The following is a 72,089-nucleotide window of genomic DNA, read 5'->3' as shown; positions in this document are numbered from 1 at the left end:
AGCATGCATTAACCAGCCTAAACAAGCATGATCAACCTTGTCTTTGGCTCGGCTCCTATGGGACACGATGCAGGGCTGGATAATATCACAAGGAATAGGAGAACCAAGCCAGAGAGTGAATATGCTGAGCATGATTGTGTGTTTAAATTAAGAAAACTAAATACACACAAACACACACATCATCAATCCGAAATAACTGGAAAACACAACTAGACTGAGGCAGTATATCGTTCCATTTTCTCTGTGCAAGTAGAAGAGAGATGTAACAAAGAGAAGCAAAAAGAAAACTGGAAAATTAGGCAGAAAATTTGAGACAAAAACTTCTTGGTGGTTCTTTTTAGCCAGCCACCGCTATTATGTTAAAGTCACAGTTATCATTAAGTCAGTCTGTCTGTCAATATAGTCGTAAGAGGCATGGTTTTTTGAGTGAGAGTGTGGGGTTGTTATCGTATTATTCCATTATTACAGTGGAGCTGCCTGCAGTGATTTAGATATTATTTGTCAAAACTTTCCTCCCATATAAATTGATGGAGCATAATTCCTCTGCTCAAATTTTACATTTGGAAGTGGAGATTTAAACAGGCTCTGCTCTGTGAGTTATAGCTGTATTTGTGGTCAAATGTTTTCGAGGTAAGATATAATATAAAAAATGATTTGATTGGTGGCCATAAATTTAACTATAGAAAAATAAATAAATCTTAAAACTGGTGAAGCATGCTCGTGGGCATTACTGATTTCACTGCCCAATCTGTCATGGCTGTCCACTACTTACCACTCAGGTGTCTGTGACTGTTTATTTTACTGTCCAGCAGCTCCATAAAGACTCAAGGTGGCCCTGTTGATGCAGTTAGGCAGTATATCCAATTGTCAGTCTGGGCCCGTGTTAGCATGCTACAAGCTGTTTGAGCTAATAGCACAAACGGCTAATTTCAAAGTACTTTTCTAAAATGAAAATAATCTTTGGAGTCCACTGGGAAGGAAATATGTATTACTGGTGGAACAGACAACGTGATGTGACTAGAGTTGTTCCGATTAAAAAGGTATCGGAAATGCCTCCGATACTGCCAAAAATGCTGGTATCGGTATCAGCGAGTACTGGAGTCCAGGCACCGATCCGATACCACGTAATTTATTAGAAATAGGATTCTATTTACTGGCTAGCTGAGTTAGCTCTGACACACTTCTTCTTCGCTGCTCTTAAAACAGTTGCGCTATGCTGCCATCGGCAGCTGCTGTTATAGAGGGGCGAAGAAGAATTGATCACCTGATACCTGTAACAAGGAGCTAACGTTAGCGCATCATGTCGGCGGTTTGGCAGTACTTCACAGTGGATGTTCCCACCAGTAAGACAGCAATATGCAACATATGCAAAGAAGCAATTTCAAGGGGTGGCACGAGCAAATTTCAACACCAGCAACTTAATCAAACAAAGACGCGTGACGCTAAAGAGCACAACGAATTTACCAAAGCTAAGGGGAAAAAGAAGGACAGACTGCAGCAGCAAACTCTGGAAACTGCCTTTTTTATTTTTTAATATTGTGGCTGCACTTAAATTCTTTTTAAAAATAATTATTCTTAGATTTTTTTAGTTAAGTTGCTGTTGCACTACTGTTTTATACTGTTCTATTTAAAAAATAAATGGCTTCCATTTGCTGTATTCATTCATGTTTTACAAAGGCTTTAACCTGAGCCAGGCTTTACCACAATGATAATCATATCACATGCAGGCGTAGTATGATTTATTTATTTATTCATTTTTAACACACTGGTATCGGTACTCTGTATTGACCCACAGGACAAGTACTCGGGCTTCAAAGTTGTGTAAAAAGCAGTCTCTGTCTCTGCTCCCAAACGCTGTGGGAGTGCCCGCCGAGTTTGCTGAAACCCCACCCCCTACCAAGTGTCACCTGTCAATCAAAGTCACCACCTCTACCAGAAACATGGATGCAACGTCTGAGAGCTTTCTGCTGCTAGCTCGGCGGTTAACTCAGCGGTTAGCTCGGCTGTATCTCGGCGGTTAGCTCGACTGTATCTTGGCGGCTAGCTCGCTGGCTAAATCAGCTAAGTGGCTAACTGTAGACTGTAGTAGTAGTAGTGTGCGCTGAATGTATTTATACCTCTACAGCAGCAGGGGCGGGTTCATGCTAATCACTGCCTCGTTACGTAACGCAGCAGTGATTTTCAGACCCGCCCACTAAATCCTGAACGCAGAAATCTTGAAACACAGTTTGTGAAGCCTAGCTCCACAATTCAAATCTAAATGGTTAAAATGTTTTTTACACCTTTTTTAGAAATACATTTATGACCTATTTAATGTGTTTAGAAGAAAATGTCTGAATTCACTTTACACGGTCTTTAAGAACTCTCATCAGCCAGTCAGATATCAGATGGGCTGATCCTTATGCCGTGTAAATGGTGAATGATATCAGCACTAAAGACATGATTAAAACATCTCTTTTAGAAATAGACTGGATTTGGTAAAAAACAAAAAACAAAAAAAGCTACAGCGTTGGTGATGAAAATGATGGAAAAGTGGAGTGAAGATGATTGTTGTTACCAGACAGTACATGATGGGGCCAGATCAGGGACAGATGAAATGGCAAAGAGGGAAAAAAATGAGTGATGCAAGAGAAGACAGCAGATGATAAAGGAAGCAAGGACAGAGGATTATTGAAGAAGAGAAGACAGACAGTGATGGAAAAGGATAGTTGATGTGGATGATGCGAAAAGAGGTCTGTGTTTCACATCACAAAGCTACACGAGAAAAATGACTCTTAAGCTATTTGTCACGGTGGTTAAAAATTCAGGAGAGAGGCGACGAGTGATGCAGAGAGAGGGAGAAAGGGGAGAGATGGCAGCAAGGCAGAGGAAGCTAACACTTTGTTTTGTAGTGTAATTAGAAGAGCTCTTACCCCGGGTTGCCATTGGGGATGTTTCTGTTCTCCACTTGAGCGCCTTGTTGTTTATCTGCACAGCTGGTTGAGAGAAGGAAAGGAGCAGGGGGTAAACAAGACTGAGTGTACAAGTTATAGACAAAGGAGTAAAGACTTTGGGGTGCCATGTTTTTGAAAGAAATGCGCACACACCTGCAGAGGTTGCTTTTGTATTGTGTTTCTGCCATCGCTTCTTGTCAGTCGTGCATTCTCAAATCTGCTTTTTGCTACATGTTTACTGTATGGCTGTCAAACTAAGTTGTACTTCTGCTTCCTGTATGTTGAGCCCTTTATGCTTTACTGCAGGCAGGACTTTTTTGTGTTTTCTTTTAACTAAGTGTTAAGGGCCAGTTGAGCAGCTTTGTGTTTCTGCTGCTCTTCATTTCATTTTAGCTGACCAAGTTAGTTATATTCACATCCACATTATGCAATAGCTGAAGCTCCAGTTGCACAAGGAGGCTTATATAAGCATTATACCGTATTTTTACTGCTACTGTTTCCCACAGTGTACAACACCACCTTTATTACCACCAGTGATGAAACAAAACTCCACACAGATATTTTAGTGTGGATCCAAACCATTTTAATGCAACATGTGTATGTGGTGCCAGGCTATAAATGACAGCCAATCACTTAGACAGAAGTATTGTATCATATAATATTCTAATGATAATATTAATCATGTTATTGCTTGTGCGTTTACAGAAGCGTTGGGTCTTTTGGGTATATGGCGGTTTGCTAATGGTTTCTTGTGTACTTACCCATGCATGGAATTGCTTGTCGAGGCCATTTAAGTAATGTTAGACCTGCAGCACAGCACAGCACAGCACAGCACTGTGTCATCTCAGCAATATTACTTCTGAACCTGTAATGGACACGTGATCCTACTTTACAGATTTTTAAAAAATTTAGTGTAAACCATTTCTGTGATTTCTCTCTAGGTGTTTAAATTTGAATACGCATAACAAAAGTTGGTCCTAGTTAACTGCAGCATTGGCTGATTATCCATTAGAAATGACTTAACTTGATTGAATTTGCTGACCATTACACAAAAAATTGTCAGGCAGTGTCAGTTTCAGTCCATTTCATGGTCACATCTGCAGTAGTATCACTCATAGTGGACAAAAATGATTTTTAAATGTGGTGAGCTAGAACGACCAGAAAAAGTGATAAAGTAAGTGTCAAGTTGAGTATACTGCACAGAGAAATTGAAGCTTTTTTAAAAAACTTTTCTATTTCTTTCTCTTCGCTTCTGCCTTTATTTTTTGTAGCAACTGGACATGAATTCAAGAGAAACTGAAGAACATTTAACAGGTCTACCGTAGACCAAAGTCATACGTCTATGATATTAGTTTAATATTTAAATATAGATTTTTTTGGACTTCTGGCAGTGGTTTAAGTTCTAGTCCTGTTATACGTTTGTTAATACTGTGCTACCCTCACCTATGGTCATGAGCTTTGGGTAGTGACCGAAAGAACAACATCGTGGGTACAAGCGGCCGAAATGAGCTTCCTCTGTAAGGGTGGCTGGGCTCTCCCTTTAGAGAGAGGGTGAGAAGCTCGGACACCCCTAGACTGTTGTGTGTAAATGACCACAAACCAAAATACTCATTCTCATAAATGTGCTGCTGTTGTCATATGTACATCCACTGCACTGTCTACAATAAATTCCTGGACATGAGGATCCTCTCTCCTGTCCTGATTGTTTGATGTAAATAATCTCCTTATCTGCTGACCCAAGTCAATTAAATTTGCAAAGGCCCAGTCCTTATTATATACAGTAACAAGTATAATTGTCATAAACTTGAATAAAATTAATCCTTCACTTCACACAGCTTTATAGTTTTATTCTGTCCACCACAGCCTCTCTGCTCTGCTGCCCACTGTGTGTGTGTGTGTGTGTGTGTGTGTGTGTGTGTGTGTGTGTGTGTGTGTGTGTGTGTGTGTGTGTGTGTGTGTGTGTGTGTGTGTGTGTGTGTGTGTGTGTGTGTGTGTGTGTGTGTGTGTGTGTGTGTGTGTGTGTGTGTGTGTGTCTCAAAGGACAGAAAGGCCGGGAAGGGTGGGCGGCAGGGTGATCATAAATTACACCAAAACCATATTTTCCGATCCGCTGAACTCACTGCTTGGTGTCTTCAAGTACTGATAAAAAAAACAACCTTAAAAATACTCTGGCTTCTTACTAATTTAAAACCTGTTACAATCCTAACCCTAGTATTGAAGGGCATCCCAAACTCCAAAAGACCAAAAAATAAAAAGGGGAGCTGTTAAAGACACAACACAGTACATATGGACAGCAGATACCATTCATCAAAATACACTTACAGCCCGGTCAAAAGGTTTATACGGAGGATATGAAAGAGGATTAGGGCCACTGTGGGGGAAAAAAGTGAGTTCTGACTTCTTATCAGTCGTCCTCAGTGGAAGTTCCTTTGCAGAAATTCAACCATGAAGACCTGATTCACCCAGTCTCCTCCAAACAGATGATGTTGAGATCTGTCACCTACTTGAACTGTAGAAAGCATTGATGTGCGCTTTAATCTGAGAGGCTATTGATTGGCAGTTGTTGAGGCTGGTAACTTCTTACCATAATATTATTACAGTAGTGGAATTTGCTGTATTCAAACACTACTTCTGTGCAATACAACTGGTGGTCTCAAAACCATTAAAAAGGCACGAAATTTCACCAATTAACTTTTGACTAGGGAAAGAGATTGATAATATTTTAATGGTAACAATGCCATTATTGATTCTGCTCATCGTTCCGATTAATTATAGATTGCTTTATTGATTCCCGATTAATTTTATGTGTGGGGAAAAAGTAGGTCTACATGGGTTTTCAGTGTCAATGTAGCTGTTTTATCATCACTGAGTCTGAACACAGTGTAGAAACAGAGGAGAAAAAAGCATACATGCCACAGCAGGCTGCAGCAAGTGATTCTTCTCAGAGGAGGGACTCTTTGGAGATCAGGCCCAAGTTCCCTTCAGTGTTACTGAACTGCAGCAGCGTGAACCAGTGGCCTGTCAGCTAGCCTGTTTAGTCCCAGTGGGTAACAGCTGACAGTGTGCTGTCAGTGAGTTAGCTCCAGCAGTAGACCGACAGAACAGAGCAGCGGCTTTTGGTGTAGCACCGAGTCTTCTCGATTATCCTGGATGTGTTTTGTTTGCTGTCTTGGTCTGAAGAAGAGCATTCAGCTTGAAACGTTACTTGTGGTATCGTATTAGATCTGCCTGCATTGGGAGCTGCAGTGTGTGGACTTTTTTTCTTGTACAGATTTTGTCATTTGGTCCAGCACCTGCTTTCCTACTCCAGATGTGTGCCTTTACCACAAACTTTCTGTCTCGGGCCTACTACCATGACTCCTTCTGGTTGTAAGTCTCCAGCAATATAGACACATGAGTTTGACGTCATTGTTTTGCAGGCCAGGATCGATAAACATAACTGATAAGCTTGGAGGCACATGATTCTGATGACACGGACAATTTAAAACCAGTTCTTGAATGAAAAAAACATTCCATGTGATCGCAGTTGTCATCAACGCAAAAGGCTACTTTGAGGAATATAACATCCCAAACACATTTTGGTTTGTTTATCACTCTTTTGTTTAATACATTATTCCATATGTGTTATTTCACACAATGTAGAAAATGGTAAAAATTGAAAAAAAACCTGGAAAAAGTAGACTGGCACTGTAGCTACGTTTAGATTTAATGACTTTAATCCTGCCCTAACACAGTTTACTACACTGATATAATCCTTATTATGCAGCAGTATATAAGTACAATAAATCCTTGAAATGATCAAATCTCCACACTGACTTCTACGCTTCCCAGTCAGTGTTTATAATGATGCCCAAAATCACCTTTTAATCACGAAAGCACAATTTATTTTCCAGGAATTAAAACTGAATAACATAATATCATCATTTCAAATGCATCACTAATAGAAAAGTACATAACCTCCGCATAACTTGATGTTTGACCTGAGGAATTCTAATTAAATGCTGCTGTGGGTAAGGTTAATACATGTTGAATTTCTACAAAAATCAACACAAGTAATGAGAAGCCTTGAACTCCCTCTTGCTCTAATTTCCGTGAAACTGGTAAGCAACTGATTTCTAATGAGTTGTCCTCTGCTTTAGACTTCTCATTGGCCAGATGGATTTCTACATGCAAGCACAAAAATCCCCATCAACAGACTCATAATTCAGCTAAAAACTGAACAGATGCAGCTTGTTCAGTTTGCTTTACAGTCTTAGAATATGAGGAGACATTATTTATGTGTTGGACCACTGTCTCCACCACCAAGCCCCATAGCACACAATACCACAGCTCTCTGCAGTGTATTACTAAAAGAGCCTGTTCCCACATTCAGTATTATGACCTCTATAAAATCCCCAGAAATAAAGACTATCGATTCCCTGTTTGTACAAAGACCTTCTGAACAGTTGCTTTCACCTTGCATCAGTGGTGTATCTACCTGACGTGATCGCAAATATGGTCAGACCTAGAAGCCTGTCAGGTTGTATTGGAGTAAGAAAAATCAACTTTTAGACTCAGTCCACCGAGAAACAGGAATGAACTTTGAGCAGTGCCGAAACTGACCATCCAAAAGTTGTGAGGAGAATAAGACTGAACACAATTTCAACATGTAGTAGAAAATGTTGAATTAATCACAATTACAACCACACACACACACACACACACATTAGCAAGAAAGGTCTTTTGAGGTTGAATGCAGAATTAATTATGTTAATTAGCAGAATTTGTCAGCAATTAAAGATATCTGGCAGTAAGTAATTTGGTGTGTTTTCAAAGCAACAAGAGATGTCTAAGAAAGCTCAGAAGAGGCCAAATTACCTGTGCACAAATAGCAGTTACATCTGTCAAGCAGTCCTCTAAAAAATAAATATCAACCAGAGGGACATATGTAGTGTGTATATATAGGGGGCAAATAAATTCTGCTAATTGATTTAAAGCCTTTTATGACACAGCTTTGCATTGATGGTGTTACCGACTTTAGTCTCTTTTCATTCAGTCATAACAGTATTTTACTGCCTCGTGTGGTCGTGCCTGTTAGTATTAAATGTGTATCTAGATTACGTGTTTCTATATTGAAACATGTCATCTGTTTTAGTATTGATCATGCACAGCCTATCACTTCTTCTTAATGTGTTTTCTGGGTGGATTTTATTGTTTTTGTTAGATGAATAAAGGCTTACATAATTAACAGACTGGACTGTTGTGCTGAGGTGCAACTTTCATCCAGTCAAACACTGTGATTTCTGAGCTGCTGTGTATTGGATGTGAGGAAAACCAATTCTTAGAGTTCCTCAGGTTTCATCATTGGGGGCAGTAGTCTGTGCTATTACAGAGCACATTCAGATGACTTCAATTTGTTTCTCGTTAAAAAAGAAAAAAAAGAAGTGCTCATCTTTGAAACTGAGATGGGTGAACTTGAAATGCAAGCGCTCATAGTACTGTAAAGCACTTCAAATGAAAGTACCTTTTTGGGTTTTTTTTAGAAAACCACAAGGATGAAATGGGAAATTGAACATCTTTCATCTTGTGGTTAATTTGTATTCATTCTGGACTATTGGTTACAGGTAACCCTGGTGGAAAATGTACATTATATTGCTAAAAGTATTCACTCACCCATCCAATAATTGAAATCAAGTGTTCCAATCGCTTCCATGGCCACAGGTGTATAAAATCAAGCACCAAGGCATGCAGACTGTTTCTACAAACATTTGTGAAAGAGTGGGTCACTCTCAGGAGCTCAGTGAATTCCAGCGTGGTACTGTGATAGGATGCCACCTGTGCAACAAGTCCAGTCATGAAATTTCCTTGCTCCTAAATATTCCACAGTCAACTGTCAGTGGTATTATAACAAAGTGGAAGCGATTGGGAACGACAGCAACTCAGCCACGAAGTGGTAGGCCATGTAAAATGACGGAGGGGGGTCAGTGGATGCTGAGGCGCATAGTGCGCAGAGGTCGCCAACTTTCTGCAGAGTCAATCTCTACAGACCTCCAAACTTCATGTGGCCTTCAGATTAGTTTAAGAACAGTGCATAGAGAGCTTCATGGAATGGGTTTCCATGGCTGAGCAGCTGCATCCAAGCCATACATCACCAAGTGCAATGCAAAGCGTTGGATTCAGTGGTGTAAAGCACGCCACCACTGGACTCTAGAGCAGTGGAGACGCGTTCTCTGGAGTGACGAATCACGCTTCACCATCTGGCGATCTGATGGACGAGTCTGAATTTGGCGGTTGCCAGGAGAACGGTACTTGTCTGACTGCATTGTGCCAAGTGTAAAGTTTGGTGGAGGTGGGATTATGGTGTGGGGTTGTTTTTCACTAGCTGGGCTTAGCCCCTTAGTTCCAGTGAAATGAACTCTTAATGCTTCAGCATATCAAGAGATTTTGGACAATTCCATGCTCCCAACTTTGTGGGATCAGTTTTGGGATGGCCCCTTCCTATTCCAACATAAAGACATGGATGAACTTGACTGGCCTGCACAGAGTCCTGACCTCAATCTGTTCGAAACACCTTTGAGATGAATTAGAGCAGAGACTGAGAGCCAGGCCTTCTCGTCCAACATCAGTGTGTGACCTCACAAATGCGCTTCTGGAAGAATGGTCAAAAATTCCCATAAACTTCTAAACCTTGTAGAAAGCCTTCCCAGAAGAGTTGAAGCTGTTGTAGCTGCAAAGGGTGGACCGACATCATATTAAACCCTATGGATTAAGAATGGGATGTTACTTAAACTCATATGCGAGTCAAGGCAGGTGAGCCAATACTTTTGGCAATATAGTGTATGTTTTGAGTATCACAGACGTTCTGCATCGATCTGTGTGACACACATTTTGTCAGATGCCCCTGTCCAGGAGCATCTGCTAAAGTCTATTATTACTGTGTGAACTGTATCCACAAACAATATGTAATATGTGAAAGACTGTTGCATCTCCACTGCTGTCCATTTTGGAGTATCTCTGGGGCCTTAGTCATCATTTCCACAATATCCAAGTTTGCCTGCTGTACAGACCTGTTTCATTATTGATTTTGTTCTTTTATCTTAGATCTTAATACATCTCTTTTCAGTATTTCTGTGATTCAGAAGAGAATTTAACTACTACTGCAAGTAATACATGATTTTAGTATTAATTGAATCTTAGTATTGCGACATATACTGTAGGTGTAATATACTCATTTATGGTTTTCATAGTCTTCCCATCATTTTTTAAAAACATGTTTGTGCATTTATACCTTTGACTTATGAGCTCTGCATTAAATCCTGGTCAGAACCAGGGCAAAGTCCAGCGTTTCTTTTAGCCAGTCCTTGTAAAATGTTGTTGACTCTGCATTGTTTATCTCAGTTCCAGGGTCAGAGTTACCCTTCTGAATGTGGTATTTCCAATAAAGCTATATGGGCGGCTGGGCGTACATCCTTGTAAATAAAACAGCAGACGGCTTGGGGCCAGCTGGAGGTGGCATTAGCTGCTAATGCGAGAGCAACTTTCCTTGTGTCGACTGCTTCTCTCTTTAGTGAGCACAGATAGTTTTTTTATTGTGTTGTTGTGTGTTTTCAAAGATTTATGGCAATGTTGTACATGGTTAAGCCAACATTTTTGTGTATCGCCAGAATTAGGTTTGCGGTTTTGATTTGCAGCCAGCTAGCAGGAGAGGTGCGGGCCTGTGACTGACAAATACGCTTAATACACTTAAATGCAGAGAGAATTGGAAAGGTTGGTTTCTGATAGCTGTGTCAAACTTTGTTACCTGAATTTCATGCTGAATTCTGGTTGGATCTGTGTTTGTGTATTCAATCTCTGACTCTCCATTTTTCAAAAAGTACAGATTTATCTCTACCCCTGTATTGTACTGACAATGCAGTGATGAGCTGCTCTGATTAATTATTACATATTAGCTGAATCAGACACATTTCATCTTATTATCAATGGATGTCACTTAGACGCCGCACTCATAAAATACATAGTTTATTATTCAACATTTCATTCATACATTTAATATGTTTCATTCATTCTATATGACGCTCTATATCTCAGGTGAGGCAGGGCACCTCTACTGTAAAACACATTTGGCTGTAATAACCTTTTCACAGCAACAGCAAATTCAGATTCTTTCCTACATCCATGCTTCACTCTGACATTGGTTTAAGTATGTTTCTTTCTTTTTTGTTTGTATTATAATATTCAAAACTAATTATGGTTTCAAACGATGATGGTTCTTTCTGTTCTCTCTGATTATTAACAGGAACACAGTCCTTTGTAAAACTCTTAAGCCTATTAAGATTTTCAAGCATTTTTAGAGGCTCTTTGAAAATTAATTTTGAATCTGTGTTAACTGGATGGGAAATATTTTGTTGGCTTGTGTGCTGTCGTGTTTTTAATGAAACTCAAATAAATTGTACATTGTATTGAGAATTCGCCTCAGAGGAAGTTTTGGTATTTTTCACATTGCAGAGTAATGACGGAGCTTGACAAAAAGGTAAACAGTGACACCACTGTATTAATTTAACCACACACCAAAAAAGAGAGAGAGAGAGAGAAAGGGAGAGAGTCATATAGAATATTCACCCTTGTTAGCCCACGGGCTCCTTATTGAGTCCACCTAATGACCCTCACATGTCTCCCTCTCTCACTCCAACATATAACCACAGAGCCTTCAGCCTTGATTGTATTAGATCTATCTGCTGTTAAAGTTGTGATCATGAGACCTCAATAAATTGCCTTCTTTCTTTTTCTCTTCTCAGAAGTCTTTTAAGCCACGTGGCAGAATTGCATACACACTCATATTTCCCTGCTGGCCATACACACATGAAAGGAACCAGCTTTAATGATTCACACAGACATTATAGGTGTCAGTAACATTAGGTATCACTATTGTATTACACACAGTAACAACTTCGCTCTGATGGGACTTCACTTAACTGTTAGGATAGAAGCAAAATCAGGCTCGACATGGTATCACAGTGTAGACGAAAAGCTACTTTAGGTCACAAAAACAACAAAGAGTGGAACAATAAAGACATGTCCATCAGATTAGGCTTCATAACAGGTGGTGGAGAGTTTAAGAATATACTAATAATACAATATAATTTCTTATGGAATCAATCATATCCTCACACATTTTGTCTATCTTATTAATTTACTCCAGTCCTGAGTGCTACCCGCAACATATTGACTGAGTTTTCAAGTTGGAAAAATATCATATATTTTATATTATATATTGCTATGTGATGGACAAACTATGAAACTGATTCACTGTTTCTAAATATTTTTTCTGGTTATTTACTGGCCAGCTTATATAACATTATCAATAATATTTTTCCTTATTAACTGATTAGTCGTTTGGTCTGTAAATTGTCCAAAAAATGTGAAAAAAGGGTGTTTCCAAGCCCAAGGTGATGTAAATGGACTGCACTTATGCATATAGCGCCTATATAGTCTTCAGGCTACTCAAAGCGCGTTTACACTACAACCCACATTCATGCATTCATACACACATTCATATGCTGATGGCAGCGGCTGTCATGCATGGTGCCAACGTGCACATCAGCAGGAGTTTCTACTGCACATTCACACACACACCCACACCCCAATGGCACATCCTTCAGGAGCAATTTGGGGTTCTGTATCTTACTCAGGGACACATTGACATGTGGACACCAGAGGAACTAGGAATTGAACTGCTGATCTTTCGATTATTGGACAACACGCTCTACCTCCTGAGTCAGTCGATGGCCTCTCCTGTCACAACTGTTATTTCCCAGCTCTGAGACCAGAGCAAATAAAGGAACCACATGTGAAGGATTAACTCAAAGAAAGCAATTTTTATTTAACAGAGATGAATTTAGTTTAGTAAATGTAGCAAAAAAATGCTGTTTCAAACAAATGAAGCTGGCTGGGAAAATATGCTACCAGGTTAACTAAGAAAACGCCAAATAAACTCTATTAAAAAAATCCAAAGAACTCCAACATCACATGAGGTGATGACAGGGAAGACGACCAAGACCTCCAGCTCCAACCAATCAGGAACCAGCAACACTGAACGACAACACATGCAAGTCTTTATAGAGGCCCTGGTAAGTGACTGTCTAAAACCCAAAGACATTTAGTTCACTATCATAGAAGACTAAAGAAATCAGAAAATAATATGTCTATAGTAATCAACTATAGGCATAGAACAACAATCAAAATAGTTGCCTATTTACATTCTGGGGATCAACTAGTCGTTGCAGCTTTAGTCAGATATTTGAAAGCTGAATACCTCTACATCCATAAAACATCATCTTTACATAATAAACAATTATATAATGAGTTTATGTGATTGAATGACTGACATGTGTGACCTGGTCTTGGTCCTGTAACATGAAGCTTTATGGATGTTTTGAGAGGCACTCTTCACTGTTACTCCTTTCTTCGGAGGTTCAGCAGAGGGTCAACCACAGAGTAAATATGCTGCTCAAGGACACTAAAGCACTGAGATGCCTCCCAGCATTTCAACCTAGAATTTCAAGTTCAAGGCCAGACTCCCCACTTACTACACCACCCCTGTGCTCATATAGCTCTTGACTTACGTGGTCTGTGTGCTTTGGCTTCTAATTTGCTGCTTGTTTTTACCGTGGTCTCACAGTCTTCAGTCCTTCGTCATTTCACTCACAAGTTTAACCACTTTGCCTCGCTCTTTTAGAAGTTGATCCCTTTTCGCTAATATAAATCCAGCTAGTGCTCAATGTATCTGAGCATCATGCAGCTCTGGGCTTTTGTCTAATGTCTGTCTATTTCTGGTCTGATTTAAAGTTGCTGTCAACTCCTCTTGTGCACAGTCACTATAACTCCTCTGACCATGAATACAAATACATATAATTATATACCACCGTGTCTCCCATTATTCATCTGTAGGTCAGACATCACTGAGGAAGGCACGCACACACACACACGGCCCTGCTCCCCAGTTGAACTCCGATCCTCATAACGTCCATTCAGTTGTACATCATTGTGAAATCATTCTGCCACATCTAGCACACCTTGTGTGTGTGTGTGTGTGTGTGTGTGTGTTTGAACTATATAGAGATTAAAACTGTTGTAGTGATGTGACAACACTTTTTACAACACACAAATTTACTCTTTATGGTTCCACTGAAGCGTTATATTGTCCGTATGCCTGTTATTGAATTATAGACATTATTAACATACCAGGTGTCCACCTGAAGTGAGACAATATGGTTACCAAACAAAAGCGTCAGACTCTCCTGTCTGCTTTTTATTAGCTATCCATTCATAACAATACTATCTACTTTAGCTTAAATCATTTAAGAATTCTTTTAAGCAAAAACACCTACTTCCAGCTACTCAAATGTGTAAATGTTTGCTGGTCTTATAAAATAGTAACTAAGTAGTTTCTTAGCTAAAGCCGGGCTCAGACTGCAGGAGTTTTAAAATCCTAACTGATTTTGAAATTGGGTTGCATCACAAACACATCACGCTCTAATGTCAAGCATGCTCACTACAAGACTAATAATCACACACTGCAGGATGTTATTAAAGTTAGGATGAAGCAGCATTTTCAGAGTATCTAACTTCCATATACTGAGGTATTTCTGAGTGAAACAGGATAGACAAGCAGGATATAACATTGGGATGAACTTGTGTTGAACTTTGAAAAGTGGGCATGTCATAATGAATCTCTGTGCTGTTGTTGGAGATTGATGGATGGGAGGATATCATGATGTTATTGGTTGAAATGTTTAGTTTTACAGGAAGAAAATGTGATTCCATTTTGATATAAGAATACAAAGAATTGTGGGGGGGGTTTGTATGTTTTGGCATATATTGTTAAATCGGTTCACATTAGACCAGCGGGAGCAATGCATAACCTCACGTGACCTCATGGAGAAGCAGATATAAACAACTATGTAGGCTGACACTTAATGCTTAGCACTGAGAAAAAACAAAAGCAGAATGCCAAACGTGTCTGGGTGAAAAAAATGGTTGGTGTGACACGGTGAACAGTGAACAGTTGTCTTCAGCAAAAAAATGGAGGCAAGATTTTAATTGCTAGTTTTAATATATGTCAACAGTTGTATGCTAGCTAACAATGTTTACTACAACACCGTCACATGCTCCAACTTGTCTCTCAGTGGTTTTTGGGGTCCTGCTCAGAAAATAGGTAAGTAATCATCCAGATTTGAAATCCTAAATATCAAACATGCTTGAAATTATGTGGGTGGCTCTGATGAGTCTTTGAGCAGTTCTGGAGCTTAAACATTGGATCTGTAATCCTCTCACATTAGCAGATAATCTGGGTCATCAGCACCGAGTAAGGTCTCACACCAGATTTGAATCAGGGATAAATCAGTGCAAAACTCCTGTAGTCTGAGCCTGGCTAAACCCTAAACTCAACACTCAAGTTATGTTTAGGGTGAATTAGAACTGTGTTGAGCATTGAAGCAGCTCAAAGGAATGTGGTGCTTGTCACTATTTTAATCCCTCCATGCTGCTTACCACTCTGTAATACAAGAGACTAGCCTTCCAGGGAGTCTCAGCAAGAAAATGAATCCATTCTCTAGAAGTAAAAGATGTTATTGTAGGGCGTCCTCTACATGACAAATCTCTTTCCACAGAACCTCTTCAATCTCAGTCTGTTCAGTCTGTGATTTCAAGAAGAGACACAGTTCATCCAATGTGCCAGAGTTGATATAATTCAGTGAATTCTTTCTGTAACTGAGTTATTTTCCTTTTACTTACTGTACATTATATGAGCATACATATGAAAGTCAGGCCTGCCACTGAGTCATGCTTTCAATTGGATCAGTATATTCTCGGCCTCTAGCACACATGGTGTACAGCTTGTCTTTGTTGCTGCGGCATAAAAGCTGCCAAACCTTCTTGCATATTTTTCATCATGAATCAATATCATGTTGCATTATTGTGTTTGTAGATTCCATTTTGAGGGGTCTGTCCTGATATTGCTTTTTAAGGCTTGTTTTCACACATTTGTACTTATTTGTATGCATCTAGGTTTCATGTGGGAGTGTGTGTTTGTGGCCCACAGCTTGAATACAATATGCATTTGTGTTTTGGAGTTAGTAAAAGCATAGCTGCACCCCTCATCCTTACCTGTATCCCACCGTAGTTACTTAATGGCTGTCAGAGAGCAATGAAAACCTGGAGAAATATGGAGGTGTGAAGGGGGTAGATGATGGGTATCAGACGTGTAATTAGCACTGTGCTCTTTTATGAATCCAATGAGAGGAAGAAACCTTTTTATCTGACGGTATCTGATAGAAACAGCTCAGTGATCAGTGTAATTATCATCAGATCCTGTTAGTCAAAAACACGATGATCAGTGTAATTATCATCAGATCCTGTTAGTTGAAAACAATCTGATCTCTCTTTTTCCAAGCAGCACCCGTGTCTCTAATCCCCCTCCTGTTTTCCCTCAATCATAACATTTTTTCTGCACCCTTTAATGTTGTTTGCATCAAAGAACATCAAAAGTCACGGAAATCCATGCTTTTTCCCCCACATTTGATTCTCTCTATCTCTCACACAAGCATATTTTAATCTTATTCTGTCTTGGCCTCGCATTTATGACTAGATGAATGGGAGTCACCCAAAGGGCAGAAAAAAATATCTTATCCAACTACATCTCAATTTTCAACAGTATAAAACTACAGTATGTCAGAAACCGAGTAGTACATTAAAAAATGTGAATGGGACAATTATCAACTCAGGTGATCAGCCGTGATCCTCAGAGGATTTTGCACAACTATAATCATGTGACCTTGAGTAGCAATTTAATCACTTGTGGGACAATTAAGCTGCTAGGGGATATTGCTTCATACATTATTCATGAGATGAGTCTTTGTGACCAGCACTGATGACTTATTTTGCTATATAGGCCACATGTGCTCTCACTAGAACTTCCCATTTAACTTCTTTCTCTGTTATTATGTGAGAGTACAACTTGTCCCAAAGCTGGGTTGGAGTGCTGCCATTAAACAGGAAACTATTAAATGCCCTACTCACCCACACATGTTCAGTTAATCTGGTTTAGTCCTCAGGTTGACGCAGGACAGAGTTATGCTGGGAATTCAAACTTGATTTACTAAGAACGTTGCAAAACTGTTTTTCACCTTTCCATATTGCTGTTTCAATTTTTTTTTTTGAAAGTTATATCCTTAATACAAGTTAACATGGAAGCACAGGACTCTCCCAGATAATGTCCTATAGGTTTATATTGTGACCACCAGTTTCAATTATTTCAACTTTGTTTCTGAGAAATCACGTTTTATCTCTGATTTTGATGTTGCGGACAGCTAAGAATACTAAGATACCCATGAGTCTTGGCCGCTGTTGCTATGAAGAAGAAGTCATAGGCGTGACTCAGAGCGGTAAAGAATTCAAAAGTTGCAAACAATAGCTTTAGTTGCTGAATTAACTGAAAGTGACCCAGAAATTGAAAGTGAACTGATTCACTGTGCAGATTGCATTTGCTTATTTTTTATACTGTTGATTTACCACAGAGAGAGTTTCATGCCGATCCAAGCTCTAGCAGTACTCAAACTGTGAGTCACGTAATATCTATGGGAAAAATAAATGGGATTTTTACCTCTGGAAAAAGGGTCGCCCAAAATAGCTCCTCTTACTTCAAAACTCAAAAGTAGGTATGCTTCTAAACCCTAAAAGCACAGGCCCAGTTTGCAGTGCCTGGACATGGTTTTCACTCCATTTCTAATCAAGAGGACCTATTATGTTCATTTCCATCTCTAAATATTTTATTCTTGGACTTCGCTAGAGTAGCTTTGCATGATTCAAAGTCTAAAAAATCTCTCTTGACAGTCCATCTGAGCTTCTGTCTCTTCAAGGCCCCCCTCCCAATGAGCCCACTCTGTTCTGATTGGCCAGCTTTATGTATTACAGTTGTGTAAAGTTACCGCCAACACAAACCCAACATTTCCTGCTTTAAACTAAAAGCTTTTAAAAGGCTAAATAACAGGTGGCTTTTATTGTTACGAATTTACAGGAAGTGAAATGTGTTCCGGACTGAATTAGCGCAGTGTTAGTGACGCTAAAAAAATGGCCAAAACAACATGTGAAGATATTTGCATTTATTTGTTTTGTGAATCGGTTAGAAATAATGCAGAGAGGAAAAGAACTAGCAGAAATGTTTGAGGAAGAGCTGCAGATGACCAGCACACTTCCAACAGGTAGACAACTTATTTTACTTTACTGTGCTGTCTAATGGAGTCATGACTAGGCATGACTACCCCCAAAACAACAGAAAACACCATAATATGAGTGGAGCAGAGCAGTGAACTTGTGAGCTGTGTGTGTAGTAGATGACCATATAAAGTAATCCGTCAGTAATTATTGTGCACAGTACAATGTATATGAAATGTGCAGGTTATTGGTTAATGTACAGTATGCATACAGCATTGCGACATTGCCACATTTTCTGTCTTGCTTTTTGTTTTGGCTGTATTTGTTTTGTTCATTTTTTCCGCATTTTGCCAGAAAATCAATAAAAACATGTTGAAATAAATAAATAAATAAATTCGTCATAAGCCAACGTCAGCTCAGTGGTAAAAAACATGGGAAATGTTGGACTGTGATATCTCCTACATACCTTAATGTTATTTTACACATCAACCGTTTACATTATGTCAAATAAGGAAAAGCAAAAGGTCTCTGCCGACACATGAAAGCAGTGAAAAGATTTGATTAGTTTACTACAGTGTCTCCATTACCTGCTGCTGTTTGATATCAGCTCAAAGAGCTTTAACATTGCACCTGGTGCCTCGTGTGCCACCTGCATCCCATTTTGGCAGGTTTCCCCTCCATTGCAGTTACATAACAAGTGGTACATTGGCACGTTGGCACGACCAAATGTAGCGCAGTCAGTGGTAAAGGTGTAAATTGTCATGCCCTGAACAAAAAAGTCAGGAAGAAGTCAATCAGGTACAGTCTGTGTACAACCATTCAGCCCCAAGAGGAGGTAGAAGAGGCTCTATTAACTAAAAACACGTGTGAGGGGACTTAAATGACACACTGCATAACAAGTTATTACTGAATTGTTCGACCCATCACTGAAAGAAATTCAGATTTTCACTCCACTAGTTTTTTTTTTTTCTAAGCTTCTAAGCTTTCTAATCTCAAATAAACAAATACCATCTGTATTATGGTCGGGTAGTTACATTTTGAGGTGGTTAACTTGTTTTGAAATGCAGACATTTTCCACATTAATTACACCAATTTTTTCTGAGGCAATGCATTTATACACAGTTTAGCAAATGCAGCAGTGCGTGGTATATTTCAAATATTTCTTACAGGTGAGAATGTCAAGAAATACAAACCAAAAGTTGTTTAAAAAAGTTAGTTTTAAAAAACTGACTGAAAGAGGATTGGGAGGTTTTCCTGAAGGATTCTTGTATTAAGTGTTCTCGGTCTTCAGTGGTCTAATAACGCTCTGTCATAAGCCATGTCATGCGTTGACAAATTTAAATGAAATTAAATAACATCAGCATCCTTCTCATAAACAAGGAAAAGGTCGTCAGTAATCAGATAGCAGTACAATTGGCCGTAGTGCTGTCACAGTGTGAAGCTAAAAGGAGGAAGAGAGGAGAGAGTAAGGGTAAATAATTCCTTTTGTTCAAGGAAATCAATGACACTCTGCAGCTCCATGACGCACTGCTACTGATTAACAGATTGATTTTCTCTATGTGCGAGCAGTGAAACAACTGACACATTTACATGCATAGTTGTGTGTGTTTACCATATTATCATTCTTTCCAATAGCCTGGTTTACTTCTAGACTGTAAATGAAAAAAGCCCATCACATCACGTTGATGTCCCTGTGGCATTATCTATCTGCCTGCTCAGCACAATCCTGGCTCCCCATTTGTTTGTTGAAGAGGGCTCATAAGCACGTCAAAGGCAGGCTATTAATGCTATCACCGAGTACACTATGTACAACTGGATTTGCTCATTTATCCCATCTTTCCTTAAATGATGATCAGATAAAAGATATATATATATGTTCAGTGAGAGGAGACGTTCTCTGCCAGCAGCAAGCATTTGTCACGGTCGTAGTCGGATTGTAGTCAGAGATTGGCTATAAATGGTTTTGCTCCACATTGTGTAACTAAATGAATGGTCATTGTCAAAAAGGTCTGTTGCTAGAATAGTTGACCTGTGGTTATACTGGGATTACGATTAAGGCACACGGTACTGCGTAACAGTGAAGCTGCTTTTGATCCTTTCTGGGGATGTGTTTACTGATTATCTGATAACTGTTCATTTCCATGGTCATTTGCCTCATATTGATATTATTCATTTTATTGCATTACCACTGTGTGTCTGTGTGTCTGTTAGTCTGTACTATAATGGGTTTTTTTTTAAACTGCAGAAACAGACATCTTAATGACACTGTTTTATTAATCCTAGCCTGATTTACGCTCCACTCTTCATAAATTTGTAAATACTCTGAGAGATGGAGATGAGTATAATTTACTTTTCATCATGTGACCCCATTACAGTTAGAGACTGTCTTAAAATTGTGAATGTATTAAATGTTAATGGTATAGCTGGGTTTGCCACGGGGTCATAAAGATGCCATCGAGTACTGTTTTAAAAAAAATAAACCAAAATATTTTAATCTTTTCTCTTTTATGCTGATGCTGGTTTGAAAAAGTTGCAAAGAAGAAATGTCCAAACATGGAATACTATGGAAATGGAAGCTTTTTGGCTTCTCTGTTGAGTTAAACAGTGCAAGGACTATTAACTTCTCACAATAAAACTGTCAAAATAACTAAATCCTTGTGAGGAGGAAAGTGAATATTTGCACACAGTGTGAAATTCAGTCGGACCTGGGTACAACACCAACTGGTTTAGCAAACAAGATTTATTGCGGTTGGCGGGTGCAGCATTACCTTGCGAGGCAGATTGCCAGATAACACAAGATCAAACGAGAATCCATCTCATCAGGCTTCAAGTTATGTGCTTGTGTCCGAACTAGCCGTTTGGACCAATTAACATCCTCTGAGGAGCGACTGGTAGCTATGAGTGTGCTTAGGCGTGACGACAGCTCATGATAGATGGTGATAGACAGATAGTTCATCCAATCACCCGCCAAGTACTTTTGTGTCTGCTCTTTTTCAAACTGTTTACAACTTCTCAGATGGTTCTGTGTAACAAACCATCTGGTGTGTCAGTTTATGGTGCACCAGCTCCAGTGTGGGAATTTTGTCAAGGTAATCAGCAGGTGAGATTTACTAAATGAATGTGAATTGGCAGTGATGCTATACTAATTCATAAGATATATTTTACTCTAAAGCTTGACTAACATGTCTAAGAATGAAATACACACACAGTAAAACACACAGTGCGGATCTTGTCATTCATTCATTCATTCAGACTTTACATTCGATTTCTTGTCAGGTCAACAATGGCAATGCTGCTCTTCAGTATCTTCACTTCAGGTTGTTTACAGCTCATGTGGCTCAAACATACAGTTTATAGCTGTGAGATTCTTCCGTTACATTTTCACTGTGTGCCATGTTTGTATTGCTATAGTAACCTCAGCTATGTGGCTTTTGTGGTCATGTGTGGCCTTGAGGTTGCTCTTTCATCCACTATTTTCCATTTACCTTGTATTTAATAGTACTGGCTGTACTGTGCCACCTTGGTGTTTGTGTTTGAGAAAAGTCAGAATTAAATAGGGTGATTTTTGACTGTGAATTTAGGGAAAAAACCCAATTCTGAATGAATTTTCCTGCACCTGTTAATTCTGCATTTGTGTGGATGGACTGACATGCTTCTGTCTTCTTTTCAAATAAACCCCAGGTGTATTGAAAGCCCTCACTAATCAGTGGGCGTTTTTGGGAATAGACTTAGCACACCAACTAACATCGCTTCAACTGCTGCTCTAAAATTATCTTCAATCTAATCTGACCTGGCAGCTCATAATAGCTTCTGATTTTTAATCCTTTCTTGTCTGTGCTATCAAATTAGCGGACTACAGTATATTAATTAAACACTATAATTGATCGATTCACTTCTGAGGAGAGGAAGAACTAAGGGAGCATAAATGTCTGAGGAGGAAGCTGCAGCCCAGATCTGAATACCTGTCATGTTTTCAGGTATCAGTGTGTACATTTTTATGTTGTGTGTTGACAGGTAAGCTTCTCTTTCTTTGAAGTGTTACACAGGTCTGGCCTTGGCATAGTGCTTTCTCTAGCTGTTTCTATGTGGTCTTGTATTCCCTCTGGAGAGGCTTATATAACCCTATTAGAGCCTTTGCTGATTCCCCAGCTGTTTTCACTGTTTTACACCCTTTACTCGCCATTTTGTTGCCTTGTCTCCTCCATCACTCTATGTACCTGAAAAGCATCTCCGAGCCCTGGGAACTTCTTATCAATGCTCCACCAACACACCGGAGCTGGTAATGAATGTGGGAACTTGAGCCAGTTGAAATGGAGCACCTCCCCATGGGGAAGGCTTAGCTTTTAATTAGCAAAGTTAATGGGGCTGACTGAGATCAGCAGAGTGGGAGACACACGCAAAGGAAAAGTCACCCACTGAACCTAATGAGAGTCTTGAATCTGATTGGTGTAACCACAGGAAGATTTATTAAGAGATGGTTTGTGCCACAGGATGACAGTAGGTCATGACATCGACATCTTCCTTTTGTAGTTGAAGTAAATCCTTACACAATCTAAAGGGGAACTCTGTCAGGATTGTGACTTTTATATTAGCTTAGCCCTCTCTTTGGAGAGTGTGCCCCAGCTCTTGATCTGCATTAAATCTACCTTAATCTGAGATGATTACTCATTTAAGCACCAACACAGCCAACAGTATCAATTAGGTAACCTATTTAAGCTAGATCGTATTACAATGTGACCTTTGTTGCCAACTTTCATTACTCTGGTTTCTGAGTGGGCAAGGGACCGGCATCTGTTACATAACAGCTGTTGTTCAGCTGATGGCTATGTACACTGCTTTTAATGATTTATAAGCCCACTAGTGAAGGTCTGCCCTGTTATACCTATACATTACTGAGCACAGACAGCCTTGAGATTTTCTCAATCTCAAACCTCTGAATGGTAGTTCTGTCTTTGTTTTATTCCTGCCTGCATACAGAAGTAAGCACCAAACCTTTAAACTCAATTCGCCACGGGTCCAATAAAAGGAAAGTGTGAAAAACCGTCAGCAAGAAGCTACTTTCCCTTAACTTGAAAACAATGTAAGGAAGGTAAAGAATTTGAGAGAATTTGTGATGGTGGAGGGATAGAAGTGCTGGTTGGTGGGTGAAATTGTAGCTATGGGCACAGAGTGATAGATCGGTGTGTGCTGCCAACACTCTCCTGCCAAGGGCCAGAGCACAGAATGAAATTTTTTGTCACACTGAGATTATCTGTGTGTGTATTTCAGTAGATGTGGGTTTGCATTTTTGTTTTTGTTTGTTTTTGGTGGGAGGGGGAGTGATTAGAGAAATAAAACCTTTTCAGAAAGTGCTTTCTCTCTGAAAATTCACAAAATTGTTTTTGTATCGTTCTTAACAAACAATCTTTATTACCCAACACAATGCGAGAATGATTTTAACATAATTCGTTTTAATAAACTATTTTTCCCCCTGATATTTACTTTGGTAGGTCTTTGGGTAGAAGTCTGCAGGGGGCCCCACCATGGTGCTGGAGAAGAATGACGGGATAAACAAAGACATGGTTCTTCCAGCAATTCAACAGAACAGACCTGCTGTAAGAACGCTGCATGCGTGACTCTCTCCACTGTCATCTCCCTCTTTATCCTTGTGCACTAATCTCAAACTCTTTGTTCTTCACAATCACAAGAGAACATACGCGGCCCCATGTGTTTAATTCTGTTTGATGTTTCTCAGCACACAGGATTTGTATCAGAGAGAATTGCACTGATTCATCAGGAAATGGACAAAATTGTCAAAGGAATAGGTCGAAATTTGGGAAAATATGATTATTTGTTTACTGGCAGAGAGTTTGATAACAACAGGGGGAAACAGCTAGAATCACTCTATCGAAATCTACCAGGAGCTTTAAAGCTAGCTGATTGAAACAGTATCTTATTTGTTTAATCTGTACATAAAAAGCCAATTGGTAGTATTTACAGGGAGTTAAACGCTGTAGTTTATTGTCAACAAACAACAGTCAGGCGATATAGGTTCTTGTCATCGCTGTGAGTTTGTCAGACAACCAGTGGAGATGCTGCATAGATGTGCTCAGGGGGGTGAATAAAGTATGGGTTGTCAAGAAATATTTACAGCATGGAAGTCCCTGTGAAGCCACAAAAATTGTAAACATTTCTGTTTGTGTTTGGGTTAAACCTTATGTTAAGAGTTCATGCTAAGCTAAGCTAATCCTCCAAACCTCGGCTTCATACTTAACACACAGATATGAGAGTGCAAGTGATTTTCATATCTTACTCTCACCAAGGAGCCAAACAATCATATTTTCAAAAATGTTGAACTATTCCTTTAACATGTGGGCTTCAGTCTGGTATAGTATGTATAGTATTATATAGTATAATCTTGTGCAGTCATCCCTGTTTTCTTGCTATTTTTCCCTCAAACCAGTATGGTCATTTAAATTATTGATAGTTTGATCAGGTTCTGTCATTAAACCAATGTTGTGTCTTTAAAACAAGCTTTCTTGGAAAGACACTAATTCAGTCAGCTGGTCTGTTTGCTGGAATCCATCATCATCACTCAGTCAGGTGAAAGTGTCATTGATTTTAGGAGATTCATTAGCCCCTTATGTCTAAACGGACAAATCAGTCTGCATACTAAAGAACACTTTATTTCAGTCACAGTAACAGCTCACACACACTTACCGCATGATAATTAATGGTGTCGTCGTTGCTGCTAATAATAATAACACAGATATTTGTAGGACTGACCAACAGTCGATTTGCCTGCAGGAGAAGTCTGGTTGATTAGTATACAGTCCACAGTGTGGCCGGTGCTTCAGTGTGCGAGTTGTTTGTGCCTGATGTACACTGATTGCCTGATACTGAGTCTAATATGGCCATGTATTAATATTTACTCCACTGCAAGTTACTGCTTGCTACTGTGAATTGGCCAAGTTACCGCAACACAGAAATGGTAACTTAAAATAAAAATACTAACAAGCTCAAAGATGCAAAGATTTAAAAACTGGCAAGTTCTTGTTCATTTAATTTAGTAAAGCTATTATATTTTCAAAGTAAATAAAAAACAATAGTTTGGTGTCAATAAAATGTTATTAATTTACTTCCACAAATGAATTGATTCTCTCTGTGTTAAAACATCTTTCCATGTATATTCTAGGTACATATGTTAAAATGTCACACAGCACCAGTTTCCTGCATTATTTTATAACAGAGGTGGTTCAACATGACTGACCCATCCAATAATTGTAGCGATATTTCACTCAAAACCACACCATGTCAATTAGGTAAAGGAGCCATGAATGTCTGTGAAACATCTTATCTGTTAGATGTCGTCAGTGATGGACCAACACATACACAGATATTTCTATTTGTTGAACTATTCCTTTAACATGGCTGAAAATTAATACTTTTGATGAATTAAAACATTAACTAGCAGAGGCTCTATAATACATGTTTAATTTTTAATATATGTAGTGAAAAGTACATGTTCAATTGACAATGCTTCAACTTGAGGTGTAGTGTATTGATTTTGACATTGATTTATTGCCAGTATTTATTGTCCGTTATGCTATTTGCGTGGGACACTTACTTACAGTCTGCTCCAGTGGAGCTTAGAGAGTACATTGTGCATGTGTGTAGGTCAAAATGCGCTTGTATTCATGTCAGCTGTTGTGTGTTTCTGTCTTCTGTTGGGTATTTTATGTGTTTTTTATGCTTGCTACAGCACAGATTGAAAAATCTTGGGGCAAATAATATATTGAATACACATTTGAACTTGTGTTTCACGCAAGTGTGTCAAGATTTTAACAGCTTACCTTGGCTCAACATTTTCTGGGGGCAAATCTTGAGTAAGTTTGTCACACATCCAATTAGGCGCCTCAGATGTATGCTCTTCCTGCCAATAGTCCAGTCCTAATGAATCCCTACATCATTTATTAAAGTGGGCATGGCTGCAATTCATTACAACTGGATCCCATCCAACAATGTATGTTTCTTCTTGTTTGTATATTTGTGTTTTCTTCCCCCTGCAGCTGTCATGGGAATTAAAGATCAAGAAAAAGCTAAAGATTGCGCCTCCCTGTCTGGGAAAGTTCAGACCACTAGTGGGCCAGTGCTGCCACCAGTGCACTCCAGACAGCCTGGTGAGTGTATTGAGTGGAGGTCAAAGAAGGGTAGAGACGGAAAAGTGAAGGTAGAAAATGAGACTAATGAAATGAGAGAGCGAGGCTGTATCTTGATACCATCCAACACAATTAAGTTCTATAATCTAGTGCTGTCGATTTGCTGCCAAGCCCACATTACAATGAAACTGAGTATTTTAGTGACTTAGAAGACGATGACCTTACGTAACACACAGTTCTTGTTTAGTGAAGTTGAGAATGCTTTTATAGATGTTCTCTTTCAGCTGTGCCTTTTTACAATGATGAATGGTTTTCTGTCCGACAGCGTAAGAATCTCGGACAAAGCTCTTCCCTTGGCTTCCACAATCTCCTGAGTGTCAACGAGACTCACACGAGGTATCAGTGGTATCTACAGCATTCAGCCAAATATGTACAGAAATGCTCTTTACCGCCACTCACCATGTACATTTTCTGCCTCTGCATTGTGTGTTTTCATAGGTATCGAGGCTGGCTTGTGCGAAGGGTGTGCTTTGTGCTGTTTGTGAGTGGGTGCAAGGTTTACCCGAGTCCTGTTAGCGGCAGACTGGAGAGAGTCTGTCAGAGCAACAGGTACCTGAGGGGAAAAAGAAGGAGGTGGAGAGGAGTAGAGATGCTAGAGGAGAGTAAATAAATGGATAGGTAGAGATACAGAAAATGAAATGGGCTCCTGCAGTTTTGGATAGAGGTGAAGAGAAAGGATGAAAAGAGATAAGAGACACAAACAGAGATACAGAAAATGAAGGCTATCATTGGGTCTAGGCAGAGTGAATGAAGAGAAATGGGATAACTTGGGACTGTCGTCACACTTTCTCTATCTCTGTTACAGACTCTTCAGTTTGTATCTGTTGTTTTCCCTCCTCCGCTGTAATTGAGTTTAACCTTTATGTAACCTCTTTACTCAAGGACGACGTTGTTGTTGTCTTACTAGAAGGCAAGTGTTTGTCTGTGTGCAGCATAAAAGAGGCTTTGTGGTGTGTTAACCCTGCTGTCCTGTGACCATGTGTTTCAGAGTGAGGGAGGCTCTCACAGCAGAGCATAAAGCACCTGAGGGGGGAGACAGCCGAGGGCAGCTCAACCGCCTCTCAACATTCCTTCCCCTTATTAACACCTGCATCTCCCCTGGCCTATTACGGTGTGTGTGTGTGTGCGTGTGTGCGTGTTTCTGTGTGTGAGCCAATGGGGAAAGGGCGAGGTCCATATCTGATTTTTGTTGTATAATTTTATCAAACTGCATATTTTAGTGATAGTATTGATTTAAAGCTGCAAGATTCAACCTTTTTACTGAGAAGTTACAAGAAATAAATAGAATATATCTTAACTTATTAGTCTGATGGAAGCAACAATATAGCTGTTGTGTGGTTTGACGTATGTTAATTCTCATTTGAAAGTTGTCTGTTAAAGATATCATTGTGATTAAAAATTCAACCATATTCTAGGTTCACTGTATAAAATGGCCACCAGATTATCTATTAGTCTGCCTGTTACTCTTTTGATCAATCTTTTGGTCAATAAAATTGCAGAAAATAAATAAAAATTGACTATTCAAAACCTGAAGAGTTTACAATCACAAAGGACAGAGAGGCAGCAAATCCTCGCATTTGACAAGCTTGAATTAGCGTATGTTTGTTTTTGTTTTTTTTTAAATGAAAAACTCAAATCAAAGTAGTTGTACATTTCTGTCAATTGATTAATTGGCTAATCATTTCAGCTCTAGTTGTAACCATTTAAATCTTTTCATGGGAATCATAAATTTTCCATCAGTTCAGTACTATAATGAAGTACTACAATACCCATGAGTCTCAGCTGCCAGAGAAGAACCCAATCAGAGGGTGAACCAGAGCTTCAGCAAATTCAGTGCGTTGTTGTCAGAACAAAGATTCCTCTAAATTCCTCACAGAAAAGTGATGACACAAAGTGTTTAAATGTTCTGATTCTTGGTCAAAGTATTTGTTTGTGCATTGACCTTCAATGCACAAGCAACATAATTTTAACTTCAGTGATTTGATTGTTTTTCATGTTTGATCCTTGTGAGCCATAGTTGACTTCTTTCAAAAATCTATTTACAGTGCACAGGCTTGACTGACTTTTTAAGAACAACATATTTCCTCATACATTTCTTTTTCAGTGTGTTTTCCACTGATAATGAACCAAGACACATTTATACCCACCAAAGCCTTGGCTGTGCTCCAACTGTCAGTCATCTTACGTCATCTCTGCAGAAAATGACCATGGCTTCTGAAACCCAGATGCCCGAAATAACAACTCTCGCTCTCAGCGGAACAAAAACAATATAATAATAATAATACTTGTAGTAGTAGAATTGAAAACAAAATCAAAGATATTAGGCTGTGCTTTTCCAAACCTGATCTGAACCAGACAAACACGAAAATCAGTCATATATACAGTATTACCAGACATGTAGGATTTTACTCAGATTTCTATGCTCAGTATGTGACTACCTACTAATACATGACCATCCATCAATCAGTCAACGTGCTCTTCAAGATGACTGACAGTCAACGCGCTCTTCAAGATGACTGGCAGTTGTTGATGCATAAACTTGTCCGTCGGCAGTGGACAACATGCAACACAGTTCGATCGTTTCCGGCAAAAAAGATGAGTTGTGTTGTATTTTAAATTGAAATCGGGTGTTATGGCTGTGTCAAGTCTTAAGAGCCTGTTCGTGTAGACGGTGATATTTGTGAATGTCTGGTGAAATTGAGTGGAAATTACTGGCTTCTTTTTTTTGTTGAGAAACTTTTTTTTCCTTTCTTTTAGTCTCAAGAATCTCAATTGAGAATCTACCCTGTTCTTTTATTTCTTCTTTCTCCTCTGTTTCTCTCTTTCTCATTTACTGCCTCAGCCTTCGACTCTATCTTCAGCTGTCACCCTTACACACACCCCTCTTTATCGCTGTTTTGCTTCTTCCCTATGTCATCAGTTTCTTTCTCATTCCCATTGCTCTTCTCCTCACTTTGTCTCACTTCCATCTTTCTCATTTACATTTTGTCACGCTGAACTCCATCTTCACTTTCTTTGCTATATCTCCCTTTCACTGGACACCAAGTTATTGGCAGCTATTTCCTCTTAGCTGCACCGCTATCTGTCCATTATTCCCTTTTGTACATTGTCCTCCTCTCCACCTCATCTCCAGTGATTAATTTTTTCTCCTCTTCTTTCTATACATCTCCCCACCCACTCTCCGCTGCTGCCCAGATTCGTCGGCTGGTTGATGCTGAAGATGTTCTCTTCCATGTTTGGCAGTATTCAAATTAACCTCAACCATCTGCCGCCTTTGCACAGAGCCTCACAAGAGGTACAAGTGTCCACACACTCATACATATGCAGACAAAATGTCCTAACATTTTTATTTCCAGATGATTAAGTGCGCCCATAATAGCTAACTGAAAGGGTGTCAACCTTTCCTGCAAAACATGGAAAGTTACGACATACTATTATGTTTTTGGTTCAACACATCCACGCTGAGGGTGTAAGGAAAAGCTGTGCTCAGCCATTTTTAGTAAAGTTTTACAACATTTAAATGTCTGATTACTTTCGAAAGTCTGAAAAATATTGAAAACCTAAAAACTTCCTTTACTTGTCTTGATATACTTAATTATTTTCATGACTTTTTACTGAGGACTACACAATTCTAATTACATGGTTGACTAAATAAATACAAGTAAATCTGAGTCTGAGTCAGAGGTTTAAGATGGGCATGAATGAATTCAGTGAACTATGTTTTTAGTTGAGATCTCACTGAAATGTAGTCTATTGCATAAATGAGGACAAAACCACCAGGAAGTTATTCCAGTGATGCTGATGCTTTTAAGTAGTTGTCGGTTGGTTGTCGGTGTATTTTCAGGGTTTCTTTCATCGTGTGAATAGTGTTCACTCATCTGGATTTATTCTTAATTTGTCCAAATATATTATATATATTATATTATGTGTCTCGATTTCCTCTCAACAGTAATCTCACTTTTTTTTTCCACACAAAAAGTAAGGACGTATTGTAAACATACCTGTGACACTTTAATTACTACTTACATATTTTCGTCTAACTTATTTGAGTTTTATTCACTCTTAATTAACTTCACTGATCACAGATAAAATAAGTTAACTAATTACAGTCAACCTCAGTAGTTTAATATGACATGATTGTAATTAATATGTCAGTGACAGTTTTTAACAGCTTTCCAAAATGGAAAATAAAGATAATAATACAGCAACAGAAAATAAACACATTTTCACCGTGGGATTAAAGGCACCCAGCAGTATTCTGACTACTCATACAGTTTTAATATTGCAGCCCTTTCACAGCACAATTTATTACCTTTTATACTGTAGTAACACTATCATATCCACAGAAGTACAATCATGCCTTATCTCTGCTTTGACTTCAGTCGCTATATAATTGAGTCTGAGATAGCAGCTCTTCATTTTCATATCTCTAATGAAAAAAAAATCAGATGCTACTCAAAAGATAGAGTGGGAAATACAGAATAATAGAGCTGTTGTTGACCTTGGAAAAACACTCATGCTATGCTGGCAGCTTTTAAGTACAGTCACTGACACACACCAACCATGTACACACATCATTTTTGCCTACATCTTTCTTCACTGTTTGAGGGTAAAAATAAGTTTGTCCAATTTAGTATCTCTGCTTGTTTTGAAACTATAAACATATTTACTCGACACTTTATTCTGCTCGTACTATCTTGAGCTCGTGGGGCTTGATTATAATATTGATTAAATGAAAGGCCACAGAAACACTTTCTTAATCTGAGCGCCACCTCTACATAGTCCACCATTGTTTGCCGTAATGAATGACAATGTGAGGAATCTTGTTTATCTGAAGCTGTTTCTGTTCTGCACTTCAGGGATCTCTGCTGGTCTATGTGTACGTGCGTCAGAGCATCATGGACGGCGCTCTCATCCCTCTGGTTCTGCTCTGTCACAACCTGAGAGTCCCATATACCATTTGTCCAGTCCGGATTAACAACTCCTTCCTACGGTCTGTGCATTTACACACAAACCTACAATGAAGCTGCTATACAAGTCTCATTGAGATAACAAGTAAACACACAGTATTTTCCCTCACATGTGATGCAGACGCTCCTTTTGCCTGATATGAGGCATAATTTCCACTTTGATTCACAGCACTGTATTTAGTCCAGTCAATTAAATTTTAAACGCAGCTTGAAGATGCATCATAATATCAAGCCTCTAAATTAAACTAGTGATGCCTGAGATACACTGTCATCTGTGAAATTATGTTTGACAGATGTTGCTGTTTATCTTGCAGATCAATCCTGCAGAAAGTAGGCGTCATCCTCCTGCCGCCCTGTGCGTCGACTGAGCAAGATGCAGAGATGGACGGTCTGTACTCACCTGTCATGACCTCTGTAAGTCAGACATGTTGCTGTGTCAGATGTGGCAGTTTGTAATATTTCTACTGATTATAGCACTTTGAGGTGTAAAGTGGGGACTAACTTCTGAGCCAGGGACAATTAGTAGTGATTATTGATTTTATACCAAGAGTCTATAGTCACGCTAGTAGCTCTGTGAGTGCATATACACCCAGCTGTGCTTTGAGCTTAATGCTAACAAAATGCTGATATTTAACTGATGTGATATTTATCATGTTAGACTGATAATATTTAGTAATCAGAACTAAATACAAACTACATTTGAGGGTGATGAGAATGTCATTAGTTTTGCAGGTATGTTAACATAAATCAAAGTCAGATTTAGACCTGCTTGTGGTGCTAGAGGAAAAGTCAGTGGATACTAACCAACCAATAGACCAACATTGAAATCCCTAAAGCCAGGGCACTCACAGGGCTAAAAATCTTAAATCTTTTATTTATCTTTTATTATTTGTTATCAGTGCCAGTTGATTGTGTATGGTAGTTAGTAATGCCCACATCTTCCATCCACCTAAACATAGACTTTCTGTTTCAAATGAGTAGTTTCTCTACCCAATTAAAATGTACTTAAATTAGGTCACCTAAGCAACATGAGCCACAGAAGACTTTCTACTGTGGTTTCACATATGAAAAATGATTCACATAAACATCTCCTTTAACAGTCAAAAGCTAATTCAGGTTTCATGTAGCCTTTTCTCTGACTCACTAACCTTAAAAACACCCTCTTGGTACAAGTCATTCCTGCCTGACTATTGGAGCTGTTCCTCATTAGCTGCATATCTGAAACCACAAACAGTCTGTTCTCTAGTCGATGGGAACGAAGCACTCCTTTAATCAGAAAAAAAAAGTTGCTAATGCGTGTTGCTAAAAAAAGGACACCTTCATGGACGGCAGGTAATTATACAAAATTGCAGGGTAAGCAAAAGATACCCGTCTTGTAATTTGTCCATTTACAGTGTATATGCATTCAGCTCTATTCATACGGACTCACATACACACACCTTTTCTGTTTTTCTTTTTTTGTACTCCTTGGTGTGTTATCACACTCGGCTCCTCAATCAGAATACAACCTGTCTTTTTCCCCTCCCTGTCATTCCCCAGCCTCACCCCACTCTCTAAAGCTGCAGTGTCTGTAGCAAAACTCGAGTCCCTTGGTAATTTAAAGAATGAATAGAGTTGACTAGAGTGACAGTGCAATGAGGAGGGGGAGGAGAAAAGGAGAAGAATAGTGGTTAGTTTCATTGTGTATATGCGGCAGGTAAAAGCAGGGTGTTTCTATTTTTATGGGTATTTATTTTTTCCTCCTTATTTTGCAATTTTCATGGTTTGGTTTAATGACTTCATTAAGTTTCCCCCAAGTATCTTCTTTGAATTATTTGTCCAATGCTGTTTAATTGTTTTTTTTATCAATGATCAACACCTGTTAATATCTTCCTGTCTTTGTGGTTTGTATCAGTTTGCCTAACTACGTATTTCATTTGGAGGACTTACTGGCTTTATTAAGATCAATATTGTGCTATACGGCTCGAAAAAAACGTCTCAGTCTGACATTAATCTACAACACTACAGCCACAGTGGAACATAAACAGGTTGTTTATGAGTGACGCAGTGAGTTTTTTTTCTTTTTTTTTCTCATTGACCATTTATGTGAGTAAGCATATTGGCTGTGCGTGAGAAAGCAGGCTTGTTTATTGGTTGTATTTCAATGTTAATAGACCTTTATTGTTTATTGAGTGTAGGCCTGCTTAGCTGCTGTTCAATGGTAATTGAATTTTCCTTGTCTGTAAGGGGAAAACAGTACTTGGGGCAATGGAAGTATCTCTGAATGTCATGAAGTGTCCCCCACAGTCCCTTTTTATGTCTGCTCTTTATCCTGCCTGCTTTTCACATTTTGACTTCTCCTCCCTAAACTGCCCCACACACTTTTGCCTCTTTTTATTCCCTCCAAGGGCCGGCTTTACTATATCACTTATGTATGTTTAAAAAATGCATGACAACGTTTTATGTTAATTACTCCCCTACTGCCAGGACTTCTCAGACCTTTGTCTCTGTCATCTTCCTCTCTCCTCCCTCCTCAGCTGGTACGTGAGCTCCTACAGGAGGGCCAGGCGATAAGTGTTGGTGTGTCAGCAGAGTCTGGTCAAGGTGGCCAGTGGCTGGCTTGCATCAGACAGCTCATCAAAGAGGAATCTTTCCCCGATGTCCGTCTGGTCCCTGTGGGCATCTCCTACGACTATGTGCCTCAGAACGATACACAGGTGGACACAAACACAGTTGTAAGCGCACACACGAACACCACTTAATAAGAGCCATCTGTAATTGTAATGTCCTTGGGAGCAAGTAAGCAGGTTAGGCTTAGAGGCGTGAAAAGAGAAGTAAAAATGACAATGATGATGATGATCCTGGGCACAGCTTTGAGAGTTTTGTCTCATAACTTTGTTCCTGCCAGCCATTGTGTGTTGATTAAGTGAGGTTTTGTGTTTCATTTCAACAAGCAATGTTGATTGCTATTATTCTCCATTAGTCTTGCCCTCTGTTATCTGCACTTTGAGACGGTAACCGGAGAGTGGGTGTTACTTTCGGTTAATTGCCATAATAAGGTCCTCACCTCATCATTTTGTTCTGTCATTCAGACAAGTTGCTCAAACAGTACTGTACACACAGTTTCCCGTACTGATACCCACACTTTCAGGCTGGCTATTTATCTTAGTGCACATCATAGATTCTCCTCATTAGTGGTATTGCTGTTATAATGTCCCTCCTAAAGGCAAGAACTCATTATGATATTATTGCCGACTCGCTGCGTATAGCTCTCCTGTGTGTGTGTGTGTGTGTGTGTGTGTGTGTGTGTGTGTGTGTGTGTGTGTGTGTGTGTGTGTGTGTGTGTGTGTGTGTGTGTGTGTGTGTGTGTGTGTGTGTGTGTGTGTATTATATATCTTCACAGGTCGGCTTAAGTTCTGTGCTGCGGTTGCTGTGGTCACTTCTCTGGAGGAGACCAGGAGGAAGTGTGAGAATCCACCTTGCCCAGCCTTTTTCTCTCAAGGTGCACAACTAAAAGAGCATACCATCAAAGACCTGCTCATCATTTACTGCAGTGGTCTCCATCCTTTATAGATTATAGACACAGTGAAGACATTAGTTGTTAGTAGCTCAACCTAAAAGGTGATTTATGTTACCAGATTGTTTTATTTGAAGGATTTTTCTTTCACGAGGTGTAAGTGCCCAGTATTTCACAAGAAAAAGGAAGAAGAAAAAATAGAAAAAGCACATTTTAACTCTCACCACACCCAACATCACTGATTGTTTTGTTTGGTCATGGTCAGAATTGTGCTTTGTTGCATATGTAACCACATCCAACAATGACCTCGCAGTATACTGGAACACAGCTGTATGTCACTACAGCATGAAGTGCTACTGTGAGAAGAAATGGAGGACAGCAAAAACAAGATTCTCATGGAGTGTTAAATTAGATCATTATCTTGTGACCCATTGTGGGTTCCTGGCTCTCAGATTGGGATACATCACTAATTTACAGGCTGTTGAACAGGCAAAGAATCACTGTATTTCAAAGTGGACTCACTATATTAGCTGCTGCAAATTTGTCAAAATTGGGCTCTATTTCTTTTTTTTCTTTACTGGAAACGTTTTGTTTTGGGCCACAGAAATAAACTTGTCTTTACTTGAATGATGAAAGGAGGCATTTCATGTTATGCATATCCAAAATTCTCAAAATTATGCAGTATAATTGAACAGCACCACAAAGTACACTCCCCAAAATGACCATGAAGCTGAATCAACCAAACCCCTCTGAAACTGTTTCAGTAAAACTAAACATTATAACCTTCATGAAGGTGGAATTTATCACAGAGCTTTTATGTTAGACTGCATTAGTTTTAGCTAGATGTGACTAATAAACTGTCAATTGAGTTAAAGCTGAAGGTAAACATGTGGCGATAACAACAACAGAATGGGCTGCTGCAATAATAGATTGAGTGAAATGTTTCAACACAAACTTTGTCAAATTTTCTGAACTCAGTCTACAAGAGAACCACTACTGAATAATTTAATAGGGATACTACTTTGCAGCTCTTTGAGTGTGTATATGTGCATATATTATCAGTTATTTGTGTGTGTGTGTGTGTATATGTGTGTGTTTGTGTAGGAGATGTGCGAGTCAGGGAGGTGCAGAGTAGATGAATGGCTCCCTCTACAGGACCTGTTGCTGCCTGTTATCCTCAACAACAGGTAATCAAACCACCTGTGTGTACCTGTACGCATGAAAGGGTGTTTTTATACTGTATGCAGATATTCCAAAATGGGATTTGGGCTTGGATTGTGTTTTATCTTGCATCTGTGAAATTGAAAAGTTACTTTCTGTTAAACTTTGCGGATAAACTTTCCTCTAAACCGTAAATCTGGCACAAATATGATGCAAGCGCTGATGAGAGTCTGCATCTTCTTAGACTTGGTCCAATTACCATCAATATTACGCAGTCTGCCAGTGAAAAAGATAACAGAAAGAAAATGACATACTCGTTCAGTCTCTGTTTGGCTTCTGACAAGCAAAGTGGTTTACCCTTCATATATTTAATTCTTCTGAGAGAGCACGAAGCAGAGGAGAAACAGCACAAGAGAGAGAGATGGCAAATGATAGATGAAAAAAGGTAGAGAGGGATAGTTCAGAGTGGTGTGTTATCAGCTTGTGAGCTGTTTTAACTCTATTTTGCATGTATACATCATTAACATGCTCCAATACTTAACCCTGTGTCTCTGTCATGCTTGCTTCATTCTTTTTTGGCTCCTGCTGCTGAGATTTCAGCTTTTGAAGCCTTTTTTTTGTTCCCATGTATACAAAATTGCAGGGGATGTGTGAGCTGCCATAAATCCTCACATACAAACACTTACGTCACAGAGCTGCACATACTGTTTATTTATTCTCGCTCGAGGTGAAGAATGTCACTGTGTGTAGGACTTGTGTGTTAACAGGGCCAGTTACGACATGCTTTCTCTCATATGCCACTGTATATCTCACACACATGCAAAGCTAAGATGCATAAATAATACTTGGACTCATATCACCCAAGCATAGCCTCGGATAAGTAGCTCATAAAATGTATCAAACACACCTCCTTTTTTAAACGATATAGCTGCCATTTTATACGCTTGTATGCAAATGCCTGAGTCTACAGTGTTCCTTCACTTTCAGAAATATGCTGTAAGTCAGCCACAGTACTGCTATAATAGCTATTAAAAATCTAGCTTAACAAATGTAATAAGAGAAATTGATCATCTTTGAAAAATCTAATTTATTATAATAACATTGAAATGAGCCTTTTACAGTTTTGAAGTGAAATGCTTCTTATACTGGAACTCATTAGATTTGTAATTCAGCTCTCTTTATAATGAATGCAGTTTATTGTAATGCATTTTAATGGTAAGGCCAATAGTTTATCTTTTCAGTTCACTATCTGTATTGTCCTTCTTTAACAAGTATCAGTTGAGATGACCTACTGTAAATTCAAATGAGCAGAAATTCACCCTCACATCCTCTCTTCTGCTCACTTTTTCCTCTTTTCTTAAGAACTGAGAGTGTTTTTGGGCAGAGGAGGATGTCATGGCTCCTGCCTCCTCATTATGCATCTGTACAAACTCATCCAGAGAGAGACCTCAGCATTGCCATCATCCTCCACCTCATCTTCTGTAGGTCCAGGATTATGTTCCTCTGCTGCATCGTAAATGAATCTGTATAAGCTGTTGTTTTAATAGTATGCAAATTGTGCTGGCTTATCTATGCGTGCATGTGTGTGTGTTAACTGTTTCCAGCTGCCACCTCCTGCATGGCCGTGATGTCCAGCAGTCTCCTGTCCAGTCTTCTGCTGTACAGGCGCCGCAAGGTACATCATGTCTTATCTGCTGTATTTGTGTGTTAGTGTTGAGTCATTTTCCCCTTGATGCTGTCAGTGTTCAAAATCCGCCTCTACCCCTCTCAGGATCCATCAATACTCCAAGAGGCTCATAAACAAAATTGGTTTTCGTGGTAGTTTATTAGTGCGTGACAGTGATTTTCTGAGTCATACCCACCAGTCTCTAACTAATGTCACCAGATGGTTAATGCTCACCTCTGATTTTGGAACAAAACTTTTCCATCATTCTCCTCCGCAGGGTGTGAGTACATCTGTTCTGTGTCGTGATGTGGCCTGGCTCACAGAGGAACTGTTGTTCAGGAACAAAGACGTTGGCTTTGGGGGAAGTTTAACGGAGGTGGTCCACTATTCACTCTCTTTGCTCGCCCCTTGCCTCATCATTGCTACAGCGCCATCCAGGTTGGTTTTTCTGTCTGTCAAAAGTTGAAGAAAAAATACTGATAGTATGATACAGGAAAATTGTGTTGCTTATCAAAAAACAAAATTCCCTTTTAGTGAAACCTCTGTCTTCATTACTGTCCTTTATTCCATTTGATTTGTGTCTCCCTTCCTCTAGGAAAGACCCTATTATTGTGCCACGTCCTTCTCTTGCTGCCACACTTCACCTTTCTCTCCAGGCCCAGATTGTCACACATACCTTTATATTGGAAGCTGTTGCTGGTGAGTGAATTTGCATGCATGTATTTTGGTTAGCTGACAAAACTTTCCCATAGCATTTAAGCCTAAATATCATCTTGAGACCCCATGTTCTTCAGGCTTCTTGTTATCCGTGGGTGCGCTTGGCTGTGGCTCTTACTGTTGGCATGGCAGCTTGGAAAATCAGTTTGAAACGTGACATTTTAAAGTTTTAGTAATTAACATTCAAAATGTTCTTAAGGTGTACCAAGCAGTGTCAGGGTACTTACACGCAACAGCAAACTTATATTTCGTCAGCAAGCACCTTCCTATATCCACTCATGTCAGCATGTATACGTAAAACAGTTAATGTACCTGAAACAGTTGAGTCATCCATGAAACTCTGGCAGCAGTATTTTATGAGCCTTTGACTGAAAGACTCAATCAACAGACAAGGCACAGTCAGATGCACTTCCCTGCACTTTCATTTTATTTAAAGAAATCATGAAGGGAAGATGCTAGAATCATCCACGTGTCATTGCATAACCCAACATTACCCATGTACTATTCACCATAACCATAATCTGCCCCAAGCCTTAAACACACCAAAGCTGCCATGTGGATATATTTTGCGGAAAGCAAACATTTTAAAGCCATTGGCATTGAATGTTATGCAGAGTTTTGCCAATATTAGCTTTCTTGTCTAGGGATAGGGTTTCCAAAATACTGTACATATGAGTTATATATGGTAATCATATGATGGCGTAATGCCCAAATCCTAATCCTCACTAAAGTCTTATATCAACTGAAGCCAAGAGCTATCTGTTAACTGAATTTTACTGAAATGTTTACTGTCACTTTTCTAGTTAATATCATCAGTTCAAACTGGGGTGAAACTGCAGCCCTGTGTTAGCATTGTTGGTGGAGGTAAAAATAATGTGGTGTTTTGAAGTGCTTTGAAGTACAGGAAGCTACTTGGCCTGTGGAAAAAGTGTCTGTTCCCCCATGATTCATCATTCCTGTATGACTTATTTTGGTTGTATGGGATGTGATGGTAGTAGGCGGGGGGGCTCTGCACTGCTGTAAGTGTTTGTGTAGTAGATTAATATAGCCATGCCATCCATCCATGTATATCCATCCATGAGTAGCATTTTTGATATACTGCTCGGATATTACGCACATTTTTCTTCAAACCATAGGATAAGAGGGATCAATGAACCTCACCAAGTCTCTCCCATCATCCAACACTCCCCACTTTAGTTTCTCAGGTCTATCGAAATAGAAGTATAGACAGGTCTATGTATGGGTACCTGGTTATGTTTTAAAATGTAATAGCAAACTTGAAAAAGATATAGGGCCACATCTTGCGGTCGGCGGAGGCGGGTATGGTTTCCCCTGTCTTTGTTAGTCGTTTTCTCGCCCTGCACCCACGTTGTCTAAATAGCAAATGCACTTACACCAGTCTGTGTGCCTATGGGCGTGCTGGTCTCAAAATGGGGTGTGGTCAGGCGCATTGGTGTCACGTTGCTATTCTGAGGCAGAGGAAAGCGATTGCGCTACTGACCAAAAAAAAAAACAGGTCTAAAGTCACTGGCGCATATGTCACTGTTATTTAAGGGGTGCATCATCAAGATTCCAATATGCTCCTAGATAGGCGTGTGCGCAATGTGAGGTTAGCAGCTCATCAGCCAACTTTCTTTTCAGCAAAAGTAACTCATGTTATATTATTGAAATGCATTGCTGGGTAAATGCGCTGTTATAATAGCAATCCACCAAAGTGACAGCGCTCCTGGATATTAAAGGGGATGGGAGATGACACTCTGATTGGTTTACCGCGTGTTACGCCCAAAACACGGCTATGATTAATGAGGGGACTTAAGTTCATCCCTTTTTGACCATGCGCCTGGTGCAGTGACCATTTTTCCGCCGTCAAAATAGCAAAAGTGGATTTGGATACGCCCCAAAGGCACTTGCGCCACATGCTTCACACCATGCGCTATAGATCGTTAAAATGGGGCCCATATAATTTGTGGGGAAGTCTGGGGGTCCTACCCCAGAAAAAAAAGCAATTTAAAACAAACTTCCTGCATTTTTAACACCACGTAACCTCTTGGATTAAGTCAAGAAACAGCAATGTGTACAAGTCTACATTGGTTAGATTTAGGGTGCTATGAAAACCAAGAACGAACCAAGAACAGTAAATAATCAGGTGATCAGGTTAGGAAATTATTATTAGAAAGGTTGTCTCATATTTAAAATGTTTCTTACTCTGCTCCAACTGGGAAACAGCTGTGGCTAACCTGGTGTGATGAGCTCAGAGTTGCACTGATTTGAGCCAGTTGTGGTGAGGCAGGATCTCGTATTTGGTGTGAGATTTGAGAGATTAGATTAGATTAGAGCGTGTTGGTTACCCTGTACAATGTAAAATTATGTTTTATTACTAGATTTCAGCATGTACTTACAAATGAGGTACTTACTTTTAGGAATTTGCATAGGTATACTAACTTGTCCTATTATTGGGAATCACAAGAAAGTTTCAGAGCGACAGAGACACAAAGTGTCCTTGTAACCATAGTAACTAGCTATTACTCCTGTCTGCATGCACATGGTGCGAGAGGAGAGGGACAGATGCCATGCTGCTGCGTGAAGAGCCGCTGACCGAGATTACTCTGAGCAGCATGCTTGGGAATAAATTACAATATAATACATTTGTGAATATTTCCCGCTTTCCTCCGATACAGTGGCACTGTGCTGCTGTCTTGTCTGTCTGAGCGCTGCATCTTTTCACACATATCATGTCAGTTATGAATTAGTTTTTAACTGTGTAAAATGAGAGTGTGTTAAAAGTGTCAATTACATGAGTTCACGGCCAATGCGTAAGAGTTAGCAGCCATGTGACATTTATGCACGTTGGTATGGTGCGATGTGGTGGTACGGACAACCTGAAAGTAATGCATCTGTGCCGGCTAACCCAGCCATGGCTGGATTCTTGTCAATATGATATCTCAGGAAGTCCCTGATGGAATTTCTTCCAATTTGTCACAAACGTCCACTTGGACACAAGCATACATGATTAGAACACTGTGACCTCATAAGTCACATTTTTGGCCATAATTTTTGAGAAATCTTACACTAATTATGACAAAGTGTCATACAAATGTCTACAAGGATAAAATGATGAAAAAGGTCAAAGGTCTGCTTCCCTGTGATGATATAATGTTCTGCAAAAGCTTTTCTGGACATTATTCAACGCCATAACCATATTTAACATTTGTCCAGATATTGAATCGTTCACACTAATTTTGGGTGTTGTTTAGATCTGTGCTGTCAGGTTGAAGATGTGTGTGAAACCTCCATGTTTTAGAATTTGCAGCAACATCCACATCTGAAGCATCGTCTGCTGTCATGACTACAACTCTGTGTTTGATCAGAATCAGCTTTGTTGACCAAACATTTGAACACATACAAGGAAAATACACTTAATACTTTTTTATGAACTTCCTTCAAAGTCTTAACTACAAATATATGTTCATGGACAGACATGGATGTAAACTGCAACTTGACTTGCTGGTGAAGGCATAAAACCGCATGCCGGTATTTTTTATGTTGTTACCTAATCTTACCCATGAATTATTCACCATAACCACTATCTTCCCCAAGCCTTAAACACACCATAGCCACCATGTGCATATATTGCAGAGAGCAAAAAATGTAAAACCGTTGGCATTGAGCATGAGCAGGGTTTTGCCAGCATCAACATTCTTGTGTGGGGATGGGGTTCCCATAATACTGTACACATGAGTAATATATGGTAATCATCTGATGGCAGAATTCCCAGATCCTAATCCTCACAGAAATCTTATATCAACTGAAGCCAAGAGCTGTCTGTTGACTAAATTCTACTAAAATGTGTACTGTCATTTTTCTAGTTATCATCCTAAAAGGCAGACTAGGGTGAAACCGCAGCCCTGTGTGAGCCTTGTTGGTGGAGGTAAAAATAATGTGGTGTATTGAAGTGTTTTGAAGTACAGGAAGCTGCTTGGCCTGTGGAAAAAAGTCTTTGTGCCCTCATGATTCATCATTCCTGTTTGACTTATTTTGGTTGTATGGGATATGAAGCTAGTGGGCGGAGAGGCTGTGTACTGCTGTAAGCGTTTCTTTAGTATATCAATATATAAATATATATAAAAATAAGAATTTAAAGTGAAATCGGCTCTGTAAAGGTAGTGATATGCTGTTATAATAATGTAGTAAATCTATGCTCCATGTAATAAACAATAATTTAAGGACAATTAAACTCAAATCTCCAACTGTCTTTTGACTGTTCTTCATAATGCAAAACTACAGCCTGTATAATGTTTAAAATTTGTTTCCAGGCTTGTTTATATGACAGAAAATGTGACCGATCTTGATCTCTTGACTTTCCCACCAGCACATGAAAGCAGGAAAATAGGGATAAAAAGTACAAATAAAGAGATAAAACTAGTATAAATGGCGGAAATCCCTGATCCTGCTTATCAGGACGATCTCATTAACTGGTCTCCTCTATTTGCCAAAGACTGCATCCAACATATTTTGTAATAATTTGCTAAGAAGCAGACTAAACGTTTTTGCACATATATTAAGTGTAGAAATTGCATGTTGTAGCAGTGGGACAAAAGATATGAAGTTTGTGTGTTTCTTTTGTTCTTAGCGTGTGCTGTGTCAGCCATGCTGTGTGAGGTGGCCTGCAGTGGCGTTAGCAGCAGGGTGAGAAGTGACGGCGTGGAGGGAGAGGAGGTCAAAGGTGATATGGAGTTTGATGTGGTCCTCTGTCAGTCCGAGCTCACTGAGAGAACCCTGCAGCTCTGCCATCTTCTGCCTCCGGGCTTTATGCCAGTGAGTTTGAATTCATATCACACACGCGCACACACACACCCATTGTGTGTCTCATTCAATGGATGTTTAATGGAGCTGAACACCCATTCATCCTGCTCTGCTGCCTCTATCTCAGGCAGAGAGAGGTTTTGAATTCTGTGTGTGTGTGTGTGTGTGTGTGTGTGTGTGTGTGTGTTTGTACGTGTGTGTGTGTGTACGTGTGTGCGTACGTGTGTGTACGTGCTCCATCAGACTGACTTCAAGGGCTCCAAATCTGAGCCAGAAATACTATTCCTTTCTCTGTTTGCCCACCTTTCATTTCGGCAGCTGCTCTTTCTTGTCTCTTCTGCTTGCAGCTATGTTTCTCGGCCTTTTCCTCACCGAAAAATATTGCTCCTGCTCTCACAACCCTGTCGGCCACATCTCATTCTCCTCCTCTGATCTCAGCTACATCTCTACTACACACCTTATGCTCTCTGTCAGCTGTCTCTTTTTGCGCTTCTTGGATATGTGATGGGGTGACGCTGTTTGTGCCTCTAACCTTGCATCATTGTTGAGCTGACCCATTCACCATCTCTGTGTCTGTCTCTTTTTCCCTCAAGCCCTGTCAGACACCCCGGAGTTTCGCTCTGGATGCAGTTGACAGTCTGGTGCGCTGTGGCATCCTGATCATGGAAGAAGTGAGATAAACATTTCTAAAAGTTGAATGTTCAGACATTACATAATTTAAGATCGTATTGTTTTTGAAAGTATTGCCTCAAGTTCATTCAATATTCAGCTATCTAAAGGGTTCTGGTTGGCATTTTATCTGTAGGTATTTTTTGAAGTTAACTTTCAGTACTGTTTAAACTTTGTTTTACTTCATACATACTTGCCTGACAGAGCATGCTTGAGCACCATTAGATGTCATTATAAACTTTGGGATTCCCTTTTGTCAAACTTTTTACCTCATAACGCTCTAGTAACAAAAACCTGACTTTATCATTAAAGTCTTGCAGTAGGGATGCACCAACCCAGCCTGTTCTACCTAATTTTATCCATCTAGTGATAGTGAGTACAGATTAGATGCTAATGCTCCCTTTTCTGTGTGTTTCACTTTGTGGAACTCATTTTTATGCAAGGTAACATGAGGACAAGGATTGCTGTAGGACTAAACATTGAGTCGGCAGTCCACCGTGACTGAATGAATGTGACTGATGGCTGAAATATTGATTGTTTTAATGAAATCGACAAAGAAAGCTGTTTAATGTGGATCGTCATTTCATGGCCGATACTTGATCCATTTTTTAAGGTCAGCTTATTGAATTTCTGCACTGGACCAAAGTGAGCAGTGTCTTCTTTTCTACGTAGCTGAGTTTCGTCTTATGAATAATTGTGTGGAAGAACACAATGGACACAAAATGAGCACATCCAGAGATACTCAGTTCATCAAGTAACCAACAGCTGCTTTCGGTTTCATCTTCCAAACTGCGTAGATTCCCAGGGACATTCCTATCTGTGATTTCTGGAAGAGGGATGGCGCTCTGACCTGGACCACCACCGATGACCCGTATCACAGTGACTCTGACTGTGAGGAACAGGACCTGCGTTCCTACAAGGTACAGAAGAGCACCACTGAGTCCCTCTGGCCTCTTCACATGCCTCTGTTAGGCCCCAGAGGTTATAGGAAGGTAAAATGTTCAACGCTGGCCAGGCCTACAGAAGATGGCACCCTAAGTGACGTGCCTACAGAACACATATGAAATTACTAGAAACACCACATGAAAGAGAACTTTGAAGTGACTTAATCTCCATTACAAAAGCACCTAACACAGATGAATCATGTAACTTGAATGCCAATTAGCAGTATGTGTCAGCTTAAAAGAAGCCTAACTGTCATGACTATCATGTGATTTTTCAAAGCAACACCAGACAGCTAACCAATTTCCAGAGGGGCCAAACAGTGCAGGTGCATCAGTCACGATCTCTGCAATGTGAAATAGAGGTGACAGCCTCAAACAAACAAATTACACCAAAAAAGAGCAACAGTGGTCACAAATCAAAGCACCCAGACATAGAAAGGCATTCACCTATATTATCATTATTATCAATCATGAATCAAGCACTTTTTTTTCTTTTTCAACATATAAAACTACAATAAAACTAAATGTTTTATTCAAAGGTACCTTGAGGACTTTTGACTGTTAAGTAGCAGTTCTTTATGTCAATTCTTCTCATCAAAAAATGTTTTATTCTGAAGGTTTAACAGCAATTCTTGCCACAGAAAACATTTTCATTGCCTTCGATGCAGTGAAAATGTTGCATTTCAGTTCATTTCACTTTGGGGTTGTCCTCTGTGTACTCACTTGATTTACAAAGAAAAAACAGAAGTCCACAGTACTGAATAATGTAAGCTCCTGAAAAATATTAATGATTCAAAGTATTGCTCAAGCCTGTTTCCACAGCATATATATTGTGTATAGGTTACAGTCTGATGTTGGTATGTACATAGTAGGTTGCTTTGGGATTGATGGATGTATTTCATATTTCCTAGTTTTAGGTGGAGCTGTCTTTTTCTATGTGTACATATATATATATATATATATATATATAGCCTGTATTTTCTTCATACAGATGTTTGTCTGATGAAGACCAAAAAAGTTGGAAACACTACATCATTAAAAAAGCTTTTCAGAGTTGCAGTATTCAGTGTGTGGACAACCTTTTTTTTTAAAATTTTAGTATGCTACTGTTGTCTTTCGCCCATACCTAACTGGGGGTCAGATGCACACACTATCCATCTTCCCTGCTTGTTTAAGATACAGCCATTACTCAAGACCCTGTTTTTATCAGAAAATTTAAGCAACACTGTAAAAGCTGAAATATACAGAATGCATCTAAATAGGTTTATGTGGCTATCTGTGCCCCAAGCAAGTACATTTGACTTACAAATCCAGTAGACAAAAAAAGGCTTCACATTGGAATAAAATCATTTCTTCAACTTTACAGTTATCCACCAAGAAAGAGACCAATATGTGTACTGCTTTACTCTTTTCACCTTCTCCATTCAGTGCTCTTACTCCTCTTCACCTACCGCCTCTGCTCTGCCGCCCTTAGCTCAGGTGCAGGGGAAGATCAGCAGAACACCTCCGTACAAACCATGAAAAATATTCCCCTACCTCCTCATTTGCTGACTTTTTTTCCAGTTGGTCTGGCTACATTTGGCCTCTGGTCTCACAAAGCAGGCTATCAGTAATCCAGGTTAAATTGCCATAGTAACTAATTCTCTAGAAAAAGCCTCATCCTGTGCAGGCTTAAAGTTTGATGCCCAAACATCTGAGCTTTACAGCCTTGTTTTATTCACTGACATGTAGAGAGACGCTTATATATCTGTCTGTTTTATTCGCTTATATTTGCTCATTTGTTTATATACCTCACATACAGTAATTTCCTCAAGTGGCAATCCTCTACTAGTATCAGTACCAACTACCACATTAATGAATTAAATTATGTATTTATGTAATAGGTTGGATACATACATTAAAATTTGAGTTCATGACATGCAGTTTAATATAACTGAGCAAAACAATCAGTTGTTGAAAAACAAATGATGTAATGTTTCTAAACTTTCAACATACACTAACTTTTGCATTTCTCTGTTGCCATTTCTCACATACTGTATTAGCTGGTATGTACACTGATATCAATATATGTGATGAGCTAAATTGGCTGATAAAATCTTCTATCACGTTCTTTTGGAGCCATTTATTGTTGCATAATTCTGCTTATTGGTCTTAGCTAACTATCATGCTGCAGCCATAAGTGGATCTCAGCACATTTTATCCACTAACATTTATTGTTCTGACTGCACTCTCTTCTCTCAGCACTTTCTAAGTGCTTTACATACACATAATGCTTGTTTAAATAGGGCTGAATTAGCCTTGTTGACTAAATGGTGACTACCGATTGAAAAGATGGATGAGCTCCATTCAAAATATCAAGCTGTTATGAAATCTTGAGATGCATTTTGAAGCATGCTTATACAAAACAATATCAGAGAAACATAATAAGGGGGGGGGGGGATTGACAAGTTTCCTACGCTCAGATGCATTGCTATATGGTAAATCTTTCAACCTATAATATCTGCTGCAGACTATTCAGTATGCTGTTTGCCGATGTGAGCGTCCATCCCAAGAGAGAAACATAAGAGTTCATAATGGTCCTGTATGATTCTGTAATGAGGATCACAGGACCAGCTGCCCTCTATAATAAAAACTCTGCTCCCATATATTTCCATATTATATGATTATAATGGTCCCTATACACACTGTTTAACTATTTATAAAGAGCTTTCATGAACCCCCAGTTCCTTTGCCTCCATAGTTACCAGATGTTACCATAACTCAGTCTTCATGGTAAATGTTTAAATGCATAACTGCAGAGCAGAAGTAGATATCCATCTTCTGAATGCCTGAAATATGTATAGACCGTCCTTATTGAATAATTGTCCAATAAATGCCCAATATGGTCATTGTTATGTCAAAATCCTTTAGTTCCAGTTAAAATCTTGTAATGCTACAGTATGCAAATACATTTTAGACAATATTGTGCTTCCAGCAGTTTGGAGAAGCTGTGCATGCATGATGATGCCCTCATGCACAAAGCCAGGTCCATAAAGAAATGGTTTGGTGAGGAAGAACTTGACCTGTAAAGAGCCATAACCTCATTACACAAACTGTGGGCCAGATCTTTTTGCTTGCTCACATCAGCAATGCTAACATGCTTGCAATGATAATGTTGGCATGTTGCAGTTTAGCAGGTGTGTTTATTATGTTCACCGTCTTGGATGCCAGCATTTTCTAATTAGCAACGACACAAAGCACAGCATACCTCCACCTAATCTTGGTTTCCATTGGAGACAGCCAGCCTTATCATGGTAGCTGCATATCCAAGCCAACCTGGGATACAGTGCCAACAAGAGAGATGAGCTGCTCTGAGACTGACAGGTCATGACCTACTGATAGAAAAGGACCAGAAAATGACCCATGGAACACAAATATTTCCCCCCACACTAGACATTTAGATATATTACCCCATGTAGTTATGTTACATGTTACAACATAAGTGAAAACTTGGATCTGCTGGTGATCATTAGAAAAAGTTGGGGATCTCTAAGATCTTGCCAAGACCATTCACTGTGAACCACAGCTGTGAACTTCACGGTGGTTCACTAGAGGAAATGTCAGGGGATCAACAAAGTCTGTAAGATTTCATCTTCTAGGGGCTACAAATGTTTCTATAAAGTTTGATTACAATTCATCTAATAGAGGAATTATTTTAATCTAGAGGACACCAACTGACATTGGCATCCCAAGAGCCATTTCACTAGCATGGCTAAATATGTAATGATTCACCTGAAACCAAATGTATTTTATTTTGCTTTTTGTTTATTTGTTTGACAGAGCCATAATTAGCCTAAAACACTTTTTTCCATCTGTTGTCCCTGGCCAGATGTTGTTAGTTTATTAGGCAACCTAAAATTAGACTATAATGACAAAAAAAACATGGTAGACAAAGTAATTATTATGCACAGACTGAAAACAGTACACATCCACCAATCAAACAATGTCACAACACAATATATAAAGTAGTTAAACAATGGTATACAAAATGCATTTTGCTAGGTTGAAAGAAAAACTTTTAACTTTAAGTGTTTGTACTTCTGTATACTGCAGCAGTATCTTTTTCAGCTTGACAGAACTGACTGTGACTTTTTACTATCTGTTCACTGTAGCAGATAATTCTCTTTTGTCCCTGGATTCTTCCCCCATCCTTACTCTGCCATTTCTGACCACTTCTGCTTCAATCTTTGTCCTTGTTTCTTTCTTTCTTTCTAGATAAGCCAACCGAGTCAGTGTCCCGACATGCTCTTCTTCCTCTGCAGTATGCTAGCTGGACATCTAAGGGCACTGTGCTGGACCACTGCAGGCCTGGACCTCCTGCACACACCTCTACCAGGTGTGTGTATGTTTTTGGGACAGTGTTCCTCTTTAAACTACATTTAACTGTCAAAAGTTTGTGTTACATTTAGTATTGATTTTGTTTTTCACATCAAAGAACCAGAATAGGTCTTGCATGCATGCCACATTAAGTCAAAGTAAATGATGATGGTGTTATTCATGTCTTTAATATCCTGCACACCAGTCAGAAATATACATTATGTCAGGATGTCACTGAACCATGAATAATCTGTGTATTATCTTGACAAACTGTCCTCACTTTCCTTTGAGGGAAATAATCGGCTATATTTTCACACCGTTCCCCGTGCAGAGGCAGAGTTCGTGGCTCAGATACACTTCCATCTCTGTGACACAGCAAATAAGAAGAAGCAGCACTACGGTGAGCACAACCTGACATCCCCTAAAATACACACACATTCAAACACAGAAAGATCTTCAGGTTCTTTGTGCAGTAACTTAAAAGCCGTAATGTAAAAAGCTTGTCACCTTGCCTTTTTCCCACTGACTCAGTGTGTGTTGTAACAATTCAGTGGAGACGAGAGAAGAAAGGCAGAGCAGCTTCCCCACGCACATCACATGCTCTCTTCTTCTTCTTAAAAAACATATAAGACCATCAGAAACCACACAAATGACACCCCTCAATAATACACAGTATAAAAATTCCATCAGTCCCACTGGTAATGACTTTGTTCTGTTATCCCGACCTGGTTTTTCTATATTGGATATCTGTCTGTTCTTTTGATTCATGTGTGCCTTTGTGCCGTATCTCACAGAGAGCTGCTCAGAGGAGGCTGCACACACTGCAGTTAGAACACTAATAGACCTGGGGGTGAGTGACAGCCTCTCTGTGTGTGTGTGTGTGTGTGTGTGTGTGTCTGTCTGTCTGTCTAAATCTGTCTGTCTGCGGAGACTTAGAGCTCGACTCAGGACTGAAAGTTTAGGCGCAGTCCAACTCCAAAAAATTCAGTTCTAACATTAATCTGGTTCCAGGTGAGCTCGAGTTCAACTTGAGTCTTATGATCGCTAATAATTGTCAATTGCCAGCAGCGTTTTTCAACAATATTTCCTGAGTCCGGAGCTCAGCCTGAACAGGGATACAAACTGATCACACTGAGAAATTCATCCTGACTTGAGTAAGACCTATCCAATCATGTGAGGAAGAAATGTCCGTCTACAAATAGAATTCACTGGACCAAGAACACAAGCCATTTAAATCAGAACTTGGGGAAAGAAGTAGAGCAGGTCTCCCAACTGTGGTAAAGTAATTTACATTTCACACTCCGGTCTTTAAAGGTAAAGTCAGCAATTCTAATCCATGTAATCTAATCCAAAAATATCTGGTGTCCATTCACAGCACCGGTTCTGTTAATGATCATGTAAACAAAGTGACTCAGAGCGAGCCACACAACAATACTCCAATCAGCAGCAGTGGGCGTTTGTGCATCAGTCATCAGAGCAGCTGTCTGTGTGAGGACATGACAGTCTCCCCTCTCCAGCTCCTTTTGCATTGTGGTGGAAAGACCAGTTCACATAAAAAGTGTTTTCTCCCAGTACATTTACGCCTCCATTTAGGGCTGAGATCATATTTTATAGATATCATCGTGATATGGAATATGTGTTCTTCTTTCCTGCATTTAAAGGCTGCACTACAGTAAAAATGTATATTTTCTGAGACTGTTCTATTATCTGCCTTTATCCACTTAGTCATTACATCCACATCACTGATTATTTTTTATCAAAAACCTCAGTGCGTAAATATTCTGTTAAAGTACAGAGAGTCGTCCTTACAACATTGTCAAAATATAGATATCGATGTATTTGGTTAAAAATATTGATTCTGGCCATATCGCCCAGCCCTTCTTCCATTTCATTAAATGTATGAATCCACACTGAATCTGAGACAGTCTCACATAGACAACTGAGTTTTTTTAATGCTCGGAGTCTGTTTCTGTCACATTTAGTGAAGCATAATCTGAGGAGGCTGCTGTTTTCAATACAAACACTGTTGATTTCTTCACATGAAGCCGACATGTAAACTATTTTGGTTCAGTAAACTTCTGCTGTCAGTCAGTTTGATGAAGGCAGTTTGGTAGGCTGCTGTCCTGTCAGCTCTCCAGGAGCTGCAGCTGACAGGCGGCTGCTTCTGTGGACAGAGACGCTGAACGCAGGTCGAGTAGGAAGTGGGGAGGCTGCAGAGAGGCGGAGAGTTTGGATGGACTGTTGTGCTCACGATACTGGCACACTCTAGATTCTTTCATATTTCTCTTCTGGTCAGCTAGCCCAGGTGTTAGCGTTGCTGCCTTAGCAATGCACCTCCATGAATTTGGGGGGTGGAGCTTCTGAAGGAGCACAAAAGGGTATTTGGTTGTTTAGTTCAAGTATCAACAGTCTTTCTCCAGAATGACTGACTCTACCTTTTAAAGAAGAATACTGCTGTCATATAGTTATATAATCTGATATTACTCTATATAGTTTACATTTTACAATTGTGTTAAGTTTGATTGTTAAAACATGTACAAATGATCTGTAATAAACCTTTAGCTCAAATTCGTGATGACTCCAGAATCTACAAATATTTTTAATTTCAAAAGTTGTCTCCTACTTCACTGTAAAGTTCATTCTGGAGGCTTCACATTTCAAGTTGAATACTGAAGAGAAACTTTCCACTTTCAGCAGATTAATGTGAAAACAGCCCTCTGGTGTCAAACTCTGCACATACATATTTCTGCACAGTGAAGCTCAAACATCCAACTGAGGAAACAAGACATAAAACATGTTCTGCTTCATCCACTGGTGGTTGGGGTAATGTTCGTAAAGAAACTTTTTTGGGGGATTTCTCAGTACCAGACTTTTATTTCTTCCTGTGGGTCGTGAGGTGATAAAAAAAAAAAAAAAAACTTCTTCAAAATGAACCGAGGCTTAAACAGAAACTTTGACGAGACCAGATAAAGCTTTCATGTTTATTGTGATAGATTATCAGGCAGTGGCAATTTTCAGGTCTTTCCTACAAGTTGTTTTTCTTACAGTGCTAGAAGGAAGGCAGTAAATGGTTTCTCTTGCAGATAGGAATATTAGTCTCTGTTATCTCCATCTGTACTGACTCTGCAAACAACTGCAAGGAATAATGAAGAGGAGAAGGGAAACCTAGCCGATCGCTACCAACATAAAAAAAAAAACTGGGAAGAAGCTGAAGAGAAACACATCCATTCTAGTGAGGTTTTGGCTCACGGTAGAAAAGAGAAAGGAGGAGAAGGGACACTTGCTCATAACTTTAACGCAATCTTTTTATCCATAAATATATAAATCAGTGTTACGGCACACATTCCCTGCTCTCACAATTTACCACTCAAGCCTTTCAGCTCGGTAAAGTAGATACTCTCTGCACCCGTCAGTCTCTTCTATCAGTTTGAGGGTTGGAAATTGCTGCCTTTTAAAAATAGAGCATCATTGACCTATATATATATATCAGCAAAGATCTCACAAAGCAATAATTAACTTTCTTATCGAGGTTATCAGTCAGAAATGGTTATCTTGCTTGTCTTCGGGATTTGACAACTGATACCCCTGCTGTCAAGATGTCGTGTTTTTTTAAGTCCTGCAGGTCAAATCAAAGGAGAGAATTGGCTCATTGTGTTTATGCAGACGTTAAATAAAGTTAGGACAGTTCAGTCTGAGGTTTGTCATTTCAGGCCTTGCTGACTGAATAGGGTGGATCAGTCTTATCTGTTTCTTTAGTTTTGTTTTCCTTTCTGAGCTGTTTTGAAAGGTCTTGTTTTTTTATCTCTTTTATTACTTCAGTGTATTTGTCCTTGTGCTAAAAAGTGCACCACTAAAGATAAGAAAAGCTTGTCGCCCACATTGTTCAAATAAAGGTTACTGAATAAAAAGCATTATGTCCTAACAGTACCGTGTTTATGTCCACTTCAGGTCCTTCTGGAGGAACGGCAGAAAGGAGGAGTCTTCCTCAGTGTCAGCCCTTTGTTCCAGTTGTCAGAAAACAGGCAGAAACTGCACCACTTCATTTCACAGTATCTCTACAATTAGTGTTTAACCGAGCCGCGTGATCCGAGGCCTCAACACTGTTTTGTTTTGTTTCAGTCTGACCTCGTCCGCTGTTAGTGTCAGAGAAGCTTGTGTTCAGGTGCATGCTGAGCCAGGACGCTGGTGTCTTTAGGTTAATTGCATTTTGATTTTTCAGTGATGAGACATTGATTTTTAAGTTTATCTTTAGTAATAGCATTAGCATAAACCTGCAGGAGACGAGGATTATGAGGTCTCTGTAATCAGCTGTGAGGACTGTAGGATGATGCTGCTCAGTGCAGCTCGTGTTTATGTTGTAATGAAGGCTGCTCAAGTTTTGTTTGTACCCAGGACATATTTTAGGTCTGCTTTGTTGTAGTTTTTCACAAGTTGATTAAATAAAGTTGACAGTAAACTAGATCTGCTTATTTCACCCTTAAATTGAAGCATATTTTGAGGAGCATCAATTAAGACTTGCAGTAGATTCTTATAATTTTTCCAAGACTCTCATTGTTGTGAGTTGAATGTAGATGTGCCTCTGCTGAGTCAGACCTCTGGAGAGACTGTTCAACAAAGACCTTTTGACACTGAGACGCAGACATGAATCAATGCCTCGCTTTGAACAGGAGCTTTTTCTGGCAGGCGTAATATTTTGGAGTTTACAGCTGCATGTTTGTACAATCAAGAGTCAAGAGCGGCTGTTTTCCCTCAACTCTGCAACTCCAAAGCTGATCAGCTCTCAGACTGTGAGACTCTACTGCCACCCAGTGTCAAACTGTGAATATTGTTAAATCCTAAAAAAGCATTCACACTCAATATCATTGTTTCCAGTCATGTCATTTTTGCGGGACTGAGATGCCAGTAGGTTGGTTAATTAATGTAGGGTTGGTGGTGTGATGCTCAGTTCATCCTGTTTGTAGCTAATTATCTAATTATTAGGACACTGAACCCCAAATAACTCACCATGTGTATGTTTTTGTATTTTTTTAAAGTAAGGTGCTCTGGACAAAAGCGTCTGCCAAATAAATTAATCTAATCATTTTGAACATAATTAAGCAGCTCAAACATAATCAACAGGTACATGCCAGCTCATCACGCTGCTGCACAGTGCAGGCGGAGCCGTTTCGTGTAAGGATTTCTCTGAAGCTCGTCTCTTTCAATGAGAAAAAAAAATTAATTTCAGCAAAAAGGAAAATGAAGCAAGCACGTACATGAATCAAATCCCAGATTGAAGTAATTATGAAGATTTTTTTAAATTCTGCAACATACCTATATAATGAACAACACATGGGGATATTGTTTTGACTTCCACGCCCATGGTTGTGCTACTTTTCGAAGATTAACCCTGTTAATGTTAACCCTTGGCTGTCCAAGACACTGAGCTAAGTGCTCAGCTTGAATATTTGATGAAGCTTGAATAATCAAATTAGATGTTTTAATACAACTCAAACTATGTACTAGCATCATATGTTGGTTATGTTTCCATAAAGTGAAAAGAACAACATTTTGAAGACAGCATATTTTTAATGTAATTAAATTCCAGCTGTTAGAGGGAATGTGCTTCTTTTTTATGAGAAACAGGCAGTTTGAACCCTCAGAGGTTTCATATACAATTTGTCATCTTTAATATTAAACATAATCAGAAATATTTTAGTTTTTACATCCAAAAAGTCAGTCGGTTCACACTTTCTATTTTCAATACTGTATCATGAGTGGGTGTCAAATGAAAGAGGGTTTTTTTTAATGCTGGTGATGTGACTAAATAACTGAGGTCAAGAAAAAAATCAGAATGAGATGTACTTTTTTTACACACCATCAGATGGTTTGCATGCAATCAAACAGTAAACTCTAAATAATACTGTTTTTGAAAACAGTAATTCAGCAGTTTAATTTAACAGCTGACATTCATTTATGGATGTTTCAGATTGTTTTCAGCAGTTTATCTCAGAGTTCAGACCACTTTGTTGATTATAGAGCCTAATTGGTCTATTTGGCACTCCACCACGTCGCCTTTCTGAAAGAAAAAAAAACAGTGAAGCACTTTGTTAAAACACCTTCATCCCCAATAAATTGAACACTCACTGTACTTCGTTAGTGACTCTACTGTGGGATAAATATGTGTGAAGTTATTTTGGATAAAGTGAAAGTGAAGTTTTAAGGTGTGACCACAGGCACAAATATTTACTGAATCTAGTTCAAGTATTTTTCTTATCATAAGTTTGACATGCAAAATCACCTTGAGAAAGATGGGCGGATTCCTGAACACACCCACACCTGGAGGGGTGCCTGTCAGGAAAACATCTCCGGGAGTTAATGTCACAAACCTGACAGGAGGAGAATAAACAGAGTGGAGGCCCAAGATTCATTAGGGGGGAAGATAATTACTTTATGATATAACATCAAAAACGATTAAACCTTCTGGTGACTGTGAAAGATATGGCTCGTGTTTCTCATCCACATGCAAAGATTATCTAATTTAATCACACATTTTATTTATGTAGTTATTCGTAGGTAAAGATAAAGGTAAGCAGAAATAGAGAACTTCCCCAAATGATTCTAATGTATTTGAGGATCCTGTGAAAGGTGCCATGAGCCGCTGTCATTACAGAGCGATACAGGCTTTGTCACCAGTAAGTCAAGCAAGGGAGTCAGACGCTTAGCTTGTCCATGAATTTCAAATCAGATCATTGAACGCACCACTTGTTCAGGGCGCTTTAGGGAAACGGTTACCAACTGTGGTGGATAAGTATCAGCTGAAGCATGTAATTTCAGCTTTGATTCTGATGAACAGGGGCCATTTGCAAGCACAGTGATCCTATTGTGCATTTATTTCTGACCAGTTAGATTTGCATAATTTTTTTAATGAACACTCCGCACTCTCTGCTGGAGTTACTGAAGCACAAAAAAAGTTAAAGTTTGAAGTATATTTTATGTAAATTTGCACTTTAAACTCTCTGTGAGGCAGAGACACCATCAACATGAGGGATAAGTGTTTACTGAGTGGACGTACTTTGAGACCCAGGCAACCAGCGCCTCCGTCTTGAAGATCATCTGATCAGTGTTGCTGCTCTGGACGGTGTCTCCATTAACCAGGCAGCGAACGGCCAGGTTGTGAGGATCTGAATGTGAAATGATGCAAAAAAAACCCAGCACAGTTAATATTCCTTTTTGTTGTTTTAGACTTGGGTATTACACAATAACTATTCAAGGAAGTCTATGGTCATGTTTTTATATTTAAAAAAAACAAAAAAGCTGAAATAAAGTAAGTAAGTAGACAATAAATATTTTTAACAAACTTAGAAAGAGTGAGTGTTCAGTGTGTTCTGTTAAAGGACAAACTTTGATATATAAGGATACTCATCACTATTGATCTTCTATAAAACAGATTATGTTAAGGAACAAATTTATGTTTCTCTGTTTCTGAAATTGCCAAATTATAACGAAGACAGATTGATACACAGGGACAAGCTAAGGAAGATACATTTTTTCCAGAAAATCCATTTTAAACTGATTTTTGATATGTTATAAATAAGTATTGGTTGTGGCAACTTTAACACATTATCATAAGCTGAAGATCCATGTCCTTTGATTATGTGGCTAATCTTAAATTTAACGTAATCGATCTCTACATGTTGGATATCATAAATATGGTAACACACATGCAGACTGTTTGTACCTCAGAAATCTTTTTGGACTAATATTTATGATACAGTTGAGGCTGCGCTGCTGCTTCAGTCAGATAAAGAGCCGACACTTTTCACAGAATTGCTGCTTGTTGACGGCTTGTTAAGTGACGCTACTGAAGTACAAAATCACAGATAATTGCGTGATTCACCAGACTGCCTTTAATTTCCACTTTCTGTCTCGCCCCCTCCCTGCCTCTCTCGTTCACTTTCACCTCGCACAGCATCTGTGGTGACTAAGGCGGGGCCGAGAGGACAGAAGCTGTCGAACGTTTTTCCCAGCAGCCATTGCTTTCCGTTGCGCTTCATCTGCCAGTCACGCGCGCTCACATCATTGGCTACAGTGAACCCAGCCACATAGGACAGGGCGTCCTCCTCCTGAAGAAGAAGTGGGGTGGAAATGAAAGTCGGGACAGATGCTTCAGTGTTATAATAGACATCACTGGTGCTGTTCTGAAACTCACCTTGATATGTTTTCCTCTTCGTCCAATCACAAAAGCCAACTCCACCTCCCAGTCCACCTCCTTGAAACAAGGAGACAAAACATACTGCGTTAAAAAAGCACCAGAGCTGCATCTCAGTTCCATACTGCACACTAATTGGAGGATTTGAGGTACGAAGTTTGTTCACCTTGGACAGATGACTGTATACTGAAAACAGAGTAAGCAGACTAAAAAAACACTGAAATGTGAGTGTGCTGTATATGCACACTGTTGTCCCATAATGCAAAGCACAGAGCAAGTAAGGGCATTAAAGTCCGTGTAAAGTAAGAATAAATATGTGTTCTGAGTTTGACATACCACAGAAAAGCGTGTTGTTAACCACCCTGCCAAATTTGAATGATTAAAAAAGTCGTGAAATATATGAAATTATGCTTCAAAGTAAAAACCAGTCTCTTTCTCCTCTCCCAAACGCTGTGGGAGTGAAACCCCGCCCCCTACCAAGTGTCATCTGTCTATCAAAGTCACCATCTCTACCAGAAACATGCAGAACTTTCTGCTGCTAACTCAGCGGCTAACTCAGCTAACTGGCTAACTGTAGACTGTAGTAGTAGTAGTAGTAGTAGTAGTGTGCGCTGAATGTATTTATACAGCTACAGCAGCAGGGGCGGGTTTATGCTAATCACTGCCGTATTTTCTCTTTGTGAAAGTTCAATTGATGATCACACTTCAAAGTCAGTTTGACATCCAAATGCACATATATTGAATTATTTACTGTTCGTATAAAAGTAAAGTATGTTGATTTCTTGAATGCATAGTAGTAGTAGTAATAGTACACCATAAAAATGTGTTGGTACATACTGTGTGGAGTTGGTATGTAGTATGGCTTGGGGACACAGCATGATGAGCAGCAAGATATCACAAAACACCTAAAGAAACCCCCCTAATCCTCCTGAACATGATCATGTCTTATTGTGTGGTTTCTATGCTGTGTCTAGAAGAATAAAAATGGTGCAATGGTGCACTTCTCTCATCCTGGATACCGTTTTCACTCAGATTAACAAGTTTTTAGGTTTTAGGTTTTTTTAGGATCCTGGCTCTCACGTGAGACTAAAAGACCATGCAGAAAAATACAGTAGATCTGTCACAATATGAAAATACAACTTTCACCTTTTTTGGACATTTTGGATTAAATCTAGTAAAAAAATAAATAACTTTAACTCTAAGACATTCACAGTATTTAAAAGTCAGGTGAGTCTATAGATATAGTTTCTCCTCGGTTTTTAAGACAACTCAAATCTAGACCACCTGAGATCTTTTCTTGGGGTGGAGTCTCTCACCTGGCTCTCTGCGGGCAGAATGATGTCATCGTACGGTCCCGTGATGGCACTGGGGAACTTGCTGAAGATGATCGGCTCTTTGGGGATCGGGGCGTTCTGCTCCAGGCAGTGGTCGCGGTAGTTCATCCCCACACACACCACCTTCTCTGGAGCCAACACAGGAGACAGCAGCGTGATGTCTGAACGCTCCACCACACACTGACCGGACGACAGCGCTCTGAGGAAGAGGAGGAAGGAGGAATGATGATGATTATCTGTAAAATGAAGTTGGTATTTAAGCAGATTTAGTTTAATGAGCAAATGGATGATTATGTTTTATGGAAGATGATTATGGTTAGAAAATGTATCACTAGGAGGAAGTTGTTTAACATCAGACATCAGAATTTGATCATTTTAAAAGATTTTTGAAAGAAGTTCTTGATTCACAAAGAAGTTTTAATCAATTGTGATGTTTTAAAAGGAACATGGTTTTTAAAGATTTAATGAAAATAACTTGTTGAATGGGAAGGTGATGATTTAAGATAATTAAAAAAGACTGATTTAGAAATATGTTGATTAATATAGGAAGATTTTTAAAGTTCATAACCACTGAAGTAATTATTGAGGAAGATAATTATTTGAGAAGGGAAAAATATCATAACAGGTAGACTGATGAGTTTAAGTTAATAAGATGATTCTGGTATGGAAACTAATTAAGAGGCAAAGAAATGATTAGAAAATGACTAACTGTGACTGAAAGTATGTGTCTGATACCTTTGTGCACACTCCAGGCCTTTATCTCCCAGCTCCAGCAGCTCCCTCATGGTCGAGGGCATGGAGGGCTCAAACGCCTTCAGATCCACCACACTGAGCCCCTCGCCTTGCTCAACTCCCACTCTGATGCCTCCTTCCTCACCATGGCGATGAAACTGCACCAGGCGCATCCCTGCACTGCACACGCCTCGCCTCTGAGGGTTTGCTGTCAGTCTGTGAAGAAATAAACTCCTCCTGAGGATGCAAAAGGAGTGGAGAGGATGTCTCATCTGTTGAGAACAAAAGAAGTGAAAGTGCTGTGAGGAGGAGAGAAAGGAAACGTGACAGACAAGCAGAGAGAGAGAGCATTAAAATTAGGATTCAGGTATTAGCACCAGAGTGATTAATGTTCTGTTTATTGATTAATTGATTACCTGCTGTGAAATTACATGACCTTTCCATCTCTTTGTATAAAGAGATGCAACAATTTCAAAAGGACAGGTTCACAATGTTTCAAGTCTTAAACAACAGTCAGGTGCCCAAATGAACACAGAGAGTTTTCCTCGCAGTAATCATTCCTTCCTTTTCTCATACTGGCTATTAACAGATAGACTTCAGATCAGCTTTTTAATATATGTGATTGGGGCAAAATCCACAGTGAATTTATGCAAGAATGCTTATATGAGGCTTCAGCAGTGTGTTAGTCATATCAAGTGGATATATGCCACATTTACAGTCTCTTCAGCAACAAAGTCCATCTTTGTGTTTCCTTGTTGTATAGCCTAGTAACTAAAAAACTAACGATATCTACTTGATTGGACTCATTTGGGCTTCAGATACACTTTTACATACATTTTTGCACAGAAGATTTTGTCCCCCATCGCTTGCATTGTAAGTGCATTATAGGGGGGGAGATTCAAGATGGGCTTTGTTGCTGAAGAGACTGTAAATGTGGCATATATCCACTTGATATGACTAACACACTACTGAAGCCTCATATAAGCATTCTTGCATAAATTCACTGTGGATTTTGCCCCAATCACATATATTAAAAAGCTGTTCAGATGTTCAAATGAGCATCTGACTGTTTTTATTTTTAGACAGACTTGAAAAATTGCAAACCTGTCCTTCAGTAAAGTAAAACTCACAGAACTCAAACTCCACTGATCATGTGAGAACAACATGAGCAGTGTGTGAACAGGTTCATTCTTTAAACCGGTTTGCCTGGCTGTATTTAGGCAAAGTACAAACCGCTTCAGCTTATCTGCCAACCTTCAATTATCACTGTCACAAGTAATAGAGTTATAAATCATGATAAGAAAACCACAAACCTGCATGAACACAGTCTCAGTTAAGTTAGCTGGTAACTTTTGCCTACCTGACGCTCGAGCTGCAGCGTTGCAAATTGCCTCTTTTTTATATATATAATTTTTAAAATCTCAGATAAAGTGAAATTTCAAGAAGACTGGGACACTATAACGTGCCACTGAATACCCAGGACAGTAACTTTATTTCCTTGCCCTTTGCACTGCCTCTGGTTAATACTTACCTTTGATTCTGCACCGAAAACACCACTTCTAACTACTTCCGTTTAGCATTTGTAGTCCGTGAGGTCAGTCGTGTTTAAATCGAGATAAATCACTCAACGCAAACTACAAAGTGTAGCCATTATTTTTTTAAACAATATTCTACAAAACAAAAAACAATAAAATACTCTTATAATCTCCTTAAAGATGATTTTCACGTTTTTTAATCCGCTGTAGAAACTACAATTCCCAACAGGAAGTTTAAACGCGTCTTCCAGTGCGGTGGGAATTGAGCAACTTCACGTACATGAACGACTGAACAAGCATGAAATAAGAATTGTATTGATCAAAACATACATTTAATGCACCATAGAGACTATGAACACTTTAATATAAATTAAATGCACCTTATTAATGTCGCAGTTGGCGTTTTTAATAAGACCGTAACCTTTAAATCGGTGAAAAGTAACGTTTTCACGACTTGGATGCGGACAATTTCGAGCAACGAGAAGCCCCGTGAAGGCAGCACGAGTTCAATTTATGGTATCATGTGATCAACCGGAGACGCAAAGGGAAGGAGCCGCTGTCATCTGGTGTCAGCTGTCTCTTTCACCCTTAAAACAACGGAGGAAGAGGACCAAAATGTGCACCAGGTGAGATTAATGGCTGCTTTTGTTGAAAGGGGGCCTCTTTTTCCCCCCGCTTGCTTTTCACTTCCTTTCTCAGGTGCAGCTTTCATGCGCTTTGTGCATTAATTTAACACAAAGGCACATTTACATGCAGAATTTTCTCCAATAATTGTATCTTTGTGTCTATTATTCAGCCGGTTTATCTTAGTTAATAAATGTGTGCTGTGCAACTGAGAATGGGAAACATCTGATCCCCTCGTGTTTCAGTGGAGGGTTTCTTATTTCTGGATTAATCAGGATACTTTTTGCTGAGATTTCGCTTTCTGTACTACATAACTTCCCTTTCCTTTCTCCCAAATGTCATATGATGCCAGAAATTACTCACTAGTCAGTGTAAAATTTAGACTACCGTTACACAACACTGTAATCCGTGCTGATTGATCTCCATAAAGTGCACATGTAGGTTCAAAGTCTTGACTATGCTTCAGAGACAAAAAAAAAGACAAAGAAAACCATCACACTCTTTAAGGATAGGTCCACAGTGTTTCAAGTATGTCTTTAGACACCAGTCAGGTGTCCATATGAACACTGAAAGAGGTTTTCCTGTGACAGTCTTTTTGTTCAAAAATGCATTTAAAAAGTTGATGTGAAGAATATGAGGATTCAACAGTCTGAGTTAGTCATATCAAGTGGATATCTGCCACATTTACAGTCTTTTTAGCATTAAGTTTTCTTTGTGTTTCACTTAGTAGCAAAAAAGGGACTAAAAAGACTGAAATGTTCAGAGATATCTACTTGATTTGATTCATTTGGACAGCTGAATCTTCGTAATTAGCTTCAGATGAACTTCGATACATGGAGGCTTGTATATTTTTATTTTATCAATATAAAAAAAATCCATAAAACTACACAGAAGTCAGATACACTAACTATAAAACAGTAAAGGCTATACAGAGGGCAATCGCACATAATGGGACAAAGTGCTTACAAAGTGTTTTCGGGACAGCCAGAAGGCATTGATCAATAGATTTCAGTAATCTCACCGAGGTCAGGAGACACAATCATTTGGAAATTGTGGGTGTGTCATGCTTTATAGGTGATTAAACAAACACAGGTCTGATAGTCTACTCCAGGGTTACAGAACCAGTTAAATTAGTGACCTTGCCAACACAAAATGTTTTCATTTTCATTTCACAGTCATTGTTTGAAAGGGGAGAGGACCAGAGTTAAACGTGGTGCTAAACAAATATCAGGGAGTATTTTCATTGCAGTCAATCAAATTAGAAAAACAACAGATCTTGGATACCTGACAAATGTTTTAAGACAGACTTGGAAAAAGTGTGGACTTGTCCTTTTAAACACAGACATCAACAAAAGATCTCTAACCTGCATTATTGTCCTAGATAGTTGCTTCAACCTATCAGACAATGCTGACTTTGCTTGTTTGAGCAGAAATTAACTTTGTGTTTCTCTCTGCAGCATCCAGCCCATTGAATGGACCGCCGACCTCAAGAACCAGAAGTAAGTATCAGAAGAAATGCTCCACTTCCTCTTTAGCTGCAAGTTTGTTGGTGTTTGCATCTTTGGCAGACAGCTGTGTCAAATTACGCTGTTGTCTTGTCTCTCTTAGCTTTGATGGCATTGTCTTGGTGGCTCAGAGCCATGAGGAGCTGCCCTCTGAACTTGAGAGTCTGAAAGCTCCTCTGCAGGACTACAGCTCTGTAAGTATCTGTTCCTTCTACAACAAATACATTCAGACCCCCATCAAGCCTTAACATTCAAACTTGCATTGATGGTGCTGAAAATCATAATGTAACACCAAAAGAGGCCTAATTTCTCTTTAGTACCTCTAGTCAATATTTAAGAAGGGACATCACAAGTCAATTAACAGGATAAAGAAACAAACTCTCCTCATCATTTGCTGTTTTCTTGGGGATCACTGGACAAGTTCACGTTTCAATTAAACCAGGACAAGGTCAGAACCAATGCAATGTATAATGTCCACCAGGAGATGATATATGATGCTTCTTGCTAGTAGGATGTCACTGTAGGAGCTGTTTTCAGTTTGATGTAATATATTTGTATACACCTCCAACCACTGGGCAGATCATCCTTGTTTTCAGATAATTGTTGAGAGATGTACTTATGTGTCTCTATCTGCTCTCCTTCTAGGTGGACAGTGGTCTAGGGGAGGAGGTGGTGGTCCTGAAGGTCCCTGGTCTCCCTGGTAACCGCCTGGTGTTTGCTTCCACTGGCCCGGTAAACCGTGACTACGATGATGTCAGGAACTTCAGTGATGCAGCCATCAACGGCATCAAGAGGTCTGTCACTTGATTGTAGCTGTTTTATCTTTTTTTCCTGGTTAATGCCTACTGGTTACTGGTTACTGGTTACTGGTTACTGGTTTCTGCTTTGTGTTCTGTGTTTCTGATCCCAGTGTCTTTTCAGGGCCTTGAAAACAGGCATGCAGCGCCCCCTCCTGGTCTGCCCTCCACACAAGGACTATAAGAACAGCACCTTGGTGGCTGCACTCGGGGCCCTTCATGCTCTATACATGGTGAGATTTTCTTAATTAATCAATTAGTTGTTTGGTCCACAAAATGCTGAAAAATGTCATTTTTGAAAACCCCAAATTCAGTCTAAAATGTCTTGTTCTGGCCCAGCCAACTGTTTGTAACCTAAAGATACGGAGGCTACAATCACTATTTACTAAATACTTGGCAATTAATTTAATAGATGACAACTAATCGATTAATCAACTAATCATTGCAGCTTTAGTCTTATGGCTGTGTTCATGTCATATGTGACTGATGGTAAAGACTGCAAACATGTCATCAAACAACTCAAGATGGTTGAATAATTATAGAGTTGGTCGACTGATGATTTAAAAATTGCATCACACAATATTCATTAGATAGACTTTGGTTGATGTGAGGCGTCTTTATTTTCTACATTTTCAAGTACTAGCCTAGGTCAGATAAGTAAATGCTTACTTAAATGTCATTTTCCCAGTCATAATCACTGCTTGGTATCTTGGTAAGTCAGAAACTTGAAATTATGATAACTAATTATAACAAATTATAATTTGATTTGTAAAGCCATTTAAACATGCCATTTAATTTTTTTTTTAAAGAGCCATTGGTTTCATCAAGTCAGTTGCAGGATCCAGTGTTTTCAGAGCAGGCCCTTCACAAGGGACTAAAAATCAGGATATCTAAACCTCTGTGTGACTCATAACACGTCTGAATCCTCACATTTGAGAAGCTGAACTAGCAAATTGTGGGCATTTATCCATAAATAACAACTAAAAGTGAATATTCAATCTAATTATGCAGCTCTAAACCTGCATATGTCTACATATAAGATGCTAGAACTTTATCTCTGGTAAACAACTGCTTACTTTTTTATATCTGTTTCTCCTCAAAGCCCCTGGAAGTGAGGGAGGGGAACATAAAACCCACCAACTACAAGGTGTGTGTCCTGGGACTCTGGGTGGCACAGGATGCCCAGGGAAAGAGACTGGTGGAACTGGCTAATGCTCTGGAGAGCGGGAGGTGGGTCGAATTATGTCACCTCATTCCCTGCTGAGATTTCTCATGTTTTGTTGTTGTTGTTCACCCACTCACAAGCTGTCCTCTCTGCCTTCCATAGACTGGCATGCCGCGACATCGGTGGCTCAGACCCTGAGCGTATGGCTTCTCCTCGTGTGGCCGAGTACGTCCAGGAACTCTTCAAGGACAGCCCTGTGAAGGTAAGAGAAAGATTATGTCATGTCTCCAAACAGAAGCATATCATTCTACATTTTACATTTTTGTTTAGCATTACTCCAAACCAAATTAAAGAACATGTCTGTGTTTATTTCCCTGTAGGTGGAGGTGTTGAGCGACATGAAGGTTATGGAGAAGGAGTATCCCTGTCTGGCTGCAGTCAACCGCTGTGCCAACAGTATGAGAACATCTTATTTCATTTTATTGTTGACATTGACACAGAAGGCTATAAGTATAGACTATAAGTTTATTTTAATTTTCTCTTTATTTACTCCCTTTTGGCCACATTATCAAACAGCGTGATGTTTCATTTCATTGCTATGCTGATGATACTCAGCTGTACCTGTCCTGAAAACCATCTGAATCAATTAAATGATCTTCCCTGCAAAACGGTCTCATTGCAGTTAAAGGTTGGATGGCAGAAAACAGAAAAACTGAAATTCTTATTTTAGGTCCTGAGCACAATCATGGCCAAGGTCTGTCTGCGTCAGGGTGTCCAAAATGCAGCTGCCAGACTCCTTTCACTGGCTGCCTGTCTGTTTTAGAATTGATTTTAATGGATTGAATTTTACTCTTGCCCTTTAAGGCCCTAAACAGTTTGGCACGGAGTTATTTGTCTGAGCCTTTAATTACTCATTAGCACGTAGCTTGAGATCCTCTGATAAAGCCCTGTTAGCTATTCCCTGGTCAAGGTTGTAAGTCAGGTGTGACGAGGCTTTTGCTGTTTGGACTCCAACCCTTTGGAAGAGCTTACCTGAACTTAGACTAGAACATTAACTGCCTTCTTTTAAATTGTCTTTCATAACTTACTTCTACCTTATGGCTTTTGCATATTTTTTACTTACTGTTATATTTATCCATTATTTGTATCACTACTTTTAACTGTTTTACTGTTTTATTTTTTATGTGATTGTTTTCCTGCTTTCTTTTATTTGTTCTTCTCCATAATGTACTTTGTAACAGCTGTTTCTAAAAAAAAAAAAGTCCTATACAAATAAATGTGTTATTAGTATCATAAGTGGATCTTAAAGACATTTGCCCTTGTGTCCTCCTAATACAGGTGTACCTCGTCACCAGGCCAGAGTTATCAAGCTGCAATACTGTGGAGAGGGACCCATCCAAAAGACCCTCATGCTGGTGGGCAAAGTGAGTGGAAACTTTCAGACTTCTTCACTCAGACTACTTAAATCAACCCCAAACTTCTGCAGTTGAGAAAACAATCTTCTTTTAGCTCCAAAAGATCAATTTGTAATTCAACAAACTTCACCCGCTGCCTACAGTGATGTGGTCTCACACAACCAGGGTATGGTGAAAGAGAAAGTCTTATAATAATGAAATAATGAGGTGAAAATGGGACTTTTGGATCCAGAATGTAGTGTTTTCGTATTCAAAATACTTACACTATGCTTACTTCAAGTAAACATTTATTCAAGTAAACATTTACTTGAAGTGAAATGGCATTTTAAATTTTGAAAAGAGACTAAGACTAGGATATGATCAGCGATTGACACAGATAGATTTTATGGGGGGTTTTTAAGCTGTAATATTATGGCTTTATAGTTGGTGATAATGTTTAGATGAAGGCTGGTAGTTTAATTGCAACACAAATGTGAATGGAGTTTAAGTTAATGACTGAACTGTCAGTTCATCGTTAATCTGTACAGACTCATTAGTAAAAATTTCAGTCAAGTACCAACGTTTTCTAAAGATATCAAGGAAGTGATGTAAAATGATTCACAAAATCTACAGTACAAGTAATGCTGTAGCCGTAAAACTGTGTCAGATTGTGTTACATATTGACCCAATTACACATATAAAAAAGCACTTGATACATTTAACTTTGAGGCGATTTAGGGAGAAATGTAGGCGTGAAATTGAGGTTCATGTGCAGAGATTGTTCTGTATCTGTCCCTTTTTTAAAAAAATAAATAAAAATTTAGGTTGGTCTTTGTGTGGTGTTTCCAGGGCATCACCTACGACACTGGCGGAGCCGACATCAAGGCTGGTGGTTTTATGGCTGGGATGCACAGAGACAAGTGTGGAGCTGCTGCTGTCGCCGGCTTCTTCAAGGTCAGTGACAATTTCTGCAGATGAGTCTCTCACTTAGAGACAGAGATGTTCACACAGAGATTAAAATTTGAGCTTTAATGGCTTGTTTACAACACTTACTAAAACCTCCCTCTCACTGTCTAGGTCTTAGCCAAGCTGAAGCCAAAACATCTGAAGGTTTACGGCTCGATGGCCATGGTGAGGAACAGCGTGGGTGCAGGTCAGTGTCTTTTTCACATTTTTACATCATTCATGTTCCTGTTTCCAAGGAATCAAACCATCAGTGTTGTTGCTGCCTCTCTCATGTGTGTGTGTGTGTGTTTTCTCAGACTGCTATGTGGCCGATGAACTGGTGGTTTCCCGTGCGGGTCGCAGAGTGAGAGTGGGAAACACTGATGCTGAGGGACGTATGGTGATGGTTGACCTGCTGTGTGAGATGAAAGAAAAGGTCAGAATATTTTATAATATTGATATCTTGATTAATTTGTACATCCTCCCTGTTTTTACACCTTTCTCCCTTCTCATTGTAATTGTATCATCTGACCTCTGCAGGCAGTAAGCGAGACTTCACCTCAGCTGTTTACTATTGCGACCCTGACTGGCCACGCCATCAGAGCCATGGGACCCAACTACTCTGTGAGTACTAATGAAATATTTAATACTGATGAGACTCACCAAGACATGTTAGAAGTTTAAACATTAAAAATCCAAATGGTTCAGTTTTGAATATCTTTCTTTAGATCATCATGGATAACGGACCAGCTCATCGCTCTGGAAATGCTGCTCAGTGGCAGAAAGGTGAGAATACATTACAATATGGGAAAATCTGAGTGGGGAGGTGAATTTTGGAATAGTAGCTTTACAAAATAACCTTAATTCAAGGTCCACTTACTAGTTTTCTACATCTCAGTTATGATCAGATATCTAAACAAGTGTCAAGGTGTGAATTGAATGCACCTGTTTTCATTTTAAGAATTCAAGAGTTAAGCAATAATTTAAACTATAGTTAAAACAAATAATAAATTATTTTGTTGATTTTCAGCAAGTTTACTCCGATTAGTATTTTTACTGAAATAAAGAAAAAAAAAGTCTGTTAAATCTTCTTGAATATAAAGATGTGCATGTACACTTAAATACACTGTAGATGGATCAAATATTTAATATGTGATCTTTTGTGATTACACCATTTGACATTTTCAAGAGCATCCAGTCTTACTTTTGGTTTAAAAGAATGGTGCAAATGTCATTTCACATGACACAAAACCAACAAAAATACAAAATGTACCTTTTAACAAACCTGATGCTGCTTTTAAGACTTTTTTTTTTTTTTAAGATATTTTTGAATTTCTCATCTTGCCAACCCTTATTTGTCACTGACCCATTTATAATTATACATGATGACATGCATTTATTATTGACCGAAGTAAACAAAGCTACTCGACATCACAACTCCTAGATAATCAAGCTAACTATATGACACATGTAAACGTGATTATTAGAGGGAGTTGTCTCCTTTGTAATCTTGTGAACCACATAATCACACTGTCTTCATCATAGTAATTGCCATAATTGAACTATTTTGTGCATGTAAATGTAGCCACTGTTTCATTATGGATTTAATCCTTTCATACAGCTTCTTAATAAGCGTTTCCTCCATCACTACCTAACACACATACTTTGTCTTCTGTCTTGCAGCCGGAGACATTTTGGGCGACGTGTTCGAGGTGTCCAGTATCAGACGAGAGGACTATGATTTCCACAAGGGTAAATCTGAGTACGAGGATATTCTCCAGTCCAACAACCTGCCGTCCTCCGCTACTCCTCGAGGACATCAGACCCCTGCTGCGTTCCTCATCATGGCCTCAGGGCTCCACAAGGTGCACAAAGAAAATTATTTATCTACTGTAGATGTTGGAAAAATATATGATGGCAGAAGCAGAGTAATTAATATGTATTATTCACTTTGTTTGAATCTCTAACACAGCATGGCGTGGATTCTAAAACCCCTCTGCCCTACTCCCACATCGACATCGCTGGGTCCAGTGGTCCTTTCCCAGGTGTGCCAACAGGAGCCCCCATCCTCGCCATGGCAACCAACTACATCCTGTCTGATAGTCTCTAAGCAGATATTCTCAGTATAAAACGGTCCGTAGACTCTGTATCAACACAAACTGTTAAACCGTCCAAACACAAGTGAAATACCTGCCGCCACATATAGTGCAAAATGTGCAAGTCTTGATGCCTAACATTCCTTTATACCTCATACTGCTTTTCTAAAAGAATTGCTGTCTTTTTCTAAAATCTTGTGACATTCGTCCTATCTACACCAAGTGTCAAATGACCCTTTTTTTTAAGTGGCCTGAATCAATGTTAACACTCAGGGGTGAAATGGCAGAATAAAATTTAAAAAGCATCCTTTTTATGTGTCTGTATGTGTGTGATGAACTGGGGACATAGTTGTGTGATTGGTGCTGAAGCAGTGGGCCAGTCAAACCAAGAATTATTAACTGAACAATAAAACAAATTTAAGAGGTCACCATGTTCCTTTCATGACTTCTTCCACAAGGGTCTGTATATTATTACAGCAGTGCTGTTTTTAAATATTTTGGATCAGAAGAGGAGATGAGCCAGATGGGTTTTTGTTCCTGAGAGGTAGTAAAAAATCAAACTTACACTTTTGCCACATTAATTTAGTGATATGTTTAAAGACTTGTAGAAAATATTGCAGGAAAAAAGCATAACTGAAGCAAAGATTCTGGGTACTTAAAATTAGCTCTACATGAACCAGTATTCAAGTCCTGCTTAGATGTGTCAATAATATAATATACCAGAACTTCTTTCATTTTAAGTGACTTTGGATTATTTCAATTTTTTTATTTTATTGATTTTGCTCTATGCACAATTTGAAACTTTCTAAAGTCAACTGAATCCTTCAATTTTAGCATCTTTAATTAAATAAACAGTGAGTTTGTTTGTTCTCTATGAGTAGTTTTGTGTACAAGTCTTAAGACTCTCTTTTAAAGTATTAAATTATCTGAATACTTCCTCCACAACTGCCCTCTGGAAATGGTTATGGAGTATATTTTATTGATATTTTATTATTTATAATTGAATATTCACTTGTTAAAAAATAAGTAATATAGTCTACTCCAACAGTGTAAATGGGTCAATATGTTTTATTCCCTACAGGCTTTCAGACTATAACAAGGTACTGTAGTATTGTAGTATTGACCATTGAGGAAGAATCAACATTTACCACAGTGTTGAAACAGCAACACAACAACATCCAAAACAATGTTTGGTAAAAGAAAGAAAGAAAAGAAAATAGGAAAAATGAATAGAATAAAACAATGAATAAATAAAAGTAAGCGTAAGTGTACAGTGAAGTTAAACAACTGTAGTGGTGATAAAGAATCTAATTTTAAGGCTTTTTAAAAGCATATTGTTCCAAGTGTAAGGTGGATAATAATGGGAATAACATTTTTCCTATTTCAGTTCTGACTAATGGAGTATAAAGCTACAACCTACTTTGTGATCAAGTACCAATACCACGTGACTTCAGGGTTAAAAGTGATGAAATATAAGGTGGCAGTAACTGTAATAAAGCTTAATATGCTTATTTTATACTCTCTATATATTTAAATAATGGAAAGATTATAAATATGGACAATCCCTGTCATCCTCTCTATGCTGAGCTGAGGCAGCCATCACAACAGCACAGCTCCCAGCACCTCCCATTCCCACTAAAAACTAATGCTGTCCTTACTATGTTAATTCCAGGAACATTGCACACATGTATATAATCTCAGTTATATATTGAAGATGTATTTACACAGAGATAGTTTACTGTATGTAGTATTTTATTTTATCACTTTCACTCTTACGCTGCTACTCCCCCCACTGTACATTCAATTTGACAAATTGAATTTCTCCCAGATTGTATTTTAATAATGGAAAGATTATAGATAGATTTTAGTAAAATGTATGTGTTATTGGATGTTTTAAAATAATTATTCCCTTTTCTTGTTAAAAACAAGTAATATAGTCTACTCCAACAGTATAAATGGGTCCATGTGCTTTATTGTCTAAAGATTTCCAGACTATAATCAGGTAGTATTTAAATAATGGAGAAACTATAAATACACACAACTATTCCCTTTGTGTCCTCTCCATTATGGCCGCCGGCTCGTACCAGTTGATTTTTTGGCGCGGAACTGACGACACGACACGGAAGTGACGTAGATTCATCGAGTCTTTAAAGCCTAACGTTAGCGCGGGCTTTCAGCTCAAACTCCTTTTCTTACTCCGCAGAGAGACTTGCTTCCGTGTTGCTGCTCTCCAGCCAGCACATAACAACACACAAAGAGTCCAGTTATCAAGGATCAACTGAGACCTAAGGCCTCTGCTTCGAGGACGTGAATTATTTCCATTTTCCCCGCGGAAGTAAGAAAACAACAAAACCACCACCATGTTTGAGGCTCGCCTGGTTCAGGGATCCATCTTGAAGAAGGTACTGGAAGCTCTGAAGGACCTGATCACAGAAGCCTGCTGGGATGTGAGCTCGTCCGGGATCTCACTGCAGAGCATGGACTCGTCTCACGTCTCCCTGGTGCAGCTCACCCTGAGGAGCGACGGCTTCGACTCGTACCGCTGCGACAGAAACCTGGCCATGGGGGTCAACCTGAGCAGGTGGAGCAAAAACTCACAACTCTGACACACACAAACACATTTAACGTAACATGAACATATCTTGTGGTTATCTTTAGCGCGTTAAATCGCA

At 39.2% G+C, this 72,089-nt stretch overlaps 4 protein-coding genes across 6 annotated transcripts in view; 3 read left to right on the top strand and 1 right to left on the bottom strand.

Annotated features, from left to right (window-relative positions):
- The first annotated feature begins 23,644 nt into the window (after positions 1–23,644).
- Positions 23,645–53,167, top strand: gpat2 (glycerol-3-phosphate acyltransferase 2, mitochondrial). The gene is made up of 22 exons (XM_053325854.1): positions 23,645–23,716; positions 26,171–26,281; positions 26,586–26,656; positions 26,759–26,869; positions 27,309–27,431; positions 29,516–29,615; positions 31,180–31,313; positions 31,605–31,704; positions 33,807–33,986; positions 34,673–34,771; positions 35,891–35,973; positions 37,310–37,428; positions 37,552–37,622; positions 37,891–38,051; positions 38,209–38,312; positions 42,961–43,145; positions 43,727–43,804; positions 44,600–44,722; positions 49,001–49,121; positions 49,434–49,502; positions 49,897–49,952; positions 53,051–53,167. The coding sequence occupies exons 1-22, from the start codon at positions 23,645–23,647 to the stop codon at positions 53,165–53,167; spliced, it is 2,388 nt and encodes a 795-aa protein (XP_053181829.1).
- Positions 53,168–54,927: 1,760 nt separating this feature from the next.
- fahd2a (fumarylacetoacetate hydrolase domain containing 2A) lies at positions 54,928–60,861 on the bottom strand. Of its 3 annotated transcripts, none has more exons than XM_053325035.1 (8): positions 60,717–60,861; positions 59,360–59,628; positions 58,607–58,823; positions 57,291–57,350; positions 57,042–57,204; positions 56,154–56,262; positions 55,380–55,467; positions 54,928–55,157 (listed from the first exon to the last, which is right to left on the bottom strand). In XM_053325035.1, the coding sequence occupies exons 2-8, from the start codon at positions 59,626–59,628 to the stop codon at positions 55,095–55,097; spliced, it is 969 nt and encodes a 322-aa protein (XP_053181010.1). In that variant the 5' UTR covers positions 60,717–60,861; the 3' UTR covers positions 54,928–55,094. The 3 variants fall into 3 exon arrangements, with proteins under 3 accessions (XP_053181010.1, XP_053181009.1, XP_053181011.1); XM_053325034.1 differs by having other exon boundaries at positions 60,670–60,860; XM_053325036.1 differs by having other exon boundaries at positions 59,360–59,655; positions 60,717–60,859.
- Positions 60,862–61,420: 559 nt separating this feature from the next.
- zgc:152830 (uncharacterized protein LOC767682 homolog) lies at positions 61,421–69,843 on the top strand. The gene is made up of 16 exons (XM_053325829.1): positions 61,421–61,517; positions 62,973–63,014; positions 63,124–63,214; positions 63,666–63,814; positions 63,942–64,050; positions 64,920–65,047; positions 65,145–65,244; positions 65,363–65,438; positions 66,321–66,406; positions 67,226–67,330; positions 67,454–67,529; positions 67,639–67,757; positions 67,862–67,945; positions 68,050–68,107; positions 69,005–69,186; positions 69,294–69,843. Exons 1-16 carry the CDS (start codon positions 61,507–61,509, stop codon positions 69,429–69,431), a joined length of 1,554 nt encoding a protein of 517 aa, XP_053181804.1. The 5' UTR covers positions 61,421–61,506; the 3' UTR covers positions 69,432–69,843.
- A 1,748-nt stretch (positions 69,844–71,591) lies between these two features.
- pcna (proliferating cell nuclear antigen) overlaps positions 71,592–72,089 on the top strand; it is a 3,375-nt gene continuing 2,877 nt past the window's right edge. The window contains exon 1 of the mRNA XM_053324978.1: positions 71,592–71,998. Coding sequence (XP_053180953.1) covers positions 71,778–71,998 — 221 coding nt within the window. The 5' untranslated portion in view covers positions 71,592–71,777. The remainder of the gene's footprint in view (positions 71,999–72,089) is intronic.

Source organism: Scomber japonicus, chromosome 9, assembly GCF_027409825.1.
Source record: "Scomber japonicus isolate fScoJap1 chromosome 9, fScoJap1.pri, whole genome shotgun sequence".
NCBI classification, from domain to species: Eukaryota; Metazoa; Chordata; class Actinopteri; order Scombriformes; family Scombridae; genus Scomber; species Scomber japonicus.
This window is presented reverse-complemented; position numbering and strand designations above follow the sequence as displayed.

Excerpts from the sequence above, each read along its gene's own strand:
- gpat2 (XM_053325854.1), top strand. The coding sequence starts at position 23,645 with ATGGTGCTGGAGAAGAATGACGGGATAAACAAAGACATGGTTCTTCCA. Across the intron at positions 34,772-35,890 it reads CCCAGCCTTTTTCTCTCAAG|GAGATGTGCGAGTCAGGGAG; the intron begins GTGCACAACTAA and ends GTGTTTGTGTAG. Across the intron at positions 43,805-44,599 it reads GCATCCTGATCATGGAAGAA|ATTCCCAGGGACATTCCTAT; the intron begins GTGAGATAAACA and ends CAAACTGCGTAG.
- fahd2a (XM_053325034.1), bottom strand. Across the intron at positions 56,263-57,041 it reads CACCACAGATGCTGTGCGAG|ATCCTCACAACCTGGCCGTT; the intron begins GTGAAAGTGAAC and ends TTTCACATTCAG. Across the intron at positions 55,468-56,153 it reads CTGGTTGCCTGGGTCTCAAA|GTTTGTGACATTAACTCCCG; the intron begins GTACGTCCACTC and ends TCCTCCTGTCAG.
- zgc:152830 (XM_053325829.1), top strand. Across the intron at positions 63,215-63,665 it reads CTCTGCAGGACTACAGCTCT|GTGGACAGTGGTCTAGGGGA; the intron begins GTAAGTATCTGT and ends CTCTCCTTCTAG. Across the intron at positions 65,048-65,144 it reads AATGCTCTGGAGAGCGGGAG|ACTGGCATGCCGCGACATCG; the intron begins GTGGGTCGAATT and ends TGCCTTCCATAG.